At 29.0% G+C, this 56,028-nt stretch overlaps 2 protein-coding genes and 1 long non-coding RNA gene across 4 annotated transcripts; 1 reads left to right on the top strand and 2 right to left on the bottom strand.

Annotated features, from left to right (window-relative positions):
* Nucleotides 1–18,528: 18,528 nt before the first annotated feature.
* On the top strand, nt 18,529–21,292 carry LOC114182278. Its single transcript, XR_003604054.1, has 2 exons — nt 18,529–18,865; nt 19,643–21,292. It is a non-coding gene; the product is annotated as an uncharacterized LOC114182278 (long non-coding RNA).
* Nucleotides 21,001–22,693, bottom strand: LOC114182277 (gibberellin-regulated protein 14-like). The gene is made up of 2 exons (XM_028069108.1): nt 22,300–22,693; nt 21,001–22,187 (listed from the first exon to the last, which is right to left on the bottom strand). The coding sequence occupies exons 1-2, from the start codon at nt 22,457–22,459 to the stop codon at nt 21,307–21,309; spliced, it is 1,041 nt and encodes a 346-aa protein (XP_027924909.1). The 5' UTR covers nt 22,460–22,693; the 3' UTR covers nt 21,001–21,306.
* An 11,070-nt stretch (nt 22,694–33,763) lies between these two features.
* LOC114181626 (truncated transcription factor CAULIFLOWER A-like) lies at nt 33,764–49,569 on the bottom strand. 2 transcript variants are annotated; one of them, XM_028068130.1, is made up of 9 exons: nt 49,431–49,569; nt 49,101–49,292; nt 42,585–42,660; nt 36,079–36,143; nt 35,534–35,633; nt 35,346–35,387; nt 34,833–34,874; nt 34,624–34,742; nt 33,764–34,083 (listed from the first exon to the last, which is right to left on the bottom strand). In XM_028068130.1, the coding sequence occupies exons 1-9, from the start codon at nt 49,520–49,522 to the stop codon at nt 33,975–33,977; spliced, it is 837 nt and encodes a 278-aa protein (XP_027923931.1). In that variant the 5' UTR covers nt 49,523–49,569; the 3' UTR covers nt 33,764–33,974. The 2 variants fall into 2 exon arrangements, with proteins under 2 accessions (XP_027923931.1, XP_027923933.1); XM_028068132.1 differs by having other exon boundaries at nt 33,835–34,083; nt 35,326–35,387.
* Nucleotides 49,570–56,028: the final 6,459 nt, after the last annotated feature.

Raw genomic sequence — 56,028 nt, 5'->3', positions numbered from 1 at the left:
GATATTTAAATTTTTCACCCTGTTTTAGTCAATATATTAATTTAAAAATGACAATTACCTTTTTTTTAAACATAACAGAGGGTTGAGACCGAAACAATTATCATGGCAATACCATTAAGTTAAAAGTAAGTTTTCAGGGTTAAATTAGTAGTTTTTTTAATATTAGGATTAAAAGCATTGTTTTATTAGGTATAACTTCAATAACATATCCAAAACTTATTCCATCTTACTTTTTTTATTTTTAAAGTAAAATTTTAATGTGGAGAGCTAAATATTTCAAAACAGAAACAAAATGAAAATTTTGATATTCCATCTTAAGTTTTTATTTTTATAGTAAAATTTTAATGTGGAGATCTAAACTATTGAAAACAGAAACAATATGAAATCTTGATAAGAACAAAGAAGTTAATAGTAATTATTGAAAATTAAAAGAGTATGATAATTTATCATATTTAAGTCCTTACAAAATCATCATGATTTGTATCAATTAGATATAGAAAATTATTATACATGCACAAACACAAACACATTCACTCATTCATACTCATAAGCATTAATAAGCATGCATGCACATATCCACATACATATGGATCCACATTACTAGAATATTTATTAAGAAATACTGACATATGTTTTTTTCTTTAATTTGTATTAAACATTTTGATGCATATTTATGCACTCATTTATCTTTCAATGGATTTTTAGTTTTTTTCTTTAAAATATTATTTTAATTAGGATATTTTATAATTAAGTTTATTGAGCATGAGATACAAAAGCATGTTAAAAAAATTTTAGTTGCATAAATATTCTTTGGATATTTTGATATGTGCTAGTTAGGGGTGGCAAAACGGGCTGGGTCCAACGGGCCAACCCGTCAGCTTGTGCTAAAAGGAACGGGCTGGGTTGAAGATTTCAACCCGTCAGCCTGTTCTGGTCCGTCCCATCCAACCCGTCAACTTGACGAGCCAAAGTACGGGCTGGCCCGTTGGCCCGTTTTAAAAAAATAAAATAAAATAAAAATAATTAAAAAGATTAATTTTTTAGATTATATATTTTAAATGTAAAAATATATAATAGTATTGTAATTTAAATCATTAACACCTACAAACTAAGTTTGAATTATTAGTTATAATTGAATAATTTAATATGTAAATTTAATAATTATTTTAACTTATCTAATTAAAAACATTAACTAATCAATTAAAAGTTAAAATAATATTTTATTTGATTAAATATGACTTTAATAATAATTTATATGTATATATAAACAAATTTAAAAAATAAAACAAATTAAAAAATTTGAAAACTAATTAAAAAAATTAAAAAAAAAACTAGACAGGCCAGCCCGGCCCGGCCCGTTAGCCCGTCCTATACGGGACGGGTTGTGATTATTGGCCCGTTTCTATTTGACGAGCCAGCCCGTCCTGGCCCGTTTTTTGACGGGCCACATACGGGTCGGGCTGGCCCGTTTGCCACCCCTAGTGCTAGTGTAGTTGTAATTAAATTGAGTTCATGGGATGTGAAAATAAATTGATTAAAACTTCATGATACCTTAGAGATACATCCCATAATAGCAAATAATTAAAACCAAAAAAAAATATTAGGAATTCATGAAAAAGGAAAGAAAAGTATGAAAAAGTGAAAAGTTTCACAAAGCCAAACTGAATTTGGCTAAGCCATAGAGAACGAAAAGACAACAAAAGTTGGGCCTTATAGTTTTCTCTATTCTTTACTACAAAAAGGGCTTTGATAGTTAAGAAATATTTATGTTATCAAAAAGATAATCCTTATTTAATTATATAAAAAATTATCAAAAGATAATAATTATCAAATCTTTTGAAATCTGGTGGCAAAATTTTCTTAAATATTTTTAAATCTCCAAAACAACCAATCATATCTTGAAAATATTTGATTATTTAGAACATAATTGAAAAAAATTACATTATCAAAAAGAATGTTACAATAACCGAAAAGCCCAAAGCAAAAGCGCAATCCAATTTCTTTATAAAGAGAGTTATAAAGAAATACATTAGTGGGGCTTAGGAAGCCTTTGGGGGGTTTAATTTTGTCATCTCTTATATTTCACCTTTTTCAGTCTCTCTTCTTCTATTTGTAAGTTATTTCTACATTTCATGGAGTGTTAAGCCTTCGAGATGATTCTACTATAGTTTCTTAATTGGATACTGATGTTGGAATGAAATAATTTGTTTGTTCTTTTTATTATTGTTGTGATTTATGTTTATCTATGTCTTTTTTGTCTCTAAATAAAATAAAAGTAATAATTTTTAAATTGTGGAAAGTTAGTACAATGTTAATCTACATGGATATTGATCATATCAGTCAAATTATTTTTAATTTTGATTAAGAATATACATTGATTAAAGTTACAAAACTTTAAAAAGAATTTATCATGAATGCACTTTGGTTAATTAGTTTTTTACTTTATAAAGGTGGTAAGAGAATAAACATGATTAGACACAGTAATATTTAATTCAGAATGTACTTTGGTTAAGATTACTATAATTAATCTAGAAAGTTTTTGCTTTTAATTAAGAATCTACTTCGGTTAATATTGAGAAGACCAAAACATTAATTGATAATTTACATTGATTAATTTGAAAATCTAAGACAATGATTAATTAAAGGTTTAAATATGTTTTTGATCCCTTAAATTTCATTGAAAATTGGAATTAGTCCCTAACTTTAAACCAATTTAGTCCCCCATTTTTAAAAACGTGTGGAGTTAATCCTTTTAAGAAAATTTTGTTAAGTTTATTTGACTTTTCAAATGCATTTAATGATAATATATGAGTTGTCTACACCGTTTGACACATTTTCAATGTTAAGTTAAATACTATTATGAAATGCTTTTGAAACTTCAAATAAATTAAAGAAAATTTGATTAAATGGACTAAATTAAGTCAAAGTTTTGGAGAGGGACTAATTCCAATTTTCACTGAAAGTTAAGGTACCAAAAACATATTTAACCGCTTAATTAAAAAATAATCTTTAGGTAACCAACATTGAATCCTACTTTGAAAAAATAGTGGAATCTACATATTTTATTTATTAGTGTTTTAATCTATTTTATTTTTTCAATATTTTATTTCTTTCTTTCTTTTATCAATTTATTATTTAATATTTTTATTTTATTTGTATCTTCTTGTCTTATTTTTATTGTATTTGACTAACGCTTTTAGTGTATTGAGTTTATAAGAACTAATTTGTTAGGAATCAATTTCGTGTTTGTTGGAAGACGACTTAGAGTTGACTTTGCCCTTTCTATTTTGTTGGCTACTATCTTAGCAATACTAAAATTGTTATAGTTTAGTAGTATTAATTTGATTGCGTCAACGACAACGTTATCAAATTTGGTCTTTATCATGCATAATATAATTTTATTGTATTTTGTTAAGCATGAATGATATAATTTCATATGATTGTGATCTCACCTATCGTGGGTATAATTATATGAAATTTTGTGTAAATGAAATAATTTAATTTTAATTATTTCAAGAATAAAATTTAATTCTATATATTATATTTTAGGTTCTTTGGGTCTGAAATTTTTGTACAAGTTTTTGTTAGTTTGGTGACTTGTTAGTGTGTTGTGTTATTCCTAGTATCATGTTTATACTTGAATTAAATTTTTAGACCCATTAAATTTTTTTACCCTTATTTGTAAATGTTTACGTGATTATTTGAGGGGTTGTTCATGAATAATATTTTTATTATATTTTATTAAGCATGAGCGATATATAATTTTATATGATTGTGAACTCACCTATCGTGAACACAATTATATGAAATTTTGTGTGAATGAGATAATTTAATTATCTCATTTATTAATTAATTTTATATTACATTAATGTCAATCATGCTCGTATTTTATTTTATCTCTTGATATAATGTACTTTGAATTTTATCTTATGTTAATTATTTGTATTGTACCCTATTAGTATTAGATTTCTTTATGACATAAGTTGTGCATTGTATTTTATTTTTTAATTATATTTCTTATTTATTATGATTCAGGACCCTTAGGCAAGATCATAGTGGATGAGAAACTTGGTATTATAAGCATACATGTTTGACTTTGTATTCAAAAACATTATATTTTTATTGCATAATAGATGTTTCTTTGATGTTTTGATATTGACTTCTTTTCCTATGCAATTGACTTGGGTCAAAACTTTGAATAGGACAAATTTTTTGAAGACTGAAAATAATATTTGGACTTGTGTTTGTGTTTGGTAATTACCAATATGGAATCTTCTTTGAGAGAAGAAGAGCCTTCAACTCTTACTCTTGAGTCCACTACTATCCAGATAGATCTTCTTCTAAGAAATTACAACACTCAAACAATATGAATTACACTATAAGGAAGTCTATACGGTTTAACCCAAAAATGCTTTGCTAGAAAAGGCAAAAAACATTTGGTTTACAGGTTGAATAAGTTTATTTATAGGCTGAGCCAAGCTTCTAAACAATGGTATTTGAAATTTGACCAGGTGGTCATTTATTTTGGCTTCAAGGAAAATGCCTCAAATTAGTGCACTTACTTGTATACTAATGAGAGTCAATTCATCATTATTGTCTTATATGTTGGTGATATTCTTCTTGTTGGCAGTAGCGTTGAACTTTTGACTGAGCAAAAATTTGTGTTTTAAATAGCCACTTTGATATGATGGACCTTTGTGATGCCTATGTTATTCTAGGCATTCAGTTTTTTCGTGACAGGTCATATGGCATTCCCGAATTGTCTCAAAGAGAATACATTGATAAAGTCCTCAAGATTTAACCTACATTCTTGCTTGTCGTGTGTTGCACTTCTTCAAAAAGGTGACAAACTCTCTAAATCTCAATGCCCTCAAAATGACATATAATGATAGAGTTGAAATGGAAAAATTTCCATATGCTTTAGCCATTGGTAGTTTAATTGGTTTCGTTATTGGTAGTTTAATGTATGCTCTAGTTTGTATTTGTTCCAATATTACTTTGGTCGTTAATGCTTTAAGGAGATACTTGAGCGGCCTAGTTTGGGTCATTGTAAAGTCGTTAAAAGGTCTTTAGATATTTGTAAGGAACCAAGGATCACATGTTGACCTATAAGAAGTCTGATAAACTTCAGGTCATGGTTATTCTGATTCTGATGTTGCTAGTTGCCTTGAGGACCGAAAATCTACTTCCTGCTTTGGTTTTATGATGGTAGGAGAAGTTATCTCTAGGAAAAGGGTTAAACAAAATCTTACTGCTACTTTTACAATGAAGGAAATATGTTGCTTATTATGAAACACTCGTCAAGTTGTATGGCTTAAAATTATGATTTCTGACTTTCAAATTGTTAAAATTATTTCTAGGCCACTTGTAATATATTGTGACAATACTGCTGCCATGCATTTTTCTCAAAACAACAAAAGTTCGAGTCGCTCAAAGCATTTGCATATAATTTTTTTTATTAGGGAGAAAGTTTGGATTTTCAAACTTGGATTAAGCATATTGCTATAGAAAAAATGTTAGCAGTCCATTGACTAAAGGCTTAACTATTGATGTAACATCCCTAAGGAATATTACTTAAAATAAATAATAAAATATAATTATTAAATATCAAAGGTCGCAATATTATCATTCCCAAACACGGGAAAAATTCAAATTAGGAAAACTCGCACCAAAACTTATAGCATAAATAAAAACGTGTTACAAGTTTCAAAATTCTTATTCATAGACCAAAAACAAGATAAAATACATATGAAAATCTCCTAGCTCAAATCCCCAAGCTAGCCCTCACTCTGTCGCCTGAGCATCCTCAGCATCACCTGTATCAACATCTGCTCCCGTGTAACGAATCACACGATCATCGCCATACACAAACAGAAAGGGTGAGTTGAGAAAAATAAAATAACAGAGATAACATAAGCAAGATAAGTCATACACCCATCTTAGTTAATCTACTTATTTCTTGGCCAAAACCTTAACCCTAAGGCTTTATAGCCTTCAATCACACAAATGGTTAGCCTCGGACTCGGGAATATGATGCTCACACGAACCTACCCGCTCGTGGTCCTGCCTCTACGAACCTCCCCGTTCGTAGTCCTGCTCTATGAACCTCCCCGCTCGTAGTCCTGCTCTACGGACCTACCCGCCCATAGTCCAACACATGTGATCCACCAGCCCCGTACCTCCCCGCACGTGGCATCTCTCAAACGTGAGCACGGAACATACGAACCTACCTCGCTCGTATCCCCACGTGAGAGTAACTGGATATGAACCTCCCCGCTCATATCATCACATGTTAACCACCATCCATGAACCTACCCGCTCATGGCACAACATCTCCCGATCCAAGTGTAGCATCATTGTCAATTAAAAGCAACGCACACAAGTCATAACCTGCAGCACAATCGCCTGGCACAGCACCCAGCACCGCTAGGCGACACAGGCCCAGACCGCTTGGCGGTACCTGCCCGCCGCCAAGTGATGAGTTCAAATTTTTGCCCTCATTTAATGTTTAAATTTGGGGATTTAATTGAATTTTCTGTGCTTAAGGATTGATTTAATTAGGATTTATGATTATTGGATTTATTGAGTAAGTTAGGTAAAAATGGCGTAAAAATTGATTTTAGTTGCATAAAATATTATTGGATATTCTAACGTTTGTTAATGCAGCTGGAATTTATTTTTGGTCATTAATAGTGTGGATTTGAAATATTCAAAGTTGCAAAATAAGTCCAAAATCAGGAAATTCTAGAAAAGAATAAATCAGGAGCTAAATGCACCCCCAGATTTTATTTGCACACTCCTTCTAAAGTGGACCACCAAAAACCTGTTATGCACCCCCAGTTTTCACTAAGTTGCACCCCTCCTACCACTTAAACTCCACTCAATCAGATCACGCCATGTGGCAATCCCCACCTTTCAAATCTGGCCTACCATAAGCTGACACATATCATAATCCTCCACTCACAAAATTGACCAATCAGATATTGCCACGTCACTATCTCTCAAAATGAAACCCTAACCCTAATTTTCATCATCTCCATCCATCACCATGGCAACCGCCACTAGAGATGGCAAATAAACTCGTGCCCGTGGGTATCACCCGAACCCGTCCCCGTTTTGACGGGGAATCCCCGCTTTGACTGGGTATGGCTATGGGTATGGGTAATACCCGAAATTTTCAACTGGGGATGGGGATGGGGATGGGGATATATATATACCCGCCCAAATACCCGTCCCCGCTTAAATTACTAAACTATTTATAATTTATTAAATAATCTAAAAAATATATATAAATAAATAATATATTTACACATAAAATATAATATAATATAATATAATATAGTATATATACATATAAATAAAATATACTTATATATATATATATATATATATATATATATATATATATATTTACACATATACATGTAATATAATATAATATAATATAATATAATATACATATAATATATATACATAATAATATAATATAATATATATAATATATACGGATAAAACAAATTAATCATTTAACTAGTGAGATCTTTTATAAACAAATTTATAACATTACAAATTTATAAAAATTTAAAAGAAATATATATATATATATATATATATATATATATATATAAATTCGAGAAAGTGTAGCATATTGGACAGCAACTCCTAAAAGAATGGAAAAATTTGAGGAAACAGCTAGACAATTGCAAATTTCTTTCACTAAAAAGTTAAGTTTGGATTGCCCAACTAGATGGAATTCTACTTACAAGATGCTTGATATTGCCATATGTTATAAGGATGTGTTTTTTAGGTTAAAGCAACGTGAAGCTCAATACACTTCTTTGCCAACTGATATGCAGTGGGAATTTGCAAAGGATGTTTGTCGAAGGCTAAAATTATTTAATGACATCACAGAAATCATTTCTGGCTCCAAATACCCAACTGCCAACATCTTTTTCCCAAAGATTTGTGAGATCAAGATTGCAATAAATGATTGGGTTAAATCTCCTGAGATAACCATTCAAAATATGGCAATACAAATGTTAAAGAAATTTGAAAGTTACTGGAGTGTTATTCATGATATATTGGCAATTGCTTCAGTTTTAGATCCAAGGTACAAGATGGACATGTTAGAATATTATTTTTATAAATTGTATGGTAATGATTTTGATCTGAAACTTAGTAGGATTCGTCAAATGTGCTATGATTTGATTTTGGAATATCAATCAAAAAAGAATGAAACTTCTTCTTATAGAGCTACATCATTGGAGTTGGGAAAGGATGTTGATAATGATGCGAATGAATTTTTAGAGTTTATGGCAAAAAAGAAAAAATCTAGAACTACAGTTATGAAAACAGAGTTGGATTATTACTTGGAAGAAGATAATTTGCCGGTTACACAAGAATTTGATATCCTATCATGGTGGAAAACAAATGGGTTAAAGTTTCCAACCCTTCAAGCAATTGCAAGGGATGTTTTAGCTATTCCAATAACAACTGTAGCTTCTGAATCTGCTTTTAGTACTGGTGGTCAGATATTAACTTCTCACCGTAGTCGACTTCATCATATTACTATAGAGGCTTTGATGTGTACAAGAAGTTGGATATGGAACTCAAACCATCTAGGTAAGTTACTCAAATTTATTAATATTTTTTGTTAGTATTTTTTGTGAATTCTCATCTAATATTCTACATTTGGTGTTTGTAGGTGTTAAAAAATTAAAAGGAAAAGATGTTCTCATGAGTGAAAATGAATCTGATGAAGAAGGTACATTATATTCTAGTAATTAAAATTTTCAATTTCAATTATTATATCATATATAATTTTTCATTTTTTTTCTATGTGTAGGTGGATCGAATGCAAATGAAACCACTGATCATTTGTAAAATTAATAAATATTTTGGTTATTATAAAATTTTAGTAATGTGTAATTTTTTAGCTTTTATATAATTATTTGAATTTTATTTAGTTGTTATTTGATACTTTAATTTGAGATTTATACTATTATAATATTATTCTTAATATTTGACATCATGAAAATCAAAAAGAGTATGTTATTTTAATATTGAATATTTTGATAGTATCATAATTCCGTTGGTGTGATTTTTAAATTTTTTTTATAAAAAATATTTAATTGATATATGGAACAATAAAAAAATGGGTATGGGTATGGGTATAAGAAAATACCCGTTACCCGGTGGGGATGGGGATGGGTCAAAAGTTGTATACCCGTTGGGTTTGGGGATGGGGATGGGGATGAATTTTTATTATGGGTATGGGGATGGGATCATGATACCCGTACCCGCCCCGCCCCGTTGCCATCCCTAACCGCCACCCTAGCCGCCGCCGCCAATCTCGCCGGCAGCCATGGAACCTGCACTAGCCACTGCAACTCCACCATCATCCTCGTGCAGTTCACGCTCAACCTTGCCTGGAGCTGCAGCAGCGCATTCATCTCCTTCCCGCCGGCCACCATTCACGCATCCAGCAGCAACTGCGCCGCAACCACCATGCCTCTCCATCTTCTCCATTGCAGTAGCGAACGCGAGCATCCTCCATCGCACCTACGAGCATTTGCGCAGCCACCATAGCCATCCGCACCAGCAACCACCAGAGGAGAAGAGAAGCCGCCACTCTCGCCAGAATAGTCGCGATGCACCAGCGAACGCACTACAGCGAGCCTCCTTCATCACGGACCTACATCGAATTCACGTAAGCACACAGAACAGATGCAGCAGTTGTCGCGCCACCATCACCACCATCTCGCGATCCATTTGCACCGTAGCTCCGTCATCACCTTCACGCAACCATGGCAACAGCTGCAACGCACCTGGACCAGCAACCACCGCGCATCTTCTTCCACGCACCTTCAACCATTCCAGCAGCTCAGTCGCACACCAACAACAGCCGCAACCTCCATTGCACCTGCAGAAACCCTAGTTTGGAGAAAGTGCACTCTGCCACGTGTCAGGCTGCTATTGGACAGTCAACACTAGTCAACTGGTCAAAGTCAACAGTCAACAGTCAACTCTAGTCAAAACTGTAAAACTAGTTAAATAAGAGGGGCAGAATTGGAAATTAGACAGGAATTAAGTTGCTAATTAATTAAATAAAAATAAAAGATTTTAGCAACCGACAGATAAAACCAAAAGTCCAGTTGAAGCCTATATAAAGAGACTTAAGGGAGCAGAGAACTGACAGACTTAGCAATTCTCTGGTTTTGGCAAATACCGTCATCCACCACATCTCTCCTTCTTCCTTTATATTTTCTTCCCTTCATCATATTATTATCATGTATTTCATCAAAGCCATGGAGGGCTAATCTTTTAAGGTTGATTCCACTGTAATTTCTTAATTGGATTCTGAGGTTAGATGAATTAATTTATTTGTTCTTTTGATTCTTGTTGAGATTTATATTTTATTTATGTCTTTTAGTTCTTAATCTAGTTAAAGCAATGATTTTTACATTATAACAAGTTAGCATAGTGTTAAATCTAAAGAACATAACAATCATATGAGTCTATGGGTTTTTGAATTTTAATTAAGAAGTTACTTTGATTAATTTTTAGAAACTTTCATATGATTACATGAGTTTTTGCTAATAATTGAGAAGTTACTTTGATTAAAGGTAGAAACTTAGATTAGAATTAATCAAGAAGTTACTTTGATTAATTAACTTTTTACTAGATATAAGGTCTAAAAGAATAGACATAATTAGGACTAGAATATTTAATTGAGAAGTTACTTTGGTTAAATTTACTATGACTAATCTACAAAGTTCTTACTTTTAATTGAGAAGTTACTTTGGTTAAAAGTGAGGACGTCAACAAATTAATTAAGAAGTTACATTGATTAATTTGTAATCTTAAACAAGGAATCAATAACAATAATCTTTAGAAAACCAATGATGAATCCTATTTTGAAAGAGCAGTGGAATTGACCTATTTACTATTACTGTTTTTACAATATTTTATTTACGTGTCATTTATATTTTGCTTATCAAAACCCACATTTTCATGGTTACTAGTTTTAATTGCATTTTTATAAGAGACAAATATTTGAAATCAATTCCATATTCATTGAGAGACGACTCAGGATTATCTTAACCCTAACTAGTTTGTTCACTACTAATTTGGCAATACTGAAGTTGCTAAAGTTAAGCAGTGATAATTTGATCGCCTAACGACAACGATATCAAATTTGGCGCCGTTGCCGAGGAATACTGTTAGTATTTTCTTTATTTTGATTCTTATTCATTCATTTTACGTTTGTTTTATTTTATTTAATTATTTATTATTTTTTTTACGCATATACGTTTAATAGAGTTTGTGTTTTTTTGTAGTCTTTAGTTTTCATTTTATATATTTCAAGCAAAGTTCTATTTTTGTTTTGATTAAGAATTTCTTTTAAGAAATTTTTTTGAGACTAGTTTGGAAAACTTTGTCTAGGAAAGACTTGGTATTTAAGTTGTCCACTGTGACGCACCTCTCTTTTCTGGGAGTAGACCCAACGACATCTTAACTTATTTCTTTCTTGAAATCTTTCTGCAAAACAAGAATAGGAAAAAAAAAACAAAGGAACACTTTCAGGTGGACTGCATAGTGCATGACCCGAGCCAACCCGGGTAAAATCTATCAATTGGATCCGGAACTTGAACGGAGCTTGCGCAAAGCACGTAAAAGACTTGAATTTGAGTGTTCTACTGAGAGAACACCTTCTACATTTGAAGCTACTACAGAAACAACACATTCATCCCCTCCATTAACAAATATATCCTTTGATCTTTCATCAAATCCAGATCCAAACATAATGGAGGAAAGAACCATCAGACAGTTGGCCACATCCAACAATCCCATCATCAACAACAACATCCAATACCCAGAAGAGCGATGTGAGCTCAAGACTGACCTTCTAAAGGCCTTGCCACAATTTCATGGGTTATCAAGAGAGAATCCACACAAACACTTGAGGCAATTCCATGTGATTTGTGAAAACTTTAGATCTCCCACGATCGCGTTAGAAACTCTCAAAATGAGAGCTTTTCCTTTTACTCTTCAAGGAGCGACACAAGATTAGTGGTACTACCTTTCGTTGAGAATCACTAATTGGGCAACTATGGAAAGAATTTTTCTTCAGAAATATTTCCCTGCATCTCGAGTGGCTGCTGTTCGTAGAGAAATTTATGGAATTAAGCAACGAGAAGGAGAAACCCTTAGTGAATATTGGGAAAGATTCAACAAACTCTGTGCATCTTGTCCTCAGCATCAAATGCAAGAACATTCCCTCATTCAATACTTTTACGAAGGAATGAATTCGTCAGACAGACAATGGGCAGATGCTGCAAGTGGAGGATCTTTTCTGGATCAATTGCCACAAGCTGCTAGAGAGTTGATTGAATGAAAGGCAACTGATAGCCAACAATATGAGACAAAAGCAGCTAGATCTATTACAAGCTCGGGACTTCGAAGTTTAGGAACCCTTTAGGGGGGCCTAATTTCGTTTCCTTTCTCTCTCTCTATTCTTTCTGTTTTTATTTTACTTTTGCATTCTATGGATTGCTAAACTTCTTGGGTTGATTCCATTGTAATTTCTTAATTGGATTCTGAGGTTAGATCAATTAATTTGTTTGTTCTTTTGATTCTTGTTGAGATTTATTTTCATCTATGTCTTTTGGTTCTTAATTTAGTAAAAGTAATGATTTTTACATTGTAGCAAGTTAGCACGATGTTAAATCTACATAACATAACAATCGTATGAGTCCAAGGGTTTTTAAATTTTAATTGAGAAGTTACTTTGATTAATTTTTGAAACTTTCATATGATTGAATGAGTTTTTGCTAATAATTGAGAAGTTACTTTGATTAAAGGTGAAAACTTAGATTATAATTAATCAAGAAGTTACTTTGGTTAATTAGCTTTTTATTAGATATAAGAGGTAAAAGAATGGACATGATTAGGATTAGTAATATTTAATTGAGAAGTTACTTTAGTTAAATTTACTAAGATTAATCTACAAAGTTCTTACTTTTGATTGAGAAGTTACTTTGATTGAGAAGTTACATTGATTAATTTGAAGTCTTAAACAAGAAATCAATAATAATAATCTTCAGGAAACCAATGATGAATCCTATTTTGAAAAAGCAGTGGAATCGACCTATTTTTCTTTACTATTGTTTCTATCTTATTTTATCTTTTTATATTTATCTTTCATATTTTTATTATTTTATTTGACTAAATCTTTTGTATAGATATTATAAGAACTAACTTGTTAAAAATCAATTCTGTGTTCGTTGGGAGACGACTTAGGATTAACTTAACTCATACTAATTTTTTGGCTACTTTCTTAACAATGCTGAGGTTGTTATAGATAAGTAGTATTAATTTGATCGCTGACGACAATGTTATCACCAAGCGCTAGTGGCCAACGCCACTGTTTTTCAACCACCGCCTGGTGGAGCACTCCCTTGCCGCCAGGCGCCACGCGGTACAGTGATCCTCCCTGTTGTTCCTATCGCCTGGCGACACCAGCAGGCCGTCAGGCGCCACACCAGAAGTATCTCACTACTGATTTTGGCACACTCACTGATTTGTTCCAAAACTAGAACACTACCACAGCCATACCCCAATCAATTTAATACATATTCTCGCCTCATTGGCACTCCACTAGTGAACCCATTGCCTATAAATCTCCCTTCCCTACCCACACAACAAGACATAGGACCACTCGTACACCTTCTTCCCTTTGCTAAAAAGAAGCACTTCAATTCTTCTCTCCCTGGCCTCTTTCACGAACCAGAATCACCCCCTCTCAACAAGGTTTGAACTTAAAACCCTTCAATTACAAAGCAAGTGCACAACCAATTCAACTAATCATGTTTCGTGATAATACCTCTAATTCTAAGGTTATGTTATCACGTCCCACATCCAAATATAGAGCATAAAAATTCATAAATTAAATAATACACAATTGGCATACATAGGACTCAAACCCAAGTCCTCTCACACAATCAAAGTATTCTCAACCACTTGAGCTAGTACTTTTCCATGTCCTAACAATCCGCATTAAATACTTTAAATGCTCCTATTACCCGCATTTATTAAATAATTATTTAATTAACTATTTAATTTTTCTCGGGTCTTACAATTGAAGTATTTCAAAATCATGTAACTCATATGGACGTGGTTAATTCTTTTGATGTACTAGGTTAGTGGGAGTCTGAAGTTTACACTTTATATTATTATGGTTTGAATGAGATGTATATTTATCAATGCCGTCATTTTCACTACATCTCTTTTAACATATAAAAATGTATGAACCATTTTGGGATCATATATATTTTATGTTTGTTTTTATTTTTTTATTATCCATTATTTATGTAATCTAAGCATATGGTATGTATCCCTATCTGATATTATCTTTGTGATTTATGCTTATATTTCTATATTGGTATTTGTGCTTATGTTGTAATTGATATAATTTATTTATTTATTAATATTATCCAAGTGGGAGATTATTGTATTTTATATAATTTTATTATATAAAATTATTATTCTCCAGTTTTGTTATTATTGTAGATTAACATTCATGACTAATTTATATTATTTGTTAGTATCAATTATATTGTACAATTATTATCAATTTATGGATAATACATATTGTGTTTCTGATGAACGGTCCGTGATTAGTTGGATCAAGTGAACAGTTTGTGATGAACTTGATTGTTCAATAACCTGTTGAGAGATCTCTGGTCTCTGCTGGTAAGGATGTAAAACAAATATTACATTAATCAGTTTTAATATATAGAGAAATAAGACATTAGATATGTGAGGATTCAATCTTTTGGGCATACCTTACCAGGAAGAGAGCAGTATTGTTGATAAGTGTGATAATTACCTATTGTTTACACTTCTTAGAACCTCTTATTTGTCTTTTATTCATGTATTTTTGTGTTAATCTCATGAAAGAATTTAGGATTTTGTTATTTATTTCAAAAACATGTTTACTTTGATGTTTGTGGACTTTTGTAGAAAAGAATGGAAGATTGGAGAAAAATTCACTAGTTGCTGCTTGGAGCCATTAGCCCAGCTAGCTGGATGTACTCGCCCAGCTAACCAGACTCACTAGCCCAGCGAACCAGACTCACTAGCTCAGCGAGGAATGCTCTCTAGCCCAGCGAGAATGAATGTTGGCCCATCGAGTTTATCTTTTTGCTCAAACATTAAAAGTGTCGAGACTCGAACAGAAAAGACAGTTTTGGTGGGAGGAACACTGCTGGAACTCAAAACGAAGGCAGAGACATTTCTGGAGCTTAAAGGATCAATCTTTCTTCATCCATTCTACCATTTCAACTCCATTTGTGCTCTAGATGTATAGGAGTAGCTAAACTCCATTTCATTGGGGTTGGATGTAATGTACCTAAACTCATTATAGTTTCATCTATGCAATAGAATCTCTTTCACTATTTTTGTGTTCTATCTAAATTATTTTCGTGCATGATGGAATATCTATGCGTTTTGGGTGGTATCTAATCATTGGAAAGTGTTTTGGAACCATAGACATGGATAGAACAACCTAAAGGTTTGGTTCTAGACATAGACCAAAGCTTTTGGTCATTCTAGACATCGTTTTTAATGTGTCTTTTGTGTTTAAACCTCTAAGGGATTAGTAATTTTTACATAAAAGTTCAAAACATACCCCTAAGGGATTAGGGATTGAATACCTTTGATGTCAATGCTTGAGTAGATGAGAGATTTATATTGTGAGGTGCTTGCTTAGAGTTTTGGTCATGAATTCCAACCCCAATGAGTCTTTGCCTTGGTATTTTATCACTTTAAAGTTTAGAAATCCTTATGTTTTCACTTGTTTCGAATTAATCAATGGTTACATTCAACACTTAAATTAGTAAGTACACCTAGTTAACTAAACAAACGCAATTCCCGTGGGAAAACGATACTTGGACTTATCATTTTTATTACTTGCACGACTTGGTACACTTGCCAAAGTCTTAACAATTGTCTCACACATAAGTAGTCTCACATTGTCTCACACGTAAGTAGTTTTAATCTTTCAATGATTCTATATGAAAGATCAGGTACCATTGTTTCATCTATATTGTATCTAAATACTAATTAGGTATGCTTTCACATTCTATTATTGGTATTATGAACCACTCTTAATATTATTAGGGATAATTTATTATATGATAGGGTTTAATTTGTTCTTTATGATCGATTTATTTTGATTATAATCTAACACATCCAATAGAAAGAAGATAAAAATGCATTTGAAGGTTCCATTTGCCTAAAAATTAAAGACAAACTAGAGAAGGAAGCAGAAATGAGTAAATATTGGATACTAAGGTAATATTATTCATTGCTTATTTATTAAATATGATTCATTTATACATTGATTTATTTTGCTTTATCTTCATTGACAGTTGGTTTGGACAAAAATTGTTCCAGGTCAGCCATACTTCCATGATTGGAGACAAGTTTGTGGTAGACATAAATAAACTGGAATGTAGTTGTAGGAAATGGACCATAACAACAATTCCCTGCTATCATGCCCTCACTATCGTCAAAAATTTAAATTTGAATGGAGAGGATTGCCTCCCACACTGATTTCTGAAGTCAACCTACAAAGAGACATACTTGTCAATGATATACCATGTCAACGAACCTCATCAATGGAAAATGACCTCTTACTGTGATGTTTTGCCTCCTACTAAAAGAGTCTTGCTTGGAAGACAAAAAAAGAAACGAAGGTTAGAGTCCTAGGAGCTGAAGAAAGACGACACGCAAGTGAAGCAAGGTGAAACACGTAAAAGATATGGGATATGCAGAGCACTTGGACACAAACGAAATAGCTATCCCCAAGAACCTCTAACAGAGCAGCAACCAACTCCATCAACTACACAACAAGGAAGCACAACTGTTGAACATGCTGAAGGAACTCAACCAAGCCAACAAAGTGAATAACTTCAACCAACTCAACCTACTCAACCAACTGAAATTACTAGTGGTCAACCAATTGAAATTAATGGTGGTTAGCCAACTGAAATTACTGTAACTTAATCAATTGTTCCATCACAATCCTATCAGCCAAGTCACCCAACATAGGCAGCTCAAAATTCTTCATGCCAAGACACCTAACTACCTCAACCAAGTCAGATTTCTTCATGCCATCAAATTCAACCAACAACAAGAACCAGCTACAAAGAAAAATTGTCATATAGAAGGGGCCCAATTTGGAAGTCATGAAGACCTTATTTCGTGACATGATTACAACTTTTTTTTTGGAAGTTCAATATGTATTTCCTTTTTATTGGAACCAATTTAAGTTGGAAGAACAATGTTCTGTATTTAAATGCTTAGCAGGTGATTTTATTTAACGCGTTATGTGTTTTAAAGAATATGGTTATGTACTGAAATGCACTTTGGATTAATATCATTTGTGTTTTGAGCATACGATTGAGTCCATTTACAGTTGATTCATCTGTCTTTTGAGCAAAAAATTACATATATGATTAAGTCCATTTAGGATTTTATTCATCTATGTTTTCAGCAAAATATGATATATATGATTTAGTCAAATTGGGAATAAATGAACACCTTATTTGGAGTCAACTTTTATAATTCATGTCCTTATTATGCACCTTATATTGGTTATCATTTTGTGCATTACTCAAACAACTTACTAATTGAACAATATTACTCAAACTGGAAAATATTGCGTATATGATTGATTGAACAATTCATATCCTCAAATGGGTACCTTATCTTACTTATTAGTCATACTTTTATCTAAATTACTTAACCAACTGATACATTGAACGATATTACTCAAACTTCTCATTCATTCAAGGAGAGGAAGAAGACCACGCACACCCAATTCACGAATTAGGGCATAAGTTCAAAGTTCTCCTTTAATAGAAGAAAATCATGTCATTGTATAATTATGCTTTTAGAGATGAATCTGTTTTCAGTTGACACATATCCATTTTCCATTGTCACATCATCACATTCTTAATGCTATATGTGAGAATCTAAAGGAGCATACTGCATTGATGCATATTAATGTATTTGGAGATAAAATTAACAATATTTTAAAAAAGGGTACCTAAATGTAATTATTGATAACATTTTTAAATTAATGTAATTATCGATTAGACTATTATGTAATATTATTTTTAAAAAATGTTACTAAAGATTATAGTTAATTTTTATATTAATTACACTTTAATATTTAAAGTAAAATAAATCATTGTTAACTTTTTTAGATCCATTATTTCGTCTTATATTAATAAATAATTATATAATACTTTTTATATCTAAAATATAATAAAAAATTTCATTTATTAAATATTAATATAGTAATTAGTAACATCAATTAAATTTTATTCTAAAATTATAAGTGAACTTTATAAACAAGAGAAATAAAAATTTTGTTACAAATGTATTTTCATGATATATAATATATTTCTTGTTTCTTTATATATTACATTATTCTTATTATTAGATTTACCAAAATAAGCTATTCGACCCTAATGCAGCTCCACCTGTGCGTGCTGTGCTGGGGGTGGATATTGGATTTGAATTTGATTATTGATTGTTGTCTAAACCACAATCTCTGCTTCGTTTCTTCTTTTTATGCTTTCTTATTTCTTCTTCTATTCGAGTTTGGCGCCAAAAAGGGGTTATTGTGAAACCCTACCTAACCATACCGCAGAGGTTCTTCAGAGGCCACAAAATTGACTGTTGAGACGCTCTAATTTCCCAATCATATGCGAATTATGCCTCCGGGACAACCCCACGTTCAAATGATTCGTTTCCAATCTTCTTATTTCCAGAGGTTTTTTTATTATTGGAGGTGATAGTATGATTATGAATCACTTGTCCTAGGAATGATAATTGTGCTTATTGTGTTTTTGTTGGGGGAATTGAAATGCTGAAGGAGCATATGAGTTTGATTTGGTGTATGGACTTTCGTATGTGATAAGGAATTAAGATTTGAATAGTTTTATTTTCAATATCCTGAAGAATTGTGGATTAATTCTTCCAAGGCTTTTTGAATTGAAGAATCATTTTATATTTCCTTTTTTGCTTTCAGATTCAGTAGAATTTGAGATTATTGGAAATTAGCCTAGTGAAGAACTGTGTTTGTCTCTTAAATTGCATACTTTAGTTTTGGAAAGAGACTTGGTGGTTGGTTAGGATGACAGTCAGTGACAGAGTTTGAGAAGAAATATTGTTGGAGTCAAAATATTTTTTACAACCTGTATACTCATTTTTGTTATTCAATGAAAAATTGGAAATTTTATATCTGTTGATGTACTCCTCTTATGCTTTTGTCCTTGCTACAAACAGAAATAAAGGAAATTATACCTTTCATATTGCAAGAATTTTGCTTTGACTCTGCAGTGGTACACCATTATGACCTTCAATCTTGTTATAACTCTATGCAAAATTTCCTAGTCTCAAACATTTTGCTCTTGCTTTACAAACCCTTTGTGCTCTAATGGTATCTATATCTTTAATCTGCATCAAGTATTGCAGTAGTTTTTGGAATTGGATTATCAACAACATTTGCTTTCACATTAATGTTAGTTTCACCATGCAAACTAACTTGTGGTCCTGTTCGTTTTAGGTATTTATGTGATGCAGATGAGGTTTTGTTCTTGTGGGCTATCTGATCTGGTTTCCTTTCAAAATCATCTGCCAGTTTGTCATGATGATCAGTCAAGAGATATGGCCTGCCTATGTTTGTGAATAATAATTGAAGTTTTATTTTCAGTGTTTATAGGGAAGTTAAACTACTTAATTGAATGATTGATAATTTTATTTTCAGTGTTTATAGGGAAGTTATATTTGTTTTAGTTAAGTACTGATTCAGTTTTAACATTTCAAAGATAATTGTTTCCATACAGAAAATTTGAGGGAGAAGAATGTGTAGTTATTTATTTAGGTTTATTTATAAACAAATTTAATCGTTTTAAGCTCTTAAAAATGATTTCATTTGAGCTTTTGTATATATTTATTATTTTTAATGTCTTTTACTTAATAAAAATATTTAGACATAAAGGATTAAATAGAATAAAAAAAAAGAGGATATTTCAATATGTATATGCTATAATAACTGAATGTGAGGGAAAGACTTTTGCTATACTTTAATCTTTCAAAATAGCTTGTTGAACTATTGGCATCAGATTGCAAAGTAATAGTGGATATGTTACATCAAGATGAGGAAGATATCTCAGAATGTTGCTTTATTAATCGGCAGATTAGGAACATGCTCAAGAGTTATCGTTTTTTCTTAGTCAGAGGTATTCTACTTTCTCATTGACCTGCATATTTTATTTGGTTTTAAATAAATGAGTGTTTTAAAAATTGTTTTTTAAAATCATTACTTATTTATTTAAGCTCATCCTTAGAAAAAAGTAAAGTTATTTCTCAGCTATTATCCTTTTGATATTCAACAATTTATATTCTCTTTTTTAATGTAGTTGTTGCTAAACTTATTTTATCTCTCTTTTTTATGCAACAATTGTGCTTCCAGGATTATTCATTTCTACTGTGTTGTTTGACATTGTATTTAGAACTTTTTATTGTTTTATTTTTAAACAGAATGTGATAATAGGTTGACAACCTCAGGAATTGTCTAATGAAGCTACATTGTAGATATTGTTTCGGAGAGCTTATCATACTGTACTGAATTTCTTTTTCTTGATTTACCTATGATAATCAAACATAAAAATATTTTATTTTCTAGAAACGTTTATTGCTCCAGTATTTCAATATGGAAAATAAATTCATTTTCTCCACGTCTCCTTAAGCAACCTGAGCGCAGCCTAATCTAAAATGAACAAAACTTACCATCTGTTCCCCTGAATTTATGATATGGTTATAATGTATAATAAAATCACAACTATAAGTGTGCATTTTCAGAACAATTCAAAGATACAAATTACACATTACACAAGTAATATAAATTTAAAAGATTGAAGCTTTAAGATGTCAAAATCCTCATATCTATTACTAAAATTACTAACATAGCAACAACGTATATTTTTATTTCCTCAGTAGCTACTTTATCTGCAACATATCCTTCTGCATGTCTAGATAAATATATCATAACCATATATATTGTACACTATGTAAAGCTCATTCAGATAAATTTCTTAATAAATATTCATAAAAAGAAGAAAATAATGAAGTAATAAGGTAAAATCACCTCTTTAACTCTTTTTATTTTCTTTTTTTACAAATATCTGTCAAGAAAGTTTTACACAATGACCGGTAAGATCTAGTAAATTAAGGAGAATTATTCTTGGAAGAAGCAGAAGGTGTGCCAGGACTGTGGGGTGGAGGGAATAGAGGTGGGAATAGTGGAGGGAAAGGAGGAATAGGGAAAATTGGGGCTGGTGGTGGAGGTGGTGGTGGTGATGGTGTTAAACCTGGTATTACTATTGGTGGAAAAGGAGGAAACAAAGATGGTGGTGGGCTGGGTGGAGGCTGGAATGGGTTAGGAATGAGGGGTGCACGTGGGCTTGGAGGAGGCTGGAATGGGTTAGGGATGAGGGGTGGTGGGCTTGGTGGCTGGAATGGGTTGGGAATGAGTGGTGGGCTTGGTGGTTGAAAAGGGTTGGGAATAAGAGGAGGTGGTTGAAAGGGGTTTGGAATGAGGGGAGGAGGCTGAAATGGGTTAGGAATCAATGGTGGTGGAAAAAATGGATTTGGAGGAAAAAAGAAATCTTCAGCTAAATCTTTATTTGATTGAGATTTCTCTGAAGTTTCGGTTGGTTTGGATTTGAATAGTGTGGTTTGAACTTTTGCTAAAATTCCTGAAATGGGTTTCACAGATACATGTGGATTGGAGTTTTGAACACTTTGTTTTTGGTTACAAAAGTTTGGCTTTTCTACAGGCTTGAATGAGAACAACCCTGCTGAGAATATGTGTTCTCTTTGATTTCTTGTCTTGAGACTCATTGAAGAAGAGGTGGAAACTGATGCCACAGCACAGTGAGGCTCACTGCTGTTTATTAACTTGAAAGTACACCCATTGATTTTCCTCACATGTTTCCTCACTTTGAAAGGTAACTGCACCTTGAATTCCCCATGTTCATCTGTTTTCACTTCTTTCTTGAATCTTGGTACTGAATTCCCATCTTTACATTCTATACCTACCGAGGCACCTGCACAGGGAATAACCAGACATTAACCACCAAGTTCAATTAACACCTAAGGGGTATGACATGATATGAGATGAAACTGAACCAGGGCATCAATAAAAGAAGCAAAAGGGACCTGAAATAAAATGGCTTCCCCTAGAAAAATCCAGTTGAAAACATGTGTCACAGTAGACAGTGCCAATCACAGAAGCAGAAGGAAGCTTCTTGTCATGGTTAGCCTCAGAAACACCACCATATGTGAGGCTGAGGAACAGAATGACAAGGATCCAAGACATTATTCTAAGCTTGTTTGTGAGAAACCGTGTCTGTGAGTGAAGACCAATTGGTGGTTGTGCTTCTAAATAAATAATGAGGCTCACACTATTCAATTATAAACTCTTATTCCTCTTTACTTTCTCTTTCTCTATGATAAAGACAATAAAAAACAGAAGGTAGACCATGAAAAAGGCTATAGTAGTTCAATCATGCAGAAACCACCCTTAACTGTGTGAAGAGAAGTGATTTGTGGTTTGTTTTACCACTTTGCTTGGGGTGTAAAAGTTGAACACACAGATAAGCTCTCGCTTTCTGTTTGATAGAAAAGAAATCTGTAAAAGATAATGATGATGTATAAAACTAATATAATAATACACTTTGGATAGTATAATAAAACAAGAAAATTTGCTTGGATGTTTGTTCCTTTGTTGGAGTGTGAAATGCCAAAGGTTGGGTACTGTTGGTTCACGAGACAATATAAGAAAGGAACCACATAATTTGTGAGAAGGACATTTGACACTACAGATGACAAACACGTAGGAAATATGTCTTTGCTGGAGTCACATTGAGAGCCAAGACAATGCTTAACATGACACCTGTGAAATTGTAGATGTCAGAGGCTAAGAGTTTAGACAAACCGATGAACTGTGTTAGGATGACCTGTGAGGTGCATTATTTATGTGATGCTGCATGTGACAATGCTACTAAAATAACACTTAATTATGACATTTGAAGAGCTTATGAAGAACCATTCTGTGTCTTCAAGTCAAAAGTGTAGTGAAATAATTAAATGGGTTTGGTTCAATTTATTTTGAGCAAACTGTTTACTGTGGTTGATTGGAGTTTTTACATGATCATTTTCTAATCAGGCAATTATCTTGAGAAGAATCTACACTTCTATATATGTATTCGTGATAGAGTTCATTGTTACAAGGTTCTTTTATCATGTGATTTGATAAATCGATGTGTTTGAAATTTATGCATGATTTTCCATATTATCTATGATTGTGATTGTTTGGATGAGTTTGGTGTTTTCTTATGATTCAAAAGTGAGATTTATGAGTTCGTGAATCTATGACTTTTGTCTATATGTTTTGCTGCTTTTTACATATTTTTATTAATTTATATATGAATAAAAATAACAAATTCATTAAATGATATGATGCTCTGTTTTAGAGATATTATTATAACATAATTCCCATAATAATTACATTATTTTAATCTAAAAGGATTAACTTTTTTCTATTGATGTTTTGAACTTTATCTTTTCCGAATTCTTTTAAACTTTAGCCCAACATAAAAAAATAATTAAACTCTTCACATATATGATGTTTTGTATATATTAATAGAAAAAATAGCTTACGTTGAATGAAATATATATTTATATATCAAGAATCTTTATATAAGGAGTTGGTAATGGTCATAAAACTTCAAATCGAGAGTTAGTAACACAGTCAATAAAAAGAACTTCGTAGAGATATATTGGAATTTAATAGAATATAATTAAAAAATATTACACTCTTTTCTGTTATTTAGTTCATAAATATCAACCCATAACTATTTTATTGTGTACATGAAACATGTTACTTATAAAAAATTTATATGAAAAAGATTCAAAAATAGAGTTATGTTTTAATGAAAGGTACGTGGGAATGAGGATAGTTAAGTTTGAAAAGAGTGATTACATAAGTGTATGAAGTTGTCAAATTTGAGGAAGTCGTTGTCTTCACGGGTGTTTTTGATTCCAATCATAGCATGCTCACACAGATGAATTTCCTTGTGCATGATTAAGAATTCTGGGACCACCATTGTCTAATTATTTCTTTTATCATACAAATAGACAAAGAAAGAGAGGAACCCACTTTACCATATATTACAATTTTCAAGTTTTACAATTTCAAACTTGATTCACACTAAAATTTTAACCATTATCTTATCACATAAACATTCATAAAAGAAGAAGAAATAGTACCAATAGGCATAATGGAGAGGAATAAGTTACTTAAATCTCTCTTCATTCCTAGACTTCTGAATAATAATAGTAAGTATAATATCTAGAACAGTTGCACCATTAGGAGTAAAACTAAAAGCATTTACATATCATTAGAATGACAAGTATATATGAAGGAAAAAATTGGGAAATCTAAATTTGGAACTTGCTCACATAAACACAATCAAAGAAAAAGTGATCTTCATTCTATTTGAAGTTATCCACAAATGTTACAAATAAAACTAAGATATGCTACAAGATTGGATATGATTATCAATAACAATTTTGTGATCAAGTTTTCAAATAATTAAACTCTTGACAAAATATGTATAAGAAAATCAAATAAACTTGTTTCGATATATTTCATAATCTTATATTATTTAAAAATTGAGTTCAAATATAATTTAAATATTTCTTTCTTCTTTCTTTCGAATCTTTTAAAAATAAAATCGTAAAAAATCCGTCGTCGTAAAAAATCCGTCGTTTAAAATAAGACAATATTGTATTCTTACATAAAAAATCACCGTATTGTAAATATGATGAATAGTTGTAATATGAAGCAAATAAAAGGGAATAAACTAATTAATATCATTTCAAGCATAGGCAATTTAGGGGCTCAAAAAGAGGTTTTTTCATAAGCTAAGCTTCATTTGGAAAGTTCACGTTTTGGACATTACTAATAATCCACTAAGAATTATCCCAAATAATAACTAGGGTCTTTCTTCCTACACCTCCAAGCATTTCTTCTGCACCTCCAAAAAATCTTTAAATTCTCAAAATACCCTTTGACCATTTAAAAAAATGCACGGACATCACACCCCCAAAAATACTTCCGGATGTCGACTTCCGGAAGTCAAAATATATGACTTCCGGAAGTCAAAAATCATCACCGGAAGTCGACTTCTGGAAGTCAAAAATCATCACCGGAAGTCGACTTCTAGAAGTCAAAAATCATCACCGGAAGTTGACTTCCGAAAGTCAAAAAACATTACGAAAGTCGACTTCCGTATATAAAAAAAAATTATATATTTTATTTTATTTAATTTTTTAAAATACGTATACAAAATTATAAAACATTTAAATTTAAAAAGATTACTTTAAAAAATAAAAAATAAATAAATAATAAAATTACTAAATAAAAAATTGAAAAACAAAATTCAAAAAATAATTTAAATTCAAATAATAAAACTTTAAATAATTTAAAAAATATATATATATATATATATATATATAAACCGGAAGTTGGACTTTCGTATATATATATATACAAACGGAAGTCGACTTCCGGTATTAAGAATTATAAAACATATATATTTTATAAAGTTTTATTATTTTAATTTAAATTATTTTTGAATTTTATTTTTACTTTTACTTATTTTATTGATATTATTATAATTATTTTATTTATATATTTTATGTATATTATTTTATATTTTGTTTGAATTTTTTAATTTTGCTTAAAATTTAAATATTTAATTTTAATCGAATTTTTAAAATTTTTTCAATTATATCTTTTTTATATTTTTAAATTTAAATTTATTTTTATATAATTTATTTAAAATTTAATAAAAATAAAAAAGAATTAAAAAAATTATATTTGAAATAACATATATTAATAATCAAATTTAAAATAAATTATATATCACTAGAATTCGATTTTCAAGAATATTCCTATTTTTTTTATTTTAAATTTGATTATTTATATATTATTTATATATGTTATTTTAAATATTATTTTTTTAATTCTTTTGTATTTTTATTACATTTTTAATAAATTATATAAAAATAAATTTAAATTTAAAAATATAAAAAATATATAATTAAAAAAAATTTAAAATTTGATTAAAATTAAATATTTATATTTTAAACAAAATTAAAAAATTCAAATAAAATATAAAATAATATACATGAAATATATAAATAAAATAATTATAATAATATCAATAAAATAAGTAAAAGTAAAAATAAAATTAAAAAATAATTTAAATTAAAATAATAAAACTTTATAAAATATATATGTTTTATAATTTTTAATAGAGGAAGTCGACTTCCGTTTCTATATATATACGCAAGTCCGACTTCCGGTTTATATATATATATATATATATATATATATATATATATATATATATATATATATATATATATATATATATATATATATTTCATTTTTAAATTATTTAAAGTTTTATTATTTAAATTTAAATTATTTTTCAATTTTATTTTTCAATTTTTTATTTAGTAATTTTATTATTTATTATTTTTTTTAAAGTAACCTTTTTAAAATTTAAATGTTTTATAATTTTATATACGTATTTTAAAAAATTAAATAAAATAAAATATATAATTTTTTTTATATAAAGAAGTCGACTTCCGTAATGTTTTTTGACTTCCGGAAGTCGACTTTCGGTGATGTTTTTTGACTTCCGGGAGTCAACTTCCGGTGATGATTTTTGACTTCCGGGAGTCGACTTCCGGTGATGATTTTTGACTTCCGGAAGTCGACTTCCGGTGATGATTTTTGATTTTCGGAAGTCGACTTTCGGTGATATATTTTGACTTCCGAAAGTCATATATTTTGACTTCTGAAAGTCTACATAATTTTGGGGGTGTGGTGTCTGCGGAGTTTGTTAAATGGTCAAAGGGTTTTTTAGGAATTTAAAGAAAGTTTGGAGGTGTAGAAGAAATTTTGGAGGTGCAGGAAGAAAGACCCTAATAACTAATCCTTAATTCTAGACCAAATAGAAAAAGAATGGGTCTTTCTTCCTGCACCTCCAAAATTTCTTCTACACCTCCAAACTTTTTTTAAATTCCTAAAAAACCCTTTGACCATTTAACAAACTCCGCAGACACCACACCCCCAAAATTATGTAGACTTCCGGAAGTCAAAATATATGACTTCCGGAAGTCAAAATATATCACCGGAAGTCGACTTCCGGAAATCAAAAATCATCACCGGAAGTCGACTTTCGGAAGTCAAAAATCATCACCGGAAGTCGACTTCCGGAAGTCAAAAATCATCACCGGAAGTCGACTTCCGGAAGTCAAAAAACATCACCGGAAGTCAAAAAACATTACGGAAGTCAACTTCCGTATATAAAAAAAAATTATATATTTTATTTTATTTTATTTTTTAAAATACGTAAACAAAATTATAAAACATTTAAATTTAAAAAAGATTACCTTAAAAAATAAAAAAAATAAATAATAAAATTACTAAATAAAAAATTAAAAATAAAATTGAAAAATAATTTAAATTCAAATAATAAAAATTTAAATAATTTAATAATGAAAATATATATATATATATATATATATATATATATATATATATATATATATATATATATATATATATATATATATATATATAAACGAACTTCCGTATATATATACAAACGGAAGTCAACTTCCGGTATTAAAAATTATAAAACATATATATTTTATAAAGTTTTATTATTTTAATTTAAATCATTTTTGAATTTTATTTTCACTTTTACTTATTTTATTGATATTATTATAATTATTTTATTTATATATTTTATGTATATTATTTTATATTTTATTTGAATTTTTTAATTTTGCTTAAAATTTAAATATTTAATTTTAATCAAATTTTTAAAATTTTTTCAATTATATATTTTTTTATATTTTTAAATTTAAATTTATTTTTATATAATTTATTAAAAATTTAATAAAAATAAAAAAGAATTAAAAAAATTATATTTGAAATAACATATATTAATAATCAAATTTAAAATAAATTATATATGACTAGAATTCGATTTTCAAGAATATTCTTATTTATTTTTATTTTAAATTTGATTATTTATATATGTTATTTTCAATATCATTTTTTTAATTCTTTTGTATTTTTATTACATTTTTAATAAATTATATAAAAATAAATATAAATTTAAAAATATAAAAGATATATAATTAAAAAAAAATTAAAATTTGATTAAAATTAAATATTTATATTTTAAAAAAATTAAAAATTCAAATAAAATATAAAAAAATATACATGAAATATATAAATAAAATAATTATAATAATATCAATAAAATAAGTAAAAGTAAAAATAAAATTAAAAAATAATTTAAATTAAAATAATAAAACTTTATAAAATATATATGTTTTATAATTTTTAATAGAGGAAGTCGACTTCCATTTGTATATATATACGCAAGTCCGACTTCCGGTTTATATATATATATATATATATATATATATATATATATATATATATATTTCATTTTTAAATTATTTAAAGTTTTATTATTTAAATTTAAATTATTTTTCAATTTTATTTTTCAATTTTTTATTTAGTAATTTTATTATTTATTATTTTTTTTAAAGTAACCTTTTTAAAATTTAAATGTTTTATAATTTTGTATACGTATTTTAAAAAATTAAATAAAATAAAATATATAATTTTTTTTATATACAGAAGTCGACTTCCGTAATGTTTTTTGACTTCCGGAAGTCGACTTCCGGTGATGTTTTTTGACTTCCGGTAGTCGACTTCCGGTGATGATTTTTGACTTCCGGGAACCGACTTCTGGTGGTGATTTTTGACTTCCGGAAGTCGACTTCCGGTGATGATTTTTGACTTCCGGAAGTCGACTTCCGGTGATAATTTTTGATTTTCGGAAGTCGACTTTCGGTGATATATTTTGACTTCCGAAAGTCATATATTTTGACTTCTGAAAGTCTACATAATTTTGGGGGTGTGGTGTCTGCGGAGTTTGTTAAATGGTCAAAGGGTTTTTTAGGAATTTAAAGAAAGTTTGGAGGTGTAGAAGAAATTTTGGAGGTGCAGGAAGAAAGACCCTAATAACTAATCCTTAATTCCAGACCAAATAGAAAAAGAATGGGTCTTTCTTCCTGCACCTCCAAAATTTCTTCTACACCTCCAAACTTTTTTTAAATTCCTAAAAAACCCTTTGACCATTTAACAAACTCCGCAGACACCACACCCCCAAAATTATGTAGACTTCCGGAAGTCAAAATATATGACTTCCGGAAGTCAAAATATATCACCGGAAGTCGACTTCCGGAAATCAAAAATCATCACCGGAAGTCGACTTTCGGAAGTCAAAAATCATCACCGGAAGTCGACTTTCGGAAGTCAAAAATCATCACCGGAAGTCTACTTCCGGAAGTCAAAAAACATCACCGGAAGTCGACTTCCGGAAGTCAAAAAACATCACCGGAAGTCAAAAAACATTACGGAAGTCAACTTCCGTATATAAAAAAAATTATATATTTTATTTTATTTAATTTTTTAAAATACGTAAACAAAATTATAAAACATTTAAATTTAAAAAAGATTACCTTAAAAAATAAAAAAAATAAATAATAAAATTACTAAATAAAAAATTGAAAAATAAAATTGAAAAATAATTTAAATTCAAATAATAAAAATTTAAATAATTTAAAAATGAAAAAATATATATATATATATATATATAAACGAACTTCCGTATATATATACAAACGGAAGTCAACTTCTGGTATTAAAAATTATAAAACATATATATTTTATAAAGTTTTATTATTTTAATTTAAATTATTTTTGAATTTTATTTTCACTTTTACTTATTTTATTGATATTATTATAATTATTTTATTTATATATTTTATGTATATTATTTTATATTTTATTTGAATTTTTTAATTTTGCTTAAAATTTAAATATTTAATTTTAATCAAATTTTTAAAATTTTTTCAATTATATATTTTTTTATATTTTTAAATTTAAATTTATTTTTATATAATTTATTAAAAATTTAATAAAAATAAAAAAGAATTAAAAAAATTATATTTGAAATAACATATATTAATAATCAAATTTAAAATAAATTATATATGACTAGAATTCGATTTTCAAGAATATTCTTATTTATTTTTATTTTAAATTTGATTATTTATATATGTTATTTTAAATATCATTTTTTTAATTCTTTTGTATTTTTATTACATTTTTAATAAATTATATAAAAATAAATATAAATTTAAAAATATAAAAGATATATAATTAAAAAAAAAATTAAAATTTGATTAAAATTAAATATTTATATTTTAAAAAAATTAAAAATTCAAATAAAATATAAAAAATATACATGAAATATATAAATAAAATAATTATAATAATATCAATAAAATAAGTAAAAGTAAAAATAAAATTAAAAAATAATTTAAATTAAAATAATAAAACTTTATAAAATATATATGTTTTATAATTTTTAATACTGGTTTATATATATATATATATTTTTTTTTCATTTTTAAATTATTTAAAGTTTTATTATTTGAATTTAAATTATATTTTAATTTTGTTTTTCAATTTTTTATTTGGTAATTTTATTATTATTTTTTTATTTTTTAAAGTAATCTTTTTTAAATTTAAATGTTTTATAATTTTGTATACATATTTTAAAAAATTAAATAAAATAAAAAATATATATATATTTTTATATACGGAAGTTGACTTCCGTAATTTTTTTTGACTTTCGGTAGTCGACTTCCGGTGATGTTTTTTGACTTCCGGAAGTCGACTTCCGGTGATGATTTTTGACTTTCGGAAGTCGACTTCCGGTGATGATTTTTGATTTCCGGAAATCATATATTTTGACTTCCGGAAGTCTACATAATTTTGGGGGTGTGGTGTCTGCGTTGTTTGTTAAATGGTCAAAGGGTTTTTTAGTAATTTAAAGAAAGTTTGGAGGTGTAAAAGAAATTTTGGAGGTGCGGGAAGAAAGACCCGTTTGTGAATACTCTTATTAAAAAATCCAACTCATAAGATATAACCAATTCGTAAAACCCTACATAAAATCCCATGGAAGCTTGATCTTATAAATAGTTTTCTTCCCGAATATTAATCAAGCTACATCCCTCTTTTAAATTTAGGAAGACACATAGAGCTTCACTTTATAGAAAGAAAAATATTTCTTTCGCACCCACCTTTTTTTTATATTCATTTGAAAACTAATTTCTATAATAAAATATTATATTAACATAATAATGATAAATATAAATAAAATATTATAATAATTATAAATAATAATTTATGGGATTATAATTTGAATGTAAGAGAAAAAAATATGATGTAAAATCATAATTACCCTTATAGAAAAAGGGAATGTTTAATTAATAAACACACATTAATCTACACAAGACATCTAATTTTAATTTTATTTAGTGAGATAAATTATCTGTTTTCTTAACGATACTTTTTTCTAGAAATAAAATAAGTTTATTAAACTATTTGGTTTCATAACATTGAGGTTGAATGTTTCCTTACTAGATGTTTTCCAAGTTGTATTTTCTTTTATTTATTATACAGTATTGCTAACATGCTTATATACATATTAAAAAAAATTTAATCATTTTTTATAAGATTAAAACTAATTAAGTATAAATATTTTTATATTGATATCTATATATAAACATTTGACAATGACATTGTCTTACCACGTGACATACTACGAATCTGACACATGATAATAATTTTTTTGCAAAAAATATAATTAAAAAATAAAAAAAATATAAATCATATATTGACACGTGATACACCGTTAACAACGTTACTAATCTTTGTCTGAAAGAGAGTTAATTAATGATTTTTTTTTTCAAAATAGTGGGGATGCAATTGATATTTTTTTAAAAACGGGAAGTAAATTAATATCTTTACCAAATGAGACCATTCGAGTAATTAAATTTTTGCTAATATTTCTATATAAAATTATAGTTTCATATATAGTTTCACAGATAATTTGGTTGTTTTCTTGCGCTTCTAAACATTATTCTTTGTTAAAAGAAAAGAAAAACTCTTTTAAACTACTAATTTCAGATTTAATTTTTAACCACTAAGGGAGTGTAGCTTAGTCAAATAGGATATCTTTCAATTACCGTAAACTTGACAATATTTCTATTCAATTCTTATAAATAAATAAAAGTTTGATGACAGACATTGAACTTTTGAAGGCTTTTGCTTCGTGCATCTTTATTATTATTGATTGCATTTCCATAGTAATAAAAAAACATTAAAATATTTTCTTTCACTATATTATATTATCACTAAAAGAAGAAAAAGAGGGAGATTGCTGCAAAGAAAGTAAAGGAGACAGAATGCGTTATGGAAAAAAACTCGTTTCACAAATTTTCTTCTGGAATACATTTTATGTATTCCGAAAATCTTGGTTTTCACAATTTGTAAAAGTATTATATATTTTCTGGAAAGTTTGTTTTACAATGTTTGTTTTACAATGTATTTCATGCACTTTAAAAATCTCATTCTAAAAATTTTGTTCCAAAAATACAATTTCAAAAGTCTCACTCTGAAAGTCTTGTTTCAGAAATCATGTTTTGAAAATTTTAAAATTTATTTCAAAAAAATTACAGAAGAAATAATCGAAAAATTACTTTTATGAAGAATAAAATATCATTTTTAAAATTATTCTGGTTGGCAAAGAAATTGTGTGGGTGCAGAAAGAAAATACCATTGTAAATGGTGGAAATATGTCCTAGGTAAGGTCCATTATCCTTGCTCGATATACTGTTTTGATCCATTAGCTGCTTCTTTTCCTTTTGTTAGGCAGTTTCTTACTGCACCTCCATAATTTTCTTTCTGCATCCCCTTATAAAGAAACTTAACGTTTTGCCTTCTTTTAATTATATAATCTAAAAATAAAAGCTGATTTCTGATTATCACTTCTAGCCATACGAAGGTTACTATGATATTCGAATTGCGAAATTTGAAACTTAAAAATAAAAATAACTTGTGAATCGCACAATCTATTTTTAAAAAAAAAAAAAAACAAAGGACTACTAAATTTTATAATCTAAATTTATTTTTGACTTTGGAATTATACAGGACAAAAATAAAAAAATAAATTTTAAATTTACAATCTAAAAAAGGATAAAATGTAAAATTTCTTTACATAAAGTTTCAGGAGGAAAGTTATGAAGATGCAGGAAGAAACTGTCTTTCTTATGGTGTAGTTCCTATGGAGATAAATATTTGATCATTTTTTTAACTGGTTTTGTGTTTGTGCATCTTTTTACTTAGCTTTCTCCTCCCAATCTTTAAGTAGTTGTTTGATTTAAGTAAAATTTTTATTTATTTTTTTACTGATTTTATATAAACTTTTTTTTTTTAAAAAAAGTACAATAAAAAAGTTCTTCCAAATGCTAACAGCCCCTTGCATGTTTAGGTTTTCTGGTGCGCATTCACTGAGAAAATTTACTTTTAGCACACATAACTGTTGATTTCACGGTTTTATTATTTAAGTTGCACCATTCATTATTTGCTAAAGATAACACTCCATGATTTGCATGGAAAAATCACTTGCACTATATATAATAGCATTCTTGGCCAATGAAATATTTGGCAAAAGCATGAAATTTGAAGGCACATCCTATTGAAGAATGAGCAGTTATGCATGGGTACACCATTATTCTTTATGTTTTTGACACATACTTATATAGCTTATGCTTTTAACATCCATAACATGTCACAAACATAACACTGCCACACTTATTCATCTTGCAAACTGATGCAGCATCCATGGTGGGATCAGAGTAGTCGTACTAGGAACTGCTCGTCCTTCATCCACTTCCTCCAGTGCCGCTGCAGCTTGTAAATTCTCACTGCACCATTTTCACACTTATAATCTCAAAACTCTAGTAATATATATAGATTCATAAAAGGAGATTTACAGGGTAGATTCAGGTTTCTTTTTTTTGGCAAATTTGTCCAAACATTAGCAAGTCAGAAAATAAGTCGTATGGACTCGTGCCGATTTCAAAAGCAAAATCGTGAAGACTCTACACAATTTTTTTATGAATACTAAGAAGTGAAGTCGTCAATATCCATGACGACATCACTTTCTAAAAAATTTGTGAAGTCGAGATTTTGTTTTTGAAGTCATCATGAGTCCACACGACTTAAACCATGATGAGTAAATATTTTATGACTTGTTTATTTTCGTAATTTCTAACAAATTTGACCTACATATATAAAAACTAGAGATTCAATGACAATGATACCTGAACTAAATTCATAAGAAAATTAATAACAATATACCTCCAACCTAAAATCTAAAGTATTGAGTTTATGAGCTCTAAATTTGAAAAGTTGATTCTATGGTTTTTATATATAGATGGTGAGAAGAGAGATGAGATAGATACCGAGGTGTTAAAGAAGGAACAAGTCTATGTTGTGGTTGTAGCTGTGGAGGGCATGGTTGAGGAATGGTTTGTGGCACACATTGTGAACGTTCAGCCACTGCTTTTCCTTTGTCCTTAATCTACTCATCAATGTAACAAACAGGTCAACAACAACCTTTTTCCCTTATCCCTTCTCTTAATACAAAACTCATACATTACATGGCTTCTACCTTCTTTGTAAGCGTCCCATTTTGCTCCTGCAGTTGCTTTGCCTGTCACATCCACACCACACTTTGTTACTACATTATACATAAAGTATATGTAATATGTTTTTACGATATTTTTTTATCGACAAATGTTAATGGTTAGTTTTTTATTATTAGAAATTTTCATATTACACGAGATTTTTCCTTTAAATTTGTTAAAAAAAATTGTAAGAAAAAACTTTTTTTCTGCCATTTTTTCTAAGAATTTTAATTGACAGGTAATTCTTTCGTGAGTAATCATTTTCTACCCAATTATAAAATTTGCAAGTATTTCTTACAAAATTTATTGTGAAAAATGTTTTATATAAAATATTTTGCAAGAAAATTGATAGCAATTTCTTGCAAAAAAATTTTACAACAAAATTTGTAGATATTTCCTAGAAAAATATTTTGAAAACAAAATTGGCTGAAAATATGAATTTTTTTAGTAATGTTTATTACAAAGAAACAGACATACATTAGTAAATCTCCGGTTACCTTTTTCTGCATATCTGAGATGGATTCATTCATCACTTGGTTCTGCAAGAATCATGATCATGATATGAAGATTAGCCGCAGAAAAATGTTATGCATATATAAAACTCGTTTAACTTTTGAAATGGTTTTTGTGGACTTGTTTTAGTTTTGTTATTTGTTTGAAGATGATAAAGCAATTAATTTTGCACCTTTCTAGTTCGGATGCGCTTTATAGCTGTGTCAAGCTGATGCTCCAAACTCTGAAGCTCTCTCAAGCTCAAGGGATCCAGATCTTGTCCAACAAAGTTCCTATATTCAACATGTCATAACTTATTTCTAATTTTGATTTTCTTACACAAAAACTAAATGGTTTTGAAGCATCTTAAAAAAGATAAATTATTAAACATTATTACCTGTTCACACAAATTAAAATGAACTGTTAAAATTTTTATATTGTATTGCCTTGGAGATTTTTTCTGAGTTTTTCGTATTATCTCACTTTGGCTTGTTAAAAGAAATAAAAAACACGCTCTCAGAGATACCTTTTGTGTCTCAAGAAATTTGACAAAAATCACCTAAAATTTTGGTGTTAAATTAGCAGATTTTCTTACTTATAGAAATTATCAACTGGAAAAAAAGAACAGAATGGTGTTTTTGGTGAGAACAGAAGACAAAAAGGTTATAATTAATTGAAAGAGTAGCAGCATAGTTCAAAGTTATTGTTAAGTTTATAGCAGAAGGATGAATAATGTACCTTAAGTTTTTCTCTAAGACTTCAACTTTGCCGGTGAGCTTGAAGCATTGCAAGGACCAATTGCCCTACAATATTACAATGATATTGATGCTGAGAACATACGTATACACACTTAATTTGAAACTAACTTCACCCTGTTTTTTTAAAAAGGAAAACTTTGATGTGCTGCAAATCACAAATATATATAAAATATACTAGACTAAAATCCACAATTAAAAAAAAATCACGTAAATCTAATAAATATTCATTTTTTTTTGTACTCCAATTAAATTAATATTTTATTAGAAAAAGTTGGTGTTAAATGTATTTTCCTATTCATATTGCGTAGAAAATCATACCTAATAAATATTCATTTTTTTTGTACTCCCATTAAATGTATTTAGTCTCTTTAGATATTCATACTCAACCTTTCAAATTGTAGTCATTACATGATTTTGCTTCCAATCTTAAATAATCTTTCAATATGTTGACTATTTGCAATATTTACAATCGTCATTTAGACAAGTTCTGGTCTTTCTTGACTTTTCGTCTTTCTTGAATATCATTAACCTCAATGTATCTTAACATTCTCAATGCTTTAAGGCGAACCTTCCTTATATAGAGAATGAACTTAACCTATTTAAGTGTAATGGATTCATTTCCGACACTAAAAAACTTTCCAGGTTCTCATAGGGTGCAAAATAGAAGCTAACATGAGAATCATTGCATCTTTATCATCTACCTTGAGGCATACGTCTTGAACCTCCATCAAGATTAAATTGAACTCATCAAAATGAGCCTTTAGTGTCATATCATCAAAATGAGTGTTCTTTCTTTCTTTGATGTTTTGTTTTCAAAGATTTCTTCTTCTTCCTCATTTTGGGTTTCTTCAATCCATTTCTAGTGACTTCATAACTTGGATATGGAACATTTTGTATAGACAACTATGACAATAACAAGAAGTAAACATCCTTTACTTCAAGTTTTTCTCTCCTTGAAGTGAAGAACTCATAAAAAGATTTTTTTCATAAAAAGTGACATCCATAAATATAAAGATATGACGAATTTTAAGATGAAAACATTCACACCTCTTTTTATTAGAAGGACAATCAATAAATGGAGATTTAAGAGGTCTAGGATCTAATTTACTATGTTTATGAGAATAAATAAAAATAGCACTACACTCAACAAGGTAAACTGACCCTAGGGTAGTATAGGGAACAAATGAGAATATAAAACTAATTAGAAATGGAGTCATGTGATCAATAGCTCTAGAGTTAAGAATTCAAGCTAAGACAAAGAACTAATAACATTGAATGTACTTTTACTCTTTATGGATAAGGAATATGATCCACATGACCAATCATTGATTAAACTATTCTTCTCAAATGATTTTGTTTCTCTTTATAAGCTTTCATAACATATGTCAAATTAAAACCACAAAACCAAAGACGTAACAAGAGAACAATTGGCAAAAGAACAAATAAATTCATATACACTCAAATCAAAGTCAAATAAGATGTCACCACCTCTTTTAATGGGTTTAAGAGGTCTCATATTGACCTTATTTGTGGTGACAACGAGTGGACTTTACAAGTGGGCTACACACATTGATAGTAGTGGGGTTACTTGATGATGTGCACAACTTTGTTAATAATGCATTTATATGTTATTATTATCGACGATGATGGAGAACAATGGTACGAGAAACTACTAACGTTTTAGTGATCCCAAGATCGAAAGTTTTAATACCAACTTGAAGTATGCAAAGAAACAAAATAATTTTATTGATAACAATCACATTGACGGTAAAACATTGACACAAAGGACAACAACATAAGCATTAAGATCTCTTTGTGATTGATAAATAGAAGTTTGTTAAGGAAAAGTTTAACACCTATAATTTTGATTAATTGGAAACAACAAAACACAAAAACATGTTAGTACTTTATTTGTAAGACGAAAGTCTTGTTAAAACCACAAAATATATTTGTGTTTAATGTGTGAAACGATATAATAATGTATATTATTATTTCAATGTCTAACAAACATTTACATGTTCAAACGAAATGCCCATATGTTTAAATTGATATCACACTTCATAAACATCTAATGAATATTCTTTACGTTTGACCAAGAGAATCTAGTTTGTAGTTTCTACACTAATGCAGAAGTGGGCTTTTAACTCGTCTTATATGCATCGGTTATCCAAGAACTAAAGCATATATTGGTGCGGTGACATTTTTGCAACTCCTGTCAACTTTTATGCCTCGGTTCACTATACACCCGAAGCAAAAAAGGCTTTTATGCCTCGATTCTCAAAAATCCGGTGCCAAATGACCTCATATGCTTCAGGATTTCAGACCTGAAGCCAAAAACTTAGCCAATATTTAAAAAATGCCATTGGACGTTTGATGTCTGGCCTCTGGTGGTAGGGAAACCAGTGCCAAAAAAACTTTATGCCTCGGTTAAAAATTGAACCAAGGCCATATTGTTTGATTAGGGTTCAAATAGTGAACCATTTGGACGCCCTCAACATCTCTGACTTTGCCCTCGTCGAGTCGCTCCCCAAAGCACATGAAGACAAGCGTTGGGTTGAGAATCGTTAGATTGAGAATCATATTTAAGGCGAGCGAGGAGGGTGTGGGGGACCCAGTTGCAGATCCTAGAGAAGGACTTGACGCATGAGTGGTGCAACATCTTGGAGGTGAGGTTTCAGCAGAGGATACGCCACATGGGGCTATAGGAGGTAGAGCCGATGTTGCATTGGTCGCTGGTGAGGATTTCGGAGGTGGCGAGAGTCTTGGGGTGGTCGGAGAAGAGGGAACCGTTTTGGACGAGGGCTTGGCGGGCGAGGGTGCGATCAGTCGGCGATGAATATGGCTCATTGAGACTTGATTCGGATGGTGACGATGGGGACGAACTTGGCGTGGAGGTTTCGAAGAATTGACTCGAGTTGGCTGAAGGATTTGAGGAGCCATTGGATGCTTGTGAGGATCGGGATGTGAAGAGGACCTAGAAGGGTGTTAATGGTTTTGGTTTGAAGGATGAATATGGCTCTTACGATGACGCAGACGCACACAGAGCTATGATGATGAACCAATGACCATATGGCTTCAGTTCCTAGAGAACTGAACTAGAAAGTGGGAAGATATGGTTTCGGTTTTCACCCGAGGCCAAAAACTGACCCTTTTTGGCCTCGATCTTATATGCCTCAGTTCCAAAACCGGTGTAGAATAGAAAAAATAACTGCTGCCAAATTCCCTTCCTACACTGGTGCTACCACATTAATGATCTTTTCAAACTCATGCTAAAGTTGCTTTAATTTACCAACTCACTAACGCATGCTTTATCTAGAAAGGATTGTTTTACCGAATAAATTGTGATTTACTTAATTTCAAGTAAAAGCTTTTTCCTGATAAGTCCATCCAACTATCGAGATGTTGCAAGAAGAGAAGTGCATTTAATGCATATATGGATTATATTGAATGCATCTTCAATGTTAAAGTTATTCAAACCTAGAAAATCATTTAAGTTTGAAATTTGACTCAACAACCAACAAAGGATTTGCAACAACTCATTCAAGTGAGTCTAAAGATGACTTAATGAGCAAATGCTTATAAAAACCTCCATTCTTTTACTATCTCCTTAGTCCTAAGCAAAAGTTATCTTCCAAGCAATATAAAGAGAGTTCTTTATTTGTAAATTCTTCATTGTTGTGAGACAATCTCTAAGTACAACTAGTATTTAAATTTTATACTCACTCTTTTGTCTGTGAACTTTGTATTAACAAATGTATAATCTCGAGAAACTTTATGTACTTTGTCCATAAAGACCTTACGTTCTCATGCTCGATGGTAGGTAGTCAAGGGTGACTTTAAGTACTTATTGTAAGCCAAAAGTGGTAGTAAGAAACTTGTAATAGTTGGTTATCATAAAATGTTTGTTGTAGTGTTTGTGAACTTCTTTGTAACACCTTCAAACAAATCTTTGTCATTGTTTAATAGGCATAACAGGGGAAATATTTATAAAGTAATGTCTATTCAAGCCTCTTTCTAAAACTATAATATTTCAAAAATATACTTGATTACAAATAAAAGAAGTGCACTTTTATTGGATATGTTTGGCTACTGTGTTTAGGATAATACAAACAAAAATATGATTTATAGAGATGCAATTTTAAGCGAAAGAATGACGGAGGATGATTATGACACCCAAAGATATAAAGCCAAACTAAATATTAAAGAGTTTCAACAAAAGTTAACTACACTGAAATATTTGTTCTAGTTGTGATGGTAAATTTACTATTATGTTTATATTAAGCAGTATGACTACTTAAGAAATCTTCCCAGGATACTTAGATATAAAAATTACATTTCTTCATGATGATTTAGACGAGGAGATACCCTAACTTGAATCTTTTATTAAGAGACTAGGAAGGAGAATATGATTTGTGAATTGAAAAAGAGTTTGTAAATGTTTAAACAAGAATTAAGACAATGTTATGAAAAGTTTGATGGATTCTTGAGATTGAATCCAATTATAATTTAGATACTTTATGTGGATGATATGTAATAACAAGTTCAAATATGATGAAATTGAAAAATTGGTTTAAATGTAAAAAAAACTTGACATGATTTGGATTCAAAGAAAATTGTTGTAATGCCAACAAAAATAATTGATATAACTTTAAGGATTGTTATCAAAACTAGAATCGATTCACGAATGTACTAATAGCCAGAATGCAATGCATATAGCTTAAGGATAAAGTAGTGATACTAAGAAAGATCTCATAAATAACAATCAATTAAATATATTGATAAGGGTAGTAATTATTTTTAAACTGAAGTTGCTCAACTTTAGTTGGCCTACAAAAATAGCAACAAAAGAAGGATGTTGTATTGGTAGAAGTATGAAAACAAATTGAAGTCAATCTTCACATTTTATAAATTAATGAATTTTAATAAAAGAAAAAACACACTAAGAATATTAGTGAAATAAAATATTATTTATATTTCCCAATTGCGAGTTAAATGTTTTTGTAAACATTTATTTTAGAATTTTCTCTTCTAATACAATATTTGCAGCAACTAAAAAATATAAGCAAAAACTAACTAAATTTTATTATCAATTTTGTCTTATTATTTTATATTTGTTTTTTTAAATAAATTTAATTATAAGAAATTTACATAATTTTCATGTAAATTGAATGGCTTCTTGTTGTCAAGAAATTATAATGTAATTTCTCTTATTTTATTGTAAGTGAACTAGTGAAAAAATTGAGTAAAAAATAAAAACTTGGTTCAGTTTCACTCTTTTATTTTTTGAACACCCCAAAAAGAAGGGATTGCTAAAGATTCGTTTCTTCCCTCTCTCCATTTGTACAACCTATTACATAAACATATTCCTTTTTCTCCTTTTCTCCTTTTCTCCATTTCTCCATGCATAGCTTCTCCCTACTTCTGCACAGTCACTTCAACCTTCTCATGCTTACACTTTATCCCTCTAAACATTTTCTCTTCTACTCTTCTGCTACTATCACACATTCTTACACTGTCTTTCTCACACTTGCTTCAAAATTTGCTAATCATTATGTGTTGACGGGATTTTAAGGGCAACTTAGCAAAATGACACCTCACTTTGAAAGAGGAGGGTGAACAAAACCAATTCCGAATGGCTTTAGCAAATGACACCTCAGTGAATGCATTTGAAATCATATTCTCTTTAAAGTTTCAGTTTTTATGAACGAAACACTTCAGTTGAGTAAAGGAAAAAGAGTGTTTATAGGTCACTTTTTAGACATGACCTAGTTTTTTGCTCTTAGGGTTCCAAACCCTACAATTATATATGTTGGATTGTGTTATTAAAGTATATATATGTGTATGTATGTTGTCTCTCTAGCTAATATATGAATGAAACCTAGTTTACATTAAATAAAATGTTACATCACAAAACTTTTCTCTTGGTTGTGTTCTGGTTCTATTATATACGCATTCCTTGTGAATATCTAAAGAGAATCCTACACCTGTACACTATAAATAGCCTCTTTTTTGACAGTGTGGTTTTGGTTCTTCAGTTTGAAAACTGCACAATTTTGATTAACTTGTCATCAAACATTCATAGAAAGGTTCACGTGACAGCAAAATAGTGTAAATAGTACACATAAGCTTCATGTATATCACCAAATGCATCTTTCAGCCACATTAATGTAAAAACTTCCATAGTATATATCAAAACAGAAGGTTAAAAATCAGATACTATAGCAATATAAGTTATGTAAATACAATGAAAGCACAGATATTCATGCTGTTGGCGATGCATTATATATATAACTATATATATATATATATATATATATATATATATATATATATATATATATATATATATATATATATATATATATATTATATATATATATATATATATATATATATATATATATATAATATATATATATATATATATATATATATATAAAACTAAGCTTATATAGATATTAAAAAAGCTGTGATTAGAGGAGGTACCTGTGATTCATCACCATCTTCAACAAGTTGCCCTATATGGGCATGTCTCTCATATCGTTCAAGGACGTTTTCCATACTGTCATAATAGAAACAATAATACTCAGAACTTTATTATTCTATTCACTATAAAATTACAAAAATAAATCAAATTATACGCAAAGTATATGTGAGAAATAAAAAAAATGTGAGACTATTCTAATTAAGAGAGTAAGTTTAGACTTAACTATACTCGAGAAATATAAAACGAAAACCAATCTGTAAAGTGATATACTATTTGCATTTTATATGTACTTTATTTGAGTCTCAGTGTTTATTGTTTTCGATTATTATTAAAAACATCTTAGGATACTTAGAGTAGGGTACCCTGTGGTTAACACGTGAGTTCAACCTACGAAACTAAGGAATATTCCGAACATTATGCAACAGTGAGTGCTTCTACCAAATTTTGTAGGTATAGTTGTTAGGGTCCTGTTGGATCACATGGCATGGCCAAATGCAAAATTAGCAAAGTACACTCTTTTGGGAATGGATTGTATACATAGGAAAGAGAGAAACATGTATAGAGAAAATGTAACAGATGTCACTATATAGTAATAATAATAAAAAATGATGAGGCGCTGCTGAATGTTTTTCACACTATGTAGAATACTGTTATAATAAATGTAGATGCGAAATGAGAATTGGATTTTCAATTGAAATTAAAAATTGAGTTTAATTATTAAGTATTTTCAGAATCAAAATCATAATTTTGATGTCTGATATTTTTCCATATTTATTGTACAGCTAAAATTAATTCTTTAAATTCTTAAATTTGACTTTCTTAGTCACAAATTCTAACCATTCTTTTCCATCCTGAAATAACTTTCTCCATTTCTTTTCCTTTTTTTATTATTTCTGTCACCATTTCCATCACCATCAAGATATAACTAATTACCAACTTGAACGTTATTATGATTGTCACATTCAAAACAATCATTGTATCCTCTTACCTATAATCTTCAACTCCATAATACAACCAATATAACTTATGAATCCAACTGTTCAAGGAACAAGTTTAATTGTGTAATTTATTTAGATTATTATAAATTATTTTAGTTAAATATTTTTATTGGATATAACTAATGTTTTATTAATAGTTTTGTAAAGAGCACTTTGTGTTATTGTTTTACTCTACATTTATTTAAAATCAGCATGATACTTCTTTCTAATAAGAATTTGTGCAAAACATAGTTTAGTAAGATATAATATTCTTATAATTGTGGAATTATATTTAAGTTCTGTTTACATTTTGTTATTTCTTTGATATTTCAATTCATAAATGACTATTCTGAGACAGTCCAACTAACAATTTCTATATAGATTAAAATTTTCAACCTAATTTAAAACGAGCTCAACCAAACTCATCCATTTTCTTACGAATTCAAGATAAAATTTAAAATAATCTATGATAAAGTATTGAGAACTGATGTTATAAAAAAAATCAATTTCAAGCTTATGAAACACTTTAACTTGTTTAATGTTCCATTGGCTAAACCCAATTATATGCATATTGATAGTAATTGATGACAAAGTCTGCAAGTAGCCATAACAACAATCATTATATAGCAATGAAATTCTGACAATGATGGCTAAGCAACAACATCAAAATAGTTGTTGAAGCAATAATGATGTGCAATAAAAACAAAGAAATCATGTGCACAATGTAGGATTAAAGTTAGAAGAGTTATTATTCTTTGGACAAGAATTGAGAATCAAAAGCATGCATAATAAATTTTCATTTCATTAATTATTATTTCATGGAGTTGAAACTATAATTACAAACGATATTTTCTTACATAGTAATTAAAATTATTGTTCAATTCAATTCCAAACTTCTCACACCAGTGGTAGATCAGGTGATGGTAGGCACTTGCACTCTTCATATTTTAGAAATATGACTAAATATGTTAAATTTACATGCATTTAATATAAATAATTATTGATACACATTTCATTTTTGATAAATTATATATATTTTTTAAAATTCGTGTACCTTTTTAACAGTTAAGATTCAAATAGACAAAATGAAAATAAAAGTGAAATAAAACAATTAATATGATAGAAACATGTATAGACAAATTAGTATTAAAAAATATGATATAAATTATATAATTATCTCTTATGGGTATGCTTTCATGCAATGCTTACCTTTAACACTATTTTTTTCTTACCATCTGCCATCACACATTTTTTTATATAGCTTACACAATATCGTACTAAAATATTGCATAACTAATTTCTCCTCTCTTTTTTTTTTTTTTCGGGAAATTATTATGGAAAGTCCAATGCTATAAAATACATAAATAAGAAATATCTAGAGAAAGAGCATAAACATATATAAGCATAAATGATATAATGATAGAAAAATATAGACAAATAACGATTTTATGGATACCTCTTACATATGTATATATTTGATATCGAATATGGGAAAATATAGAAAGCAAAATGCTAATATAGTATATAATATGATGCTTTTAGAAAAAAGTGATAGAGAGTAAGTAAACTCTATCTGGTAAATGTTGTGGTAGACTGAAGAAAACATAACTCAGATAAATACATGAATAAAAAGAGAGAAGAAACAAATAATAATTTTTAAATTACTTAAGATCTCTTCATTGATTATATCTTTTCTAATTCTTCAAAAGTTGATTAGAGATTGGTGTAATTAGAAAAGAGACTGTATATACTGACAAGGTATTTTATATATAGATATAAATATATTTTATATATATAGATATAAAAATATATCATTACTCGTTTTTTACGAGTAAATACACAGAATTTGTATTTAGACTTCAACCCCTGAACATGGTACGAAGATTAAATGTCAGCTTTTTTCTATTGCTAGGTAAAAACCTGTCCCTATGGGAGAAAAGTGTTCAGAAGAATAAACTCTCTCTCTCTCTCTCTCAACAGCCATTTCTCCATAGATTCTCCACCTGCAAATGCAGTGTCTGAGAAACCAACAAAGCTTAAATACCTATCAGCAGATCCAAAGAGGACCCTCACAACATTAAATGCTGTCGAGGAACAACTCCATAGTCCAATGTTATGGAAACATCCCTTTTTCAAGCAATGTTTTTTCACAAAAAAAATGGAGTCAGAAACTTCCTTGTTAGCAAAACCCTTTGGGTTCTGCATAACTCTTCATGCATGCTGGTGTTGAGAGAGAGAATCGTTCAGAAAACTACAATGAACATATATATAGCTCTTTTTATGGCCATAATTACTTTCAATCTTCAAGAAAAACATTGAACAAGAACGTTAAAGAACCGTTTTACACTGTTGTCTACTTGTCGATGATGTTTTCTAATAATTATTTTATTGCCTCAAATACCGATGATTAACATTTCAAGATATAATAAAATGTCTTTATTTTTTTAATTATGTTTTTTATGTATAATATTTAGATTATTTTAAAAAGAAAATTTTAAGTTTAATTTAACTTTATAAACTATGAACCGTGAGGTAATGATAAAGAAAGGAAGTTTAAAGTGTTATTTAACTTTATAAATCTATTTTATTTTTAGTTGATACAAGATCTTCAACACATCTTTTTCACCTTTAAACATATATTTCTTGAATATAGGACTAGATATTAATGGAGGATTGAATAATAATCAAATAACAAATATTAAATTTTATTAAAATAAACTTAAGGTGAAAAGAACATGAAACACAAAAGGAACCTAGTATGCACATACATATGTATTCGCCATAGGTCCTAGTGCAAGAGATGGAATTCTGCCTAATAGGGTATTATTGATTGGCATGGGAATATATAGACCTATTCGCAGACTGTTCTCAAGATTTGAAACTGCAACCTTTTCACGAGACAACGACTATTTCTCTCTAAGAAACTACTCTTGTATGAAAAGCTAGATAAATATCGAACAGAGATATATAATTGGTGTACGTAACTTAGAGGAATTAACACATTTTTAGTTTTAACTATTTATGCTAAGGTCAAGAGTAAAATAGTCTAATCAAAAGTAGAAACCAAAAGAAGGCATTTCCTTTATTATAGATAGATAGATAGATATCATTGATAAAGCTTCCATTTTCAAAACACATTTGCTTTTTGTTTTTCTGTGGGAGATTTTGATAATGTTGATTAATATATAAGTTTCTTGTCAGAAATAAGTTATAAGTACAATGGTGAATATTTCATACCATGGTGACCAAAACAACATCATGTGTCTGTAACTATGTGTTAAACTTCATAGCTCATGCATGCTCACCTAAGAAGAAACTATCAGGGTAATTTGTTCATAACTTGAGTTATCTACAGATTTTTGAAGTTGATCCATATTAATTGTTCATCCATAATAACATTTCTTTTAGTGGTGTTAGTTTTTTTTTCTTCTCTTGAAGAGGTTCATACCAACCCCAAATTGAAACTGTACATAGCTTGAAATTAAGGAATTGAGGATCAAACTCTAGATATCTGTATTTCATAAAACTCTCTACAAAAAATACTTTTAAGAGAAAGATATCAGAAAGACAAAATACAGTTTCCATTTGATTAAACTACAACTTTGACCATTATAAGATTACAAGTATTGATCAATTTAGTTACACTTTGTACAACACTGGTTTAAGGTTGACTTTACAAAACTGTATTTTAATTCTTTCCAGTGAAATTAATGTGTGATTAAAATATATTACATTTTACAAGATGAAGGGTTAAAATAAATCATAGAAATTTCAATTATTACTAATTGATCCCTCACTTTACAAAACACTGGTTTTCAAAATTGACATTGAACAACATTATTATAATTCATTTCATTGAAATTATTGTACACCAAAAATAAAACTACAAGAAGGGTTAGAATAAATGGTAATGAATACATTGTTATTGATTACAATGACTGTTTAATCATTAAAATGTACACGTTTATTCTGAGAGAAAAATAATGTATATATATATAGAGAGAGAGAGGGAGACAGGAAGACTAGACAACTGTTAAGGTTTTTAAAATATACAGTTTAGATTAATACAATTAATTTAACTGAATTTAGCATCTTAAAATTAAAAAGAAGAAAATTAAAATCTATAAGAACATGTCATTCCAAAACTGTACCATCTTTGACCGCTCTCCTATTCTCAAGTTAAAGAATGCAATTATATCAAACAGGAAAAGCTACGTATATTCAGTTCAATGTATATTTTTTGGGATTCTAAAAATTAACAGAAAAATATTAAACAGTTAAGTTATTATCTTTTGTTTGCTTCGATATTTATAACTCAACGCAACATGGGAGATTCCAGAGCAATGTTTAGTTGCTATTTAGAAATTAATAAATTTATGAGTACCTAGAAAGAAACAGGTTGTGTAAGAGAAAGTGCCTCAATCTGCAGGCATTATGAATATTATATACACAACATGTACGGAATCCCTTTTATCGGTAATGAAATTGTATTTATTGCATAACAATTTTTAAGATGTATGAATATATAATGATTTTTTGTTACACTTCACATCCATGTTACAAATAGTGCATGAATCCCAAAACTCTTGTTACATATATCACTTTCACTTTTTCTCTTCCAACATATCATTATATTATACTGCATAATATTTATATCAGTGTATAAAATAACCAGCCACATCAGTTACAAAATCTGAGTGTAGCAGCCAAAATGACATGGAAAACTCTAGGTACTCTTAATTTATTTGTTTGGTGGTGAATCAGTGTATTTATAGTGAACAAAACAAGACAAAAAATTGTATTATATATCAGAAACAATACACTTCAAGTCAGAGGTTTATTACTGTTTCTGTTTGCGCCAGAAAATGATGCACTGTCTTCACTAATAAATTCGCCAGTAAAATTTATTGAAGTAAATATAAACACATTCACAAAAGGAATGCAATAAGAACAGGGAAAAAAAAAGCTTCGATTAGAACCAGAATTAAAAAGAATGAAAACACAATATAAACAAACTAAAAAGTTGTATATGGTGCTAAATATATAGTATTTCACATTTAGGCAAAAAATTGAGTACCAAAGCTTAGATAAACAATCTACTATAAGCGATTTTGAATGCAAGGTTAAGGTTTTCGGTGACTTGTCAACCATAATTGTGGTCATGTACATCATATTACTGTATAATTTTGTACATCAACAAAAATACTGGGATGAACTGTTAAGTATCTGTGATTATAATTTAAGATTTTGGTGAATAATCTTTGGGGTTGACTTTGAAGCAAGGAGGACAACGAAAAAAAGTGGAAAAATGAACAAACAAAAAGAGATAATAATTAACGAAATAACTGGTTAATTCAGATAGATTTGCGATGAGTAAATGATATAGCAAATGCATAATCGAGCGAGAGAATCATCACAGAAGAACCCAACAAAGAATCAATCTGGGCAAGAAGTGAGGAGTGAAAGAAGAGAAAAGGAAAGAAAAAAAACACAAACAATTAACGTGGTACTGAAAAGGTGGTCGGTTAAATAACGAACCTGGATTCAGACGAATACTCGAAGAGTTTCCCTTTGGCATTAAACACAATCAGTGCCACTTGAGCATCACAGAGCACAGAGATTTCATTAGCTTTCTTGCGCAGCCCGGTTCTCCTTTTGGAGAAGGTGACTTGGCGACTGATTTTGTTCTCGATCTGCTTCAGCTGAACCCTTCCTCTTCCCATCTTCAAACTTTCCCAATTAAGAAAGACCAAGTGAGAAAAGGGAGAGAAAAATAGATAGACAAAGAAAACAGCACGCAAATAAGGAAACCCTAGAGTGAGTTCAGAGCACAAAGAGAGAGAGAGAGAGAGAGAGTGTGTGTAATACCTAAGGGAAGATAAAAGAAGGAAAAAAATAGGATGAAAGGAGAAGAGAAAGTGGGTGGTGTGAGTGAGGAATTCGCGTATATAATATAGCATGGTATCTTTCTATTTTTGTGGTGTGCTAAAACGGTTTCAAAAGTGAAGATAGTTTCTTCCATGGTGAAGAAAAGTAAAAGGATAATGGAAAATTATGGAAAAAATAAAAGGGATGAGAGAGAGTAGAACGAGGTTTGGGTTTGGTACAATGCGGTGTCGAGTTGGTAGTGGATGAGGAGAATCGGGTACGATGCGTTGTCGATGAGGGATTGTTGGAGAAAGACACGTCGTTGATGTCACAGATTGCGGCAGACCGTACGAGGATGTGGGGTCAGCTTCCCCACACGCGGAGGCCAACATGGAAGGAAATTCCTTTGCAATTGCTCTCTTTCTTTACTTCTAACATCTTTTCTTATCATTTGCAGCATATATAGTTATACTACTAAAATATGTATATAAACTTGTTCATCATGTAATTCATATACAACTTACTACTTCTGTATGGGAAGATTTCCATGTATTAAGAGTTTCGTATAGTTTAAAAGTCGATAGTCTAAATTATTACATATTATATATATTGTGTAGAATTTTGAGAGTACTAAATTTCAAAAAATATTCACAAATTTATTATTAAGGTTTTATCTATAACAATATATAAAGAGATTCTTTCTTTTTTGTCTATATTTCATAATATCAATTCTACCCTTTATAATATAATTATTTATTAAATTTTTTAAAATTAACGGTTATTTTTACTTATTTTCTATAAAACTGTTTATCTTTTTTCTTTTATTTATTCATCAACAATTAATTTCTCTATTCATTTCACTTTATTTTTTATAAATATAAATTTATTTTATATATTAACTTAATAATATTACACTATTATCATACTACTATACTATCATTCATATATTTAAAAAATGCATACACACAAACACGATAACGTTTGTGTGTCCACTAATTCTATAAAAGGTGGTTTCATACCTTTTATATATAGAGGACCATAACTTTAGACTTGTTAGGATCTCACTCCCAAATTTTGTACCAACTTTTCTTTGGTTGTATGTTTACTTAATAAATCTAAGTCATATTATAAAAATTTTATATAGACTATAAGAAAGTTTTATAATATATATATATATATATATATATATATATATATATATATATATATATATATATATATATATATATAAAGTGAGTGTATCGATTTGATAAGATTAAATTAGATTTAAATTTTACTTTTCGAAAGTACGTGAAAGTATTATACAAATAGAAAACTTGCCTTTAAAGTTTTAGATTAATGATATTCTCTATAAATAATTATATGTAGGTTGATTCATAGCTCTGAGACTTATTAGATTCCAATTTTCCAGATATAAACTATTTCTTATATGTCCACTTAAAATTGAGTTCTAAAATAAATAATATTTCAAAACAAAAGGAATACTTATTATCCCAACATCAATTTTAAGAAAAAAAATGTTAATTATGTTTTTAGTCCTTAAAATTTTCATAAAATTGAAATTTATTTATATCCGAAATATTTTGGTGCTCAAACTTTAAAAATGAATATATATTCCTTTCAACCCAATTATATTAAATTTTTTTGACGTGTCAAATATGTTTCATGTTAATATTTGAGTTGTTTACAATGTATAATATATCCCGTTTCAATTTCAGTTGGGAACCACATTTAACACGTCAAAAAAATTTGATATAATTGGGTTAAAAATATTATATCCATTCATTTTTAAAATTTGACGATTAAAATATATCAAAGTTTCGGAAAATGACAAATTTTAATTTAGCATCAAAGTCATGGATTAAAAACATATTTAACCTCAAAAAATATTACTATTAATAAAAATAGTTAAATTAATTACTTTTAAATAACATAAATTGTACTTATTTATTTTTATTTATAATTTTTTAAACGAGTGTTATCCTTTTTTTATGAGATCCTTTTGTGTTTGAATGGTATGTTAATTATTAATATCCAGAATACTCTAAATTACTTGATATTCTTTTATTAAAAATTAATAAATAGTTAAAAATTGTATACAATATTTATCTCTTAATATAATATGAGAATATAAGAACACATATAAGTTCCGTACAACTACTAACAACTAACTTTGAAATAAAAATACAAACTATTAATTAATTTGTACAAACTTAATTTTATTATTAGATATTTTATATTTTATAATATATATATATATATATATATATATATATATATGTGGTTAAATCCTAATATGTAAGTAAATACAAATATTACTTTACCAATCGATTTTATGAATTGTTAAGGTCGTTAGTCACAGGTGTGAGAGATTGACAATAGAGAATGTATTAAAGATTTCACATTTATCAACAATATGCAATTATAATACATGAGTGAGTATAAATTTCTTTGAAAAAGTTTTAAATTTCTCTTTTCTAAATTAACCAAATACTAAATAATGATTTTATTTCTAAAGGAAAATCATAACTTTATAAACTCATAAATTATTAAAAAGAATATTCAAGTTTTCAAGGATGTATTCATTAATATATTTGTAAAAGAAAAAGAAAACTTTTTTAATTTAAGGAATAAACCTAAGTCATGATATTAAGCATAGACAATATCTCAAATCCTCCTAAATACATTTGTTTTTAATAATTCTAGAGTATGTAAGCAATTTAACAAGAAATACGTTTAAGAGTTAGCCAATTATTTTAATAAATTGAAAATAGACTTTTATTTCTTATAAACAGCAGGGTATTTATATGAAAAATTTTATATTTTAAAATCTATTTTTGAATTATTTTTTTATGTAAATTAAACTTTCAAATATTAATATTAACCTAAAGTTGGATACATCATTCATATGGCCTAAATTTTGTGCAACTTGTACCTTAAAATGTATACCTTATAGTAAACAAGTTTTCTTACTTTCATCAAGATTGAAATTTTCTTTTACATCGACCATTCATCATTATTACAAACATTTTATACAACTAAAAATTAGATCTCTCTTATGTCCAAAGAGTTTGTGATATTAAAAAACAAATATAAATATCATTTGTCTTTAAAAGAAGTATAAATACAAGAAATCCTCAAATAACAAGAAACAAAAGTATCATCTGTTTCAAATATATGGACACATAGAGGTCTAATGTTTGAAAGTTGAAACAAACATTTGTTTTTAAGAGAGGAAAAAGTCTCATAAATATATTGGAAGATGTGGCCAACAAAAATGATACTTCATATGAACATAAGAAAGTTAACACATGTTTTGTGGAAAACACAAACAAAACTTCATTTGAGCTAAATCTAACAAAGGTATGTTAAATATGGAATAAAATGTGCTCTATGATACTTGATCTTTCTTAATAAGAAATGTTATGAAGTCACAAGAGATTGATAGAAAAAAAAAATGCCTAGAAAGGATCTATATCATTTTCTTAGGGGATCTACTAGGTTAAAACTTTTAAAAAGTAAAATGCATGTTTGACACAACTATTTGGTTGCAAAAGAAGGAAAAGATAAGAAAGTTATTCCTCTTATTCATGTCTACCATGGAAGGAACAAAAAAAAAGGTATGCACATCAAAACCTATCGTTGTAACAAATATCTTTGGTTGCAAAAGAAAAGATGAGTTGATACTTAGAAAATGGATGCTAACGATATATGATAAGAAAACAAAAAGTTTATGCTCTTAGACCTTAAACAACATCAAGGGACAATTTCATTTAGGGGAAATGAACTTTAAAAGCTTTGTTACATAGATAATGTTGTAAGTCTCTTTCACCTTGATAATATAATATACAACACTACAAGAAAATGTCTCATTAAGAATTAATTTTAGTGAATAAAATTTGTTAGTCACTATAATGACTAATTTAGATACTAATTTCCAAAATAAAAAATTATTGATTAATGTTGAATATGATAAAAATATGCATGTTGTAAAGTCTCACTTCTCTTGGGATAAGTAAGGGAGTGGGTGCTCATGGATATGTAATGCACTCTAGGTTCATAGTTTTAGTTGTCCCAAGTCTTAATACTTTGAGCTAGTGTTGGTGTAATTGGGGTCAACGGTTGAAAGTTAGCATAAATGTTGTATAAATTTGCATATAGTGAATGCACTACTAAAAACATTCATATTTCCTACCAATTTTGTTTTGAAAATTGTTTGGTAGGAAATACTTATAAATTTTATAATGAAAAAAAATTGCAAGAAATTGCTGTCAACTTTTTTACAAAATATTTTGTATAAAACATTTTTCACAACAAATCTTGTAGGAAATACTTACAAATTTTATAATTTTGTAGAAAATAATTACTCACGAAGGAATTACCTGCCAATTAATATTCATAGAAAAAATAGCAGAAAAAAATCTTTTCTCGCAAATTTTTGTAACAATTTTTTTTTTTGTATTGTAAGATTAAAATATAACACAAAAATTAATCTTTTTTTTCTAAGTCAAAGAATGATGTTTCTATTTCTAGACATCTTGAGTTACAAAACCATGGAATGTTTTTATTTAAAGTCTTACAAAAGTAATCCTAAGGTGAGGATGAGAATGTAAAATTCCAATGTATAATGTTTGGTAAAATATATATATATATATATATATATATATATATATATATATATATATATATATATATATATATATATATATATATATTCCCAAGCATGACTCATTTTCAGGAATCTATATATTACACATGTTACTCGCTCTTCCTATTAATATATGTAAAAGGGTGAGAATCTTATATTCCCATGAGAATAAAAGATATTTTCTAAAATATCTTCTCACTTTCACTTTATTTCTCCATTCTCAAATATATATTTTTTAAGAAAATAAATTTAAAAAATAGTTTAAGGAATCAAATATTTACCAAACATCTATGATTGAAGAGTAAGAACAATCATTCCCGAAAATATCATTAAATCCATAAAACAAAACAAAAAACAATTTTTTTTTCTCATACAAGAAGCTTTGAATCTTGAAGATAAAAAAAATGACTTTATTACTATTGAGGACAATATGTTATGTTTTGGATGTACACTTATTGAATATACACTAAGTGAACATAAAAAAATCTTTTAGAAGTGATCGTAAAAAAATATTTTAAAACACTTGAATTTGATTCATTATGCGAAAAGAATGAGTTAACAAACCAAGGGTTGAGACCTCACCTTTTTAGAATCTTCCTCCTAAGAGCTTTTGGGAAATAGTTATTAACATGACTTGCTACATGTAAAACAAAATATTAACCCAATCTTTCCTGGATATGACTATTTATGAATTGTGAAAAGGAAGAAAACATGATGTTTTTGCTTGACAAGTCAAGCATTTATAACTCTAAGATAATTTAATTCTTTGATTCCTTCTTTCTTGTTTATGCTTGAATGACACTTATAAAAGGTACTCTGATACTTAAGTCAGAAAGGGTCTCAGTCCGCAAGTATTAAATGTAGCAAATGAATGTAATCTATTACCTTACTTGGATCTCCCATTTATACAAATTGTTAGTAGCTTTACTTACCACTAACCTAATTACAGTCGAATCACCCTTTAATTACAATTACCAGATTAATTTGTACTGATCTGTACAAGCATTCTTACCCATGATAGCTACGTACCCGAACTATCATTTTATTGATAGGCCAGCTTTCGTAGGGATTTGTTAGGGAGGCACCATAACTTTTTTCACTGGTTTAAGCGTTTAGATAGATTGAGTCGAACTCCGAGAGCTGGAGTTTACCCGATTGATTCGTGTTACCCTGGTCAGGTACCTACTATACACATGACATTTCATTTATTCATCCTTTTTGCTATTATTTTTTGTAACATCCATATATCAATTTTCTTCCATCACCATTTTCTAAAATCATCATTGTCTAAAACAATTAGAATATTATGTTATCGACCATTCAAAACATTTAATAATGCTACTTGATTTTTTTTAGATTTGGGAAGAAGATGACACATTGTTATATGAATATTTAAATGAAGACACATCTTGTTCATTCAAAGAAGATACTTCGTGTTTTCTCATTTTTTTTTTCATGAAATATTGCATGTGCTTTGTGTTTATTTTTTGTAGAAACTTGTCATACAAAATTTTTGTGGTAAATCTTAAAGTTTAAGTTCATCCAAAATTTGGTTTGGTCGTTTCGACCTTCGACCTAGGCCAATCAGTCTATATTTCATAGTTGGCAGACTTGTCTCGACAATGCGCCTAAGTTGGATTATCTTGAATTTCAACTAGAGTCGACCCGACTTAATTTTAACCACAACAAACTCGACCAAAGTTGTGAGACTTTTAATTAGGAACTTCACAACTGAATTTCGACTAGGGCCAAATCAAACGAATTTGGCCAAATTTCAGCCAAGAACGTCTAGCTCGAATTTGACCAAATTTTGGGCAAGGCTAACTAGCCCAAATTCGACCAAATTTTGGTCGAGAACGACCCGGCTAAATTATGCCAATTTTTTGACAGGGCTGACTTAGCCGAATTTGATCAAATTTTGGTTCGGGGCGACTTGACTGAATTCAACCA

Source organism: Vigna unguiculata, chromosome 4 (assembly GCF_004118075.2).
Source record: "Vigna unguiculata cultivar IT97K-499-35 chromosome 4, ASM411807v1, whole genome shotgun sequence".
Taxonomy (NCBI): domain Eukaryota; kingdom Viridiplantae; phylum Streptophyta; class Magnoliopsida; order Fabales; family Fabaceae; genus Vigna; species Vigna unguiculata.
This window is presented reverse-complemented; position numbering and strand designations above follow the sequence as displayed.

Coding starts and splice junctions, on each gene's coding strand:
- LOC114182277 (XM_028069108.1), bottom strand. CDS start 22,459: ATGTCTTGGATCCTTGTCATTCTGTTCCTCAGCCTCACATATGGTGGT. Junction 22,188..22,299: donor GGGAAGCCATTTTATTTCAG/GTCCCTTTTGCT, acceptor TTCCCTGTGCAG/GTGCCTCGGTAGGTATAGAA.
- LOC114181626 (XM_028068130.1), bottom strand. CDS start 49,522: ATGCTATATTATATACGCGAATTCCTCACTCACACCACCCACTTTCTC. Junction 49,293..49,430: donor CTTCTTTTATCTTCCCTTAG/GTATTACACACA, acceptor TAATTGGGAAAG/TTTGAAGATGGGAAGAGGAA. Junction 34,743..34,832: donor ATGGGACGCTTACAAAGAAG/GTAGAAGCCATG, acceptor ATTGATGAGTAG/ATTAAGGACAAAGGAAAAGC.